This window comes from Giraffa tippelskirchi, chromosome 10 (assembly GCF_054371585.1).
Source record: "Giraffa tippelskirchi isolate mGirTip1 chromosome 10, T2T-mGirTip1v1.2.pri, whole genome shotgun sequence".
In the NCBI taxonomy this organism is placed as follows: Eukaryota; Metazoa; Chordata; class Mammalia; order Artiodactyla; family Giraffidae; genus Giraffa; species Giraffa tippelskirchi.
The window spans coordinates 21,531,857-21,603,435 of record NC_137284.1 but is presented as its reverse complement, the minus strand read 5'-3'; the positions used below and the strand labels follow the sequence as shown (position 1 = coordinate 21,603,435).

General features: G+C 39.8%; 5 protein-coding genes across 15 annotated transcripts in view; 1 reads left to right on the top strand and 4 right to left on the bottom strand.

Moving 5' to 3' along the window:
- Nucleotides 1-301, bottom strand: part of LOC145522756 (olfactory receptor 10G9-like) — a 936-nt gene extending 635 nt beyond the window's left edge. The window contains exon 1 of the mRNA XM_081531737.1: nt 1-301. This exon is cut by the window's left edge and continues 635 nt beyond it. Coding sequence (XP_081387863.1) covers nt 1-301 — 301 coding nt within the window.
- Nucleotides 302-11,571: 11,270 nt separating this feature from the next.
- LOC145523095 (olfactory receptor 8B3-like) lies at nt 11,572-14,948 on the bottom strand. The gene has a single exon (XM_081532883.1). The coding sequence runs from the start codon at nt 12,502-12,504 to the stop codon at nt 11,572-11,574; it is 933 nt and encodes a 310-aa protein (XP_081389009.1). The 5' UTR covers nt 12,505-14,948.
- A 5,993-nt stretch (nt 14,949-20,941) lies between these two features.
- On the bottom strand, nt 20,942-24,328 carry LOC145522314 (olfactory receptor 8B3-like). Its single transcript, XM_081531086.1, has one exon. The coding sequence runs from the start codon at nt 23,712-23,714 to the stop codon at nt 22,785-22,787; it is 930 nt and encodes a 309-aa protein (XP_081387212.1). The 5' UTR covers nt 23,715-24,328; the 3' UTR covers nt 20,942-22,784.
- Nucleotides 24,329-26,480: 2,152 nt separating this feature from the next.
- On the bottom strand, nt 26,481-29,687 carry TMEM225 (transmembrane protein 225). Of its 2 annotated transcripts, XM_081535184.1 has the most exons (5): nt 29,312-29,687; nt 28,576-28,722; nt 28,145-28,279; nt 26,799-26,956; nt 26,481-26,700 (listed from the first exon to the last, which is right to left on the bottom strand). In XM_081535184.1, the coding sequence occupies exons 1-5, from the start codon at nt 29,487-29,489 to the stop codon at nt 26,614-26,616; spliced, it is 705 nt and encodes a 234-aa protein (XP_081391310.1). In that variant the 5' UTR covers nt 29,490-29,687; the 3' UTR covers nt 26,481-26,613. The 2 variants fall into 2 exon arrangements, with proteins under 2 accessions (XP_081391310.1, XP_081391311.1); XM_081535185.1 differs by having other exon boundaries at nt 26,545-26,956.
- Nucleotides 29,688-39,750: 10,063 nt separating this feature from the next.
- VWA5A (von Willebrand factor A domain containing 5A) lies at nt 39,751-66,266 on the top strand. Of its 10 annotated transcripts, none has more exons than XR_014066968.1 (19): nt 39,751-39,780; nt 40,758-40,802; nt 42,841-42,898; nt 43,002-43,204; nt 43,796-44,018; nt 44,141-44,316; nt 44,603-44,717; nt 49,273-49,442; nt 49,699-49,787; nt 50,464-50,608; nt 51,285-51,364; nt 55,895-56,009; nt 56,763-56,927; nt 57,206-57,306; nt 57,568-57,833; nt 60,224-60,352; nt 62,591-62,721; nt 63,252-64,412; nt 64,934-66,266. XR_014066968.1 is itself a non-coding variant. In XM_081535181.1 (19 exons), exons 3-19 carry the CDS (start codon nt 42,856-42,858, stop codon nt 65,011-65,013), a joined length of 2,358 nt encoding a protein of 785 aa, XP_081391307.1. In that variant the 5' UTR covers nt 39,751-39,780; nt 40,758-40,802; nt 42,841-42,855; the 3' UTR covers nt 65,014-66,266. The 10 variants fall into 10 exon arrangements, 6 of the variants coding, with proteins under 6 accessions (XP_081391307.1, XP_081391304.1, XP_081391308.1 ...); XR_014066966.1 differs by having other exon boundaries at nt 49,270-49,442; XM_081535181.1 differs by having other exon boundaries at nt 64,286-64,412.
- The last annotated feature ends 5,313 nt before the right edge of the window (nt 66,267-71,579 follow it).

Below are 71,579 nucleotides of genomic sequence, written 5' to 3'. Positions count from 1 at the left end.
AAAACTGGGCCACGCAGCTATGAAAGGAGATAGGACTGCCTTCTGGGAACACCAGGGTCATCAGCATTTTGGGCACAGTGACCATGGAGAACCACATGTCAATGAAGGACAGATTGGTTAGGAAGTAGTACATGGGGATATGCAGGCAGGGATCCACTGTGATCACCAGCAGGATGAGAAGGTTCCCCACCACAGTGAGGACATAGACCACCAGGAAGATTCCAAAGAGGAGCGTGTCCAGCTCTGGTGCATGGGGAAGGCCCATGAGGATGAACGTTGTCACTAGGCTCACGTTTGTCATTTCTCCACGTTTTTGCTCTTTGGGGAGTATCAAAAGCACCCCGCATCAAGGGAGAACTGAGAACCTAGTCTCTAGATAGAAGCTGCATCATGCAAGGTAGATAATTCTAGAGTCATATTCAACTTTGTTTATTATGAAGCTTCTTTGAAAAAAGTAATGGAATGATTTCATCATCATCTTCTCTCTTTCACACAGATATGCAAAAGGAAGTGGAGAAATTCTATGCATTCATCTATGGGTGTATCATAAATTACTATAAATTCAGTAGCATAAAACAATTCAAATTTACTGTCTTAAAGGTTTTTTGAATCAAGTTAGCTGGGTTTTCCTGCTCACATTGAAATCAAAGTAACAGCTGAGTCTGAAATCTTGTCTGAGGCTCACAATCCACTTACAAACTTACTGAAGTTGTTGTTATTCAGTTTCCTGAAGCTTTGGGACTGCTCAGTAAATGATAGTGAACTACACAACACTGTGCCTTTTATTACAAAATTGCCATATATTAATATATGATATATACATGCATAATATATATTATATATACATATAATACATATCGTATATATAGAGAGAAAAGATGAATAAATTCTCATTGTGCTATAGAGACTTCTCAATTTCAAAAGATACAACTTCGAGGAAAATTTCATCACTGGTATTGGTACTGGTGTCTCATTAACACCACTAGCTGCTTATATAGGAAATACTCTTAAAGCAGGTTAAGAATCTAAACTCCAATCTAGAATTCTACGATCTCCAATAAGATCAATAAAATACCAACCCTCATAAGATTGCTGGTATGTGCTTGTCTTATGTGAGACTATGCTTTATGAGGCTCTAAGAACAGAGTTCATATGTGTTCTCCCAACTACAATCCACTGGGCAGGGGCTGGTTTCTAACATACGTATTTCAGTCTTAATATGAAAGTATTGTTAGAGATGATATCCCTCTCCCATCTTCCACTCTTCATACTTCATCTGGTTGGGCCCACAGAAGGGCAAACGGAATGTCAGTGTGGTCTGGGCAGCAGAGTGCAGAGAGCCACTGAGCCACGTGGTTGTGGCCAGGAGCGCATGTCCTCCCACTCATCATGCCAGCGTAGCTGAGCAGGTAACTGATGGCCAGGAAGCAGTCATAGGACATGACGGTGTCGAGGAAGCACTCAGTGCTGCCCCGGAAGTGGAAGGAGTAGAGCTGGACCACACAGCTGTGATGCCCTCATAACAGAAGACAATTCCATCAAATATCTGATTCATATTTAAGACCTACTACCTGTGACAAGAAAGACAGAATCAATGAAAGAATAAAGGGCCTATGCCATCTTGAAGTCAAGAAAAGTAGGAATTGTTTACAATGGGAAGTGAAGAAGAGATGATGTTTGTAATTTAATGCAAAATATTGTTGAGATCAAGATTGTTATTATTTTTTGAGCAATGACTCACCAACATGGGAGAAATAAAGTTCTCTGCTCTTAGCAAAGCCCATAAAAATGATCATATCTCCAGACAATGTGGCTTGAGCTACAATAAAGCTATATTTTTTCAAATAAAAGAATAAATAATATAGGCTTATCCTAATCACCTATATGGATATCAGAACTCAAAAAACAGAAATGTTTACTGTACCAGTGGGATTCCACCACCAGAATACATCACATTTAGATTAGATAAAGTATGAAAATTTTCATCAGGTGAATTGCAAGTTAACCTGAGACCTAAAACAGGAGTATCAATGAAAGCTATCAATGTTTGACTTGTTTGTTCATGTAATAGCAACTTAGTTCCTCTTCATAGGTCCTTCTTACAGACAGTATATATATATTTATGTGTTGACATTGTATATACAGTCAACTTTTGAACAATGCACAGCTTAGTGGCATCAACTTCTCACTCAGCTCCTTCACAGCCAAAAATCCATATATAACTTTTTACTCCCCAGAAACTTCTCTACTAATAGCCTACTATTGACAGAAGCCTTATAGATAACATAGCAGTCAATTAACACATATTTTGTATATGTATTATATACTATATTCTTATAATAGAGTAAGCTAAACAAAAGAAAATGTTATAAAGAAAATCATAAGGATGAGAAAATACACTTACTGTACTGTGTTTATGGGTACTATAAGTGTATGTCAAATGTTTACAGAAAGAATAATCTGTGTGTCTCCACGTACATCAACAGTCTTATAGAATAGAAGACACTGTAGATGTTATACATATTACTAACACTAGATCTCAAAGATAAAAAGATAAAGTGAAAAGATTCGTATTTATTTACAGCTAAAAGGCAATGGCACCCCACTCCAGTCCTCTCGCCTGGGAAACCCCATGGAGGGAGGAGCCTGGTAGGCTGCAGCCCATGGGGTCGTGGAGAGTCGGACATGACTGAGTGATTTTACTTTCACTTTTCACTTTCATGCACTGGAGGAGGAAATGGCAACCCACTCCAGTGTTCTTGCCTGGAGAATCCCAGGGACGGCGGAGCCTGGTGGGCTGCAGTCTATGGTGTCGCACAGAGTCGGACACAACTGATGTGACTTAGCAGCAGCATAACAACTTATGACTTCCCTGGTGGCTCTGCAGTAAAGAATCCACCTGCCAATGCAGGAGGCATGAGTTCAATCCCTAGGTAGGGAAGATCCCCTGGAGGAAGAAATGGCAACCCATCCCAGTATTCTTGCCTGGAAAATCCCATGGACAGAGGAGTCTGGCAGGTTACAGTCCATGGGGTCATAAAAGAGTAAGAGTTGACTTAGTGACTAAAACAACAAACAAAACAGTAACAATTCATGCATTAATAAGAAAGAAGCAGCTATATGATTGCTTCAAGGTAGCCTGGCCCATATATTAATGAATGAATTCTTACAAAATTCTTATGTCATATAGTATTACAGTTATATTACTGTGTAATATACTGTGTTATGTTACTTGATAAATGTATTTAGGTGGAAGTCTAACAATTCCCAAGTAACTTATCTGTCAATGAAAGCTTAACAAGGAAAATAAGGGGAAACAAGAGAAATCTACCTTTCTAAGAACTTACCTTCCAGTATGTGATGTCTTTCATCATAAAACTCATGTCCCTTTTTAGTTCTTTTTTAACCAAAATTTTAAGCTTTCTATATGCTATGTTGAGGTATTTGTTTGCAGGTTACTAATAAAAGAACAGGCACTCTTCTATTTGCTTGGTGAGAAAGAGTGGTTACTCTCTGTTCAAGGCCCCAACTAGTTTATGTGCAGAGAATGGAAACTGACACAGCTAGATGGGTAGGAGATTAACTGGATTTAGTGTCTCAGGGGATAGAATTACTCTTGGGTCTTCAGGTTCCCTTGATGAGCAGAAAAACAAAATAGATTAATAAAAGGTTTTTAATAATCATACTTACATTTTCTATGTGTTTGTTATTTGAACCTTCTTTAGAAGAGTTCATGTCATTCTGGAGCTAATATTTATATCTAAGAAGAAAGGTGATCCAAGTAGACTCATAACAGCTTCCTCTCAATTTAAAATGGCCCAGCATCCATAATATTCATCACCAGCTGGCACTTTCCATCTCACTGTCACTCTCTTCCACCATCTTCTTCAGGTGTTTTAAAACATCTTCCAAATTTCTTTTTTGTTTATATATAGAATTGTAGTGTGGCTTTTCCTAAAGAAACCTAAAGAAGCATAGTTATTTCCAAGTTTACAATTAATAATCAGATTCTATTGCTGTCATTTCACTGCTTTTACAAGCATGACTAAAGCACATGATATTCTTTAAGTGTATCTTATTTTGCAAATTAGCTTTTCATGAACTTTCTTTTAGAGTAATAATCATTTTATTGATTCATCTGAACTTTTTCAAATGAAAAGTACTAATTCAAGTTATAAATATCAACATCTTACTGACTTAGATGAAAGAAACGTTTCATCTGACATCTGTTTGTAGGTCACTCTTTGGAAAAAAAAAATGTTGATAGTTACCAAATTTAAATATATTTATATACACTCTCAAATCCAGTAATTCCATACCAGAAATCTATCTCATGAAAACCAAAGCAGTAGTACATAAGTAGATATATTCAAACCCCTATGTTAACAAATGATTTATGATGGCAAGATAACTGAAAATCTAGTGAATATTCCTAAAGAGAAATGGGTAAATAAAATATGGTACTGCTACATCATGAAATATAAAGCAGTTATTTAAAATACTGAAATATAACAACAGCAGTTAACTTGGAGTGGTTTTCAGGAGATATCACGATATTTTCTTTGGGGAGGGTATGTGATATATAGAAGTGTAATTAGCATTGTGTCAGTTTTGTAAAACAAGAAAGACAATTTATGTGTCATTGAAGCATAGAGAAAGAAGCATAAGGATATATTATTTGTTTTACTGGAGTATAGTTTCTTTACAATGCTGTTTTAGTTTCTGCTATTAAGCAAAGTGAATCAGCTGTAAGTGTATATATATCCCTTCTTCCTTGGATTTTCTTCCCATTTAGGTCACCACAGAGTGTTGAGTAGAGTTCCCTATGCTATACAGTCAGTTCTTACTAGTTATCTATTTTATACACAGTATTGATGGTGTATATATGTCAATCCCAATCTCCCAATCCATTTCACCCTCCCTTCTCCCCTTGGTATCCATATGTTTGTTCTCTGTGTCAGAGCAGAAGGATATAAATGAGCTTATTAAACTAATCTGGGGTTGAGGTGTGTGAGTGATTAAAAAAAGTTGAAACCTACAAAAATAATAATATAACATTAATAATATAGTTGCTTTTAAATCATGTGCATTGTTGCATGCATAAAGAAATCAGAAAATATATGAACTGTATATTGATCTACTGACTTGGAAGGTAGTCCATTATACAGAATTTAAGTGAAAAAAGTAAGCTAAACAAAATTTCATATTTCAGTTAAAACATACTCTTCCACATACACACCCTCACATAGCAAACAATCCAGAAAAGCCAAAGAACCAAACTTGTAAAAGGAATAGGAATCAGGTAAAATTATTGCAAAATCATGCCTAATGAATATCTGGTGAGGGTCTACTGCTGATTCCATGCAGCTCAGCCCCACAGAGGGCCACCATCACCAAAAACATAAATCCCCTAAAGCCCTGTTGTCATGAAGTCAGCCCTGCCTTTCAAAACCGTGTTGCCAGTGCTGTCATTGACATCATAGTGCTGTCATTGTCATCTGATTTCATCCTCCCCTGGACTCCCAACCACTGGACCAGCAAGGAAGCTCCTATATTTTTCTTAATTTAGAATGTTGCCTTTGTGTCGAGTCATTTTATTAATTAAGACTGCTGTTCATGTTTCACTGAATCTTGAAAACACGGTTAACTTTGTATATATTTTTTAAACTTTATATATTTAGAATCAAAATACTCAAGTCCTAGTCTCAGCTCTATCACTTATAAATTGTAATTTAGAAGCATGAACATCTCTGAGCCTCAGTTCATCATCCATGAGATGGGAACTAGGATCCCCTTCCCTAATTCCCTCACTGTTCTTCCCTGAGGAATGCACAGCCTGACAGATGGAACAGTGCAGAGAAAACTGCAACACGACCTCTAAGAGCAATCGTGACACCCTATGTGGTCTCTCTATTAACGTGTGAGATGGGTCTACTGAACTTCATGCCGCAGGGGGACTTCAAACAGCCCAGGTGATTCCACCAGTCTCCCACTTATTGAGGAAGAGAAAGTCTCTGCCTTAGAATGTAAAACTTCTCCACTGAGCGAGCTTTTAATATTTAAAGATGCCTACTTCAATGGACATGAGTTTGAGCAAGCTCTGGGTGTTGGTGATGGACAGGGAAGCCCGGCATACTACAGTCCATGGGGTCACAAAGAGTTAGACATGACTGAGTGACTGAATTGAACTGAACTGATTTCATATACCAAACCCAGCATATAAAGCAGCAACTTCATCTGGTGCCAGGCTGACGATACAGGTAAATGTCCCACTGCATGAGAGAAAAGTCAATTGTGCCAGATTTGGGAAAACAGTGTGTCTGTCCTCAACATGGACATCAGTTCACCAGAGTCAAATTTTGGTAAAAATTTTCAGAATAGAGTAATAATTTTGAGTAAATATGACTGACTTTAGATTCTGTTTTTTTTTTTTTAATTTTTTTTTGGGGGGGGCTAATTACTTTACAATATTGTAATAGTTTTTGCCATACATTGACATGAATCAGCCATGGGTTTACATGTGTTCCCCTTCCTGGACCCCCCACCCACCTCCCTCCCCATCTCATCCTTCTGGATCATCCCATTGCCCCGGCCCTGAGCCCTTGTCACATGCATCGAACATGGAATGGTGTTCTGTTTCACATATGATAATATACATGTTTCAATGCTATTCTCCCAGAACGTCCCACCCTCACCTTCTCCCTCTGTTTATGGGTTGCATGCAACTCCACTATGCTGTAATGAGAAAAAAATACCTGATGGCTTTCTCTCAGCTGTGACATTCAGCCCAGTGCACAAATCACCAAAAATGCATACAAAATGGATGTTTCGTTTGTTGTAGCTACTACACAATTAAATGGATGATTGAATCAATAGCCATTTCTTATTGTTGGATTCAATGCATATTTCCTGCTTGGTCTTGTCTCGCAGGTGCTGAAACCAAGGACCATGTACTTGAATGTGCTTGCAAAGATTAAAAGTAGGTTGTGTGTCCTCTTTGACATAAATCACAGCAAGATCCTCTTTGGCCCACCTCCTAGAGTAATGAAAATAAAAACAAAAATAAACAAATGGGACCTTGAAACCTAAAAGTTTTTGCATAGCAAAGGAAACAATAAATAAGATTAAAAGATAACTCTTGAAATGGGAGAAAATAATTGCAAATGAAACAACTGATAAAGGATTAATCTCCAAAATATAAGAGCAGCTCATACAGTTCAATACCAGGGAAAAAAAAACCAATCAAAAAATGGGCAGAAGATCTAAACAGACATTTCTCCAAAGAAGACATAGAGATAGATAATAAACATATGAAAAGAGGTTCAGCATCACTAATTATTAGAGAAAGGTAAATTAAAACTACAATGAGGTATCACCTCACACCAGTCAGAATGGCCATCATCAAAACATCTACAAAAAAATAAATGCTGGAGAGGATGTGGAGAGAAGGGCACCCTCTTGCACTGTTGGTGGGAATATAAATTAATACAGCCACTATGGAGAATAGTATGGAGGTTCCTTAAAAAAAACCAGGAATAAAGCTTCCACATGACTCAGAAATTGCATTACTGGGTAAATATACTGAGGAAACCATAATTGAAAAAGACACATGCCCCAATGTCCATAGCAGCACTCTTTACAATAGCCAGGATATGGAAGCAACTGAGATGTCCATCAACAGATGAATGGATAAAGAAGATGTGGTCCATATATACAATGGAATATTACTCAGCCACAAAAAAGAACAAATTTGAGTCAGTTCTAGTGAGGTAGATGAACCTAGAGCCTGTTATACAGAGTGAAGTAAGTCAGAAAGAGAAAAACAAATATTGTATATTAACTCATATATATGGAATCTAGAAAAATGGTACTGATGAACCTATCTGCAGGGCAGCAATGGAGATGCAGACATAGAGAACAGACTTGTGGACACAGTGGTGGTAGGAGAGAGTGGGGCGAATGGAGAAAGTAGTATAGACATATATACACTAGCATGTGTAAAATAGGTAGCTGGTGAGAAGTTGCCATATTACACAGGGAGCCCAACCAGGAGCTCTGTGATGACCTACAGCGGTGGGATGGGGAGGGAGAGGGAAGCTCAAGAGGGAGTGGATGTATATATGACTGATGTGTATTGTCGTATGGCAGAAACCAACACAAAATTGTAAGGCAATTTTCCTCCAATTAAAATATAAATTTTAATAAAAGGGAAAAAGGTGGGTTGTGTGTCATGCAATTGATGGTAGGCAGTGATCTAATAAAATGTAAGGCTTGAAGGCACTGTGAGTGTGTGTATGTGTGTGTGTGTGTGTGTGTGTTCAGGGAGGCAGAATAAGGAGGAGAGTATAATGGGGTTCAATAAAGTTGGGGGTTCAGGAACTAAAGGGACATAGAACTCAGAATGCCTTTTACTTCCAGTTTTCTTCAGCCCTTAGCCACAGTGCACTCTGGTCATACTCATTCTAAAGCTGATCCTGACAACAACAGTAGCTCACTTAGAGCTACTGAACATTAAACACATTCAGAATATCCTCAGGGAACTTTCTTGTCCTTAACGAGGAGGAAGACTTTGTTATGTCTTGAAAACCAGAGCTTTCAAATTGACCAGGCTGGTACATAGGCACAGGAGGATCCTATGGCATACCTGTTTGATTCTCAGCTGTGCCAGCTTTGACAGAATCATATTTTCCCTCATAGCTCTCCATTTCATAATAGAGAAAAAAAAAAACCCTTGACAAATGACAGTTCTATGCTGTGCATGTAAAACAACTGACCTATTTTTTCCTGACACATCCCTTCCTTTTGAAAGAAGTCCAAATACCCATATAGTACTTATATACACTAAAAAATCAAACTGCCTCTGCTGAAACTTTGCCATAAGGTTTTTAATCTCCATGCATGTCTGTTTTTCTGATTAATCTTATGCAAAATAATCCAAAGAATGAAACCTAATTTTAAATAAAAAATTTTTTTCTAAGATTAAACAGGTTTCATTTGTATTTTGAGTCTCATCAAATAAAAGATTAATGACAACTTCAACCCACACTTTGGGTCACTTCAAATACTAATGAAATATATGGCAGGTTGAACACACTCTGTGATGTCTACCAAGGTTCCCAAACAGCACAGATACTGTTTGCCTATTGAGATACACTTTTCTTTCAATCTGGAAAACAATTTTTTCAGAACAGTTACTAAAAGAAAAGCAAAAAGAAAAAATCCAACCAAGATCAACTATTTCATATACCTAGAACTAGTTAAGTGAAGATCAAGCATGTTAATATTGGAGTCAGGGAATGAGATATGAGTGGTCATTTAGAACCAAAAGTCAAGGATTTAGCAGTGCTGAACATCTAAAAACAAACAAGCAAGCCAACAATCCAGATATGCTAAATTTCAAAATATCTAAATATTGAGTGCAGACTAGAAAAACAACAAAGTAATAAATGTTATTATGTTCTCTTGTTGCTGTTCAGTTGCTAAGTCGTGTCTGACTTTTTGTGACCCCCATGGACTGCAGCAGGCCATGCTTCCCTGTTCTTCACCATCTCCCAGAATTTGCTTAAGAGAAGTTGCTCAGTCATGTCTGACTCTTTGCAACCCCATGGACTGTAGCTTGCCAGGTTCTTCTGTTCATGGGATTTTCCAGGCAAGAATACTGGAGTGGGTTGCCATTTCCTTCTCCAGGGGATCTTTCTGACCCAGGGATCGAACCTGGGTCTCCCGCACTGCAGGCAGACTCTTTACCATCTGAGCCACCAGGGAGGACCTGGAGTTTGCGAAAACTCGTCCATTGAGTTGGTGATGCCATCCAACCATCTCATTCTCTATTATCCCTTCTCCTCCTACCCTCAATCTTTCCTAGCATTAGGGTCTTTTCCAATGAGTTGGCTCTTCATATCAGGTGGCCAAAGTATTGCAGCTTCAGCTTTACATCCACTCTTACAATGAATATTCAGTGTTGATTTCTTGCATGTTTAAATTCTCTCTTGGCATCATAATAAGGATTTTTGAGTGATCATCTTTTTGCCTACTTTCTCAAAAGAAAAAAACAAAACCCAACATCTAATTCTAAAAAAGATATTGTAAAAATTAGCTTATTCATTAAATACTTCTTTCAAATTGCCATTGCTCTTCCAGGTGCCATTTGTGGATTTTGTACTCAAAACATCCATGTAAGAGTAGCATAAAGAAGCCAACAAAACAAGGAATGGTTTTGTTTTTCCTGGGCTCCACAAGGCCTTTCAGTTTAACTTTTTAATATCAAATAACTTAAGCTTTTATCCTATCTAGAGAAATCCTAGATTTCCTTCATAATATTTTGAGACTCTTCCAGAAAGAAGAGAGTCATAGAAAAAGTTTGTTTTTTCTTTACCATTTACTTTCTATTCATTCTTCCTAATGTGAGTTTTGATTAACAATGTTATCTTTTTAAGAGGTCATCCTTCTCTTCTTGGTTCCCCACTAATTGGTCTTCATTCTAAAATCACTGTTAATGTGTGGTCATTGTGTATTATAAGTTATAATGGAAGTTTTATGGACAGTGGAGGATAATTAAAGTGTTCTACAGCTCAAGATACAGATTCAGAATGAATGAATGAATGAATCTAAATCTCAGTGTCCATTCTCTTGAGGGACTTCTTACTTACTGACTGTGTCTCTTTGGATCATGGACAAAAGACACGTTCATGAAAAATTTTCCTCCCATGCTCTGTTCTCTAAATTGCAAGACCCCCAAAATATTTCATTTTTTATATAAAAAGTCAGCTTTCAAAACAAGTGTTTTCTCATATGTGTTGTGCAAATAGTATAATAGATAGAGTGGTAGACTTGAAATACGAGGCTTATAGTCCATTCTAGACATTTTTTTTTAAATAAAGCAGCTGTGTGATTTTAACTAAATGATATTTCTTTCAGTATTCTATCCATATGTTAAATATATTTTGAAAATCTGTTATGCTTCTTTGACTGTAGAAGGTAAATATGAAATCTCTGAGGTAAATATGAAACCTGCTTAATGAATGATGTTCACAGCTACAAAGTGGGGTATATTGCATAGTTTTTATGGAATCTGCTATAATTGTGGAACTGACATTTGAGTCATGGTCCTGACCACAGTAGGGAGAAAGAAAAGACTTAGGACAGATTATCTGATTCATGCTTCCAGTGGCACTAATGGCATTTAAGAAACCCCCAATGTGCAAGGTGTTACTTTATTGACCATTCAAAATCAGACTTTAAAAAGACTTTAAACTCACACTAGTGCTGCTTTATTGATTGTTAGCAGTACTGTTCATCTTCCAAGTGAAAAAAATCCATAATGATAATTTTAAAATAAAAGAGAATAACTTGTTTCTTAATGCTTTTCTTAAATGAGAAACATAAGGAAAACATAAGAAAATTGTGAAAATGGAGATGAAAAGACCTAAAAATTGGAACAATTTGAGAGAAGACTCAGATTTCCTTCCCCTTGGTGAGAAATAGGATGAGAAAGCTGCCACTAAAATTATTAAAAATAAACACATGGAATCTCCTGTCCTATGGCAACCTGCACATAGACATTGATTCTAATCAAACTTTTCTCCTCCCCAGGGTTTTTCTCAGAGCAAGTTTAACATCTTTGTTCCTCAAGCTGTAGATTAAGGGGTTCATCATGGGAACCACATTGGTGTAAAAGACAGAAGAGATTTTCCCCACATGCATGGACCCAGCAGATGACGGTTTAAGATACATGATTGCCCCTGATCCAAAGAAGAGAGAAACAGCAATGATGTGTGAACTGCAGGTGCTGAAGGCTTTGGACCTGCCCTCTGTGGGGCATATTTGGATGATGTTGGAGAGGATGAGACCATAAGAGACAACGATCGTGAGACTGGGCATAACGATATTGATGCCCACCACGATGAAAACTACCAGCTCATTCACGTAAGTACTTGTGCAGGAGAGCTGGAGCACAGGGAGGATGTCACACAAATAATGGTTGATGGTGTTTGCATTGCAGAAGGTCAGTCTCAGCATGCATCCAGTGTGAGCCATGGCACCAGAAAAAGCCATCAAGTAGGAACCAAGCATAAGGCTGGAACACACTTTAGGGGACATGGCAATGTTATACAAGAGTGGGTTACAGACGGCCACATAGCGATCATAGGCCATTGATGTCAACACATAGCATTCAGAAATGACAAAAAAACAGAAAAAGTAGAGCTGAGTCATGCACCCCATGTAAGAGATCATATTCTTCTTTGATAAAAAACCTACCAGCATTTTGGGTGTAAATACAGAAGAATAACAGAGGTCTATGAAGGACAAGTTTAAGAGGAAAAAGTACATTGGGGTGTGTAGGTGTGAATTCAGCACAATTAGTGTTAACAAGCCAAAATTTCCCAACACAGTGACCATATACATTACTAGAAACAGGAAGAACAAGGGAAGTTGAAGATCTGGTTGGTCTGTTAACCCCACCAGAATGAATTCAGTCACAAAAGAATCATTTCCAGGAGTCATTCTTCATTAAGGGAATCTGTGGACACAGGAGAAAGGGTAACATTAGCGAACAACTCAGCTCTTCTGACAATATCTCATCCTACATGAAAGTGTATATCCTGAGTCTCATCTCTGAGACTAGCCAATCTGGACCCATAGAACGTGCCTTTACCATTATCATGATAGTAACACGAACTTTCCCTTACCAGAGTCCTAAGAAGTTAATTACACAAAGAGCATCACAACTTAGCCTACATACTTGCCATATGCAAAATATGCCAGAAAAAACTAAGGAGAGAAGAGAGGGATGTGCCAGGAAAGAATCTTTCTTCTCACATCTCATTGTTTCTTCATTCACTTAAGCCCTCCCCTCACCAGTAAAATTAGAAGGCAGAGACCCTAGCTCCCTGGTGCTGACCTCTAATACATTATAGACATGGTAGAGTGGGAACCACATTATCTCTAAACAAAACCTAAGGGACAAAAGGCCAGAGGAGGTAAAGTTACTGCTCCATTTCACAGAATAAAATCCATAAATGTAGATAAGTGAGAGTCCATTGAGGGAGAAGGAACTTACTGACTGAGATACCGCATTTTCTGAGCCTGTTAATCTCTGAACACTCTTTGATCTCCCGTGAACATATTCTCCTGGCAGTTTCACTTGAATCTTGAATGGGAATGAAAGTGGTAGATCTTATACCTCTGGCCTTCCATCTCAAAATAGGACGGACAGACATTAAATGAACAGAATTTCGAAACTCTCCCTCTTGGGCACTCTCCCTTGGTATTTACCTCTGTAGTCCTGGAAAGGCAGTTTCAGGTTTGAGGCTTTAGTTCCTTTGATTCTAAAAGGGTGCAGCTCAGACTTAAGTTCAGATATGCCCTGGAAATCTTTCTGACCTACAAATAATAATTTCAGATTATGACTCTGAGTCTTCTCAAGCAGCAAGGAAAAATTAACAGCATTGTTATCAGGTTGGCCACTCGATAAGACACAGAAGATTGAATGTGAGTTTAATGATGTAGAGTGCTTGATTATAAACATGGTGGAAGCTTGCTTAGTCTCTCCCCAGGGAATAGAGTCTGTGTGTATGCAAAGAAATAAGGGAGTTGGGTTTACACTCTGGACCATGTTCTCTGTTTAGTTCTTTAGGGACTTAGTATTTGAATCCAGTTTACACATCACTCCAGGGACTGTACATCCCCCAAGGCAGAGGCAAAAGTAGACTACCATCTTCCTATCATCTTCATCACTTTAGAAAAATCTATTTACAGATTCTCATTCTGTGACTTTCCACATCCTAAATGGAAAATTTCCAGAGAGTGCTTATAGGTTTCTTCATATCTTTACTATAAATTTTGCAAAGACCCTAGTAACTAATTTCAGTTACTGTCTTTCATGAGTTATGTCAAAAATTTTTGAGTGAATTTCTCCTTTCTAAAGTTTTTATGTTTAAACCCCTACTGGAAATTTCTAGCTGAGGATCTAGCTGAGTCCTTAAATGTATTAAGCTATTTCATTAACTGAGGTCATCAATTCCTTCTCATCATAGAAACAACTCGGAGATACGGAGTTAGGGTATGGCTGAGTCCTACCGTGATGCTTACTAACTTGGGCACAGTGCTTAAACTCCATGCCTCAGGTTCATAATTTCTAAAATAGTGATGATAATGATAGCATCTTTTTCATTGCATTGTCTTGATGATGAAATTAAAAAATGTACAAAACTTGGTTAGAATAATACCAGTCAAGTGGTATATAGTCAAACAATATCAGCTGTCATCATATATGTTGTCAAAACTTCCAATAGATCCTCCGTCATAGCACTCACCAGGCATTTTCCCCTTTAATTCCTGTGTCCCCTTAGACATATAAGTTCTATAAGGACAAACATGTCTTCTGTCTTATTACTTTTCTCACAGTGCTGTGTATAGTGCAGAGTACACAGTAGGCACTGCATAAATAACTCTATAAGTTACATTGTTCTTTGGTGAAAGCCTTCTGAGTGTTTCTCACATGCTCAGCATTAGGGTCTACAGCCACACTGACTTTAGGTTTTTATTGAACTATTGAACTACATGCTGAAATATGGTTACTCCAGCTGTTATTCTAAATTTTCCCAATATTCCCTCTTATTTGGCTATGAACACAGCTGTTAGAATAAGTTCTGAAAGCACAGGTCTGTTCCTTCCTAGTTTAAAATGTTCCATGATCTTAAGCTACCCAATGGGCAATTGAAATACTGTAATAAAGGCACACTGGAACACTGTAATAAAAATATGACTATCAAAACTATGATTAAGTTTTGGATAAAAGTAAATAAAAAGTCAAGTGAGATACTATACTTAATAGAGAAGTTTGCCTTCTTAGTCTGAAAGTGCCAGGCTCTTTAACTCTTCACACAGCTCAAAATACAAAACACATTGTCAAGATGGTTAAAAAAAAAAACCCCAAAAACAGCAAATAGAATGAGAGAAATATGTTTGACAAGGACCTAGTATCAAATGGGCTTCCCTGGTAGTTTAGTCGGTAAAGAATCTGCCTGCAGTGTAGGAGATCTGGGTTGATCCCTGGGTCTGGAAGATCCCCTGGAGAAGGGAATGGCAACTCACTCCAGTATTATTACCTGGAAAATCCTATTGACAGAGGAGCCTGGTAGGCTACAGTCCGTGGGGTCACAAAAATCGAACACTACTTAGTTACTAAACCACCACGGTATCCAAAATACTTTGCCAGGCAAATTCTTTACCTCTAGTGTCACCTGTATAGAGCTTCTCCATCTTTGGCTGCAAAGAATATAATCAATCTGATTTCAGAATATAATCAATCTGATGAATATAATCATCTCTGGTGATGTCCACGTGTAGAGTCTTCTCTTGTGTTGTTGGAATAGGGTGTTTGCTATTACCAGTGCGTTCTCGTGGCAAAACTCTATTAGCCTTTGCCCTGCTTCATTCTGTACTCCAAGGCCAAACTTGCCTGTTACGCCAGGTGTTTCTTGAATTCCTATTTTTGCATTCCAGTCCCCTATAATGAAAAGGACATCTTTTTTGGGTGTTAGTTCCAGAAGGTCTTGTAGGTCTTCATAGAACCATTCAACTTCAGCTTCTTCGGCGTTACTGGTCGGGGCATAGACTTGGATTACTGTGATATTGAATGGTTTGCCTTGGAAACGAAGATCATTCTATCGTTTTTGAGATTGCATCCAAGTACTGCATTTTGGACTCATTTGTTGACCATGATGGCTACTCCATTTCTTCTAAGGGATTCTTGCCCACAGTAGTAGATATAATGGTCATCTGAGTAAAATTCACCCATTCCAGTCCATCTTAGTTCGTTGATTCCTAGAATGTCGACATTCACTCTTGCCATCTCCTGTTTGACCACTTTCAATTTGCCTTGATTCATGGACCTAATATTCCAGGTTCCTATGCAATATTACTCTTTACAGCATCGGACTTTGTGTCTATCACCAGTCACATCCACAGTTGGGTATCGTTTTTGCTTTGGCTCCATCCCATCATTCTTTCTGGAGTTATTTCTCCACTGATCTCCATTAGCATATGGGGCACCTACTGACCTGGGGAGTTCATCTTTCAGTGTCCTATCTTTTTGCCTTTTCATACTGTTCATGGGGTTCTCAAGGCAAGAATACTGCAGTGGTTTGCCATGCCCTTTTCCAGTGGATCACATTCTGTCAGAGCTCTCAACCATGACCCATCCGTCTTGGGTGGCCCCACACGGCATGGCTTAGTTTCATTGAGATAGACAAGGCTGTGGTCCGAGTGATCAGATTAGCTAGTTTTCTGTAATTTTAGTTTCAGTGTGTCTGCCCTCTGATGCCCTCTCACAAAGATGGGGAAGCTCTATACAGTCAGCAAAAACAAGACCAGGAGCTGACTGTGGCTCAGATCATGAACTGCTTATTGCCAAATTCAGACTTAAATTGAAGAAAGTAGGGAAAACCACTAGTTCATTCAGGTATGACCTAGATCAAATCCCTTATGAGTATACAGTGGAAGTGACAAATAGATTTAAGGGACTAGACCTGATAGACAGAGTGCCTGATGAACTATGGACAGAGGTTCGTGACATTGTACAGGAGACAGGGATCAAGAAAATCCCCATGAAAAAGAAATGCAAAAAAGCAAAATGGCTATTTGAGGAGGCCTTAGAGATAGCTGGGAAGAGAAGAGAAGTGAAAAGCAAAGGAGAAAAGAAAAGATATTCCCATCTGAATGCAGAGTTCCAAAGAATAGCAAGGAGAGATAAGAAAGCCTTCCTCAGCGATCAGTGCAAAGAAATAGAGGAAAACAACAGACTGGGAAAGACTAGAGATCTCTTCAAGAAAATCAGAGATACCAAAGGAATATTTCATGCAAAGATAGGCTCGATAAAGGACAGAAATGGTATGGACCTAACAGAAGCAGAAGATATTAAGAAGAGGTGGCAAGAATACACAGAAGAACTGTACAAAAAAGATCTTCACGACCCAGATAATCACGATGGTGTGATCACTCACCTAGAGCCAGACATCCTGGAATGTGAAGTCAAGTGAGCCTTGGAAAGCATCACTACGAACAAAGCTAGTGGAGGTGATGGAATTCCAGTTGAGCTATTTCAAATCCTCAAAGGTGATGCTGTGAAAGTGCTGCACTCGATATGCCAGCAAATTTGGAAAACTCAGCAGTGGCCACAGGACTGGAAAAGGTCAGTTTTCATTCCAATCCCAAAGAAAGGCAATGCCAAAGAATGCTCAAACTACCGCACAATTGCACTCATCTCACATGCTAGTAAAGTAATGCTCAAAATTCTCCAATCCAGGCTTCAGCAATACGTGAGCTGTGAACTTCCAGATGTTCAAGCTGGTTTTAGAAAAGGCAGAGGAACCGGAGATCAAATTGCCAATATCCGCTGGATCTTCGAAAAAGCAAGAGAGTTCCAGAAAAACATCTATTTCTGCTTTATTGACTATGCCAAAGCCTTTGACTGTGTGGATCACAAGAAACTGTGGAAAATTCTGAAAGAGATGGGAATACCAGACCATCTGACCTGTCTCTTGAGAAACCTGTATGCAGGTCAGGAAGCAACACTTAGAACTGGACATGGAACAACAGACTGGTTCCAAATAGGAAAAGGAGTACGTCAAGGCTGTATATTGTCACCCTGCTTATTTAACTTCTATGCAGAGTACATCATGAGAAACACTGGGCTGGAAGAAACACAAGCTGGAATCAAGATTGCCGGGAGAAATATCAATAACCTCAGATATGTGGATGACACCACCCTTATGGCAGAAAGTGAAGAAGAACTAAAGAGCCTCTTGATGAAAGTGAAAGAGGAGAGGGAAAAAGTTGGCTTAAAGCTCAATGTTCAGAAAACTAAGATCATGGCATCTGGTCCCATCACTTCATGGGAAATAGATGGGGAAACAGTGGAAACAGTGTCAGACTTTGTTTTTTTGGGCTCCAGAATCACTGCTGATGGTGATTGCAGCCATGAAATTAAAAGACGCTCACTCCTTGGAAGGAAGGTTATGGCCAACCTAGATAACATATTTAAAAGCAGAGATATTACTTTGCCAACAAAAGTCCATCTAATCAAGGCTATGGTTTTTCCAGTGGTCATGTATGGATGTGAGAGTTGGATGGTGAAGAAAGCTGAGTGCCGCAGAATTGATGCTTTTGAACTGTGATGTTGGAGAAGACTCTTGAGAGTCCCTTGGACTGCAAGGAGATCCAATCAATCCATCCTGAAAGAGATCAATCCTGGGTGTTCATTGGAAGGTCTGATGTTGAAGCTGAAACTCCAATACTTTGGCCACCTCATGTGAAGAGTTGACTCATTGGAAAAGACCCTAATGCTGGGTAGGATTGGGGGCAGGAGGAGAAGGGGACGACAGAGGATGAGATGGTTTGATGGCATCACCGACTCGATGAACATGGGTTTGGGTAGACTCCGGGATTTGGTGATGGACAGAGAGGCCTGGCGTCCTGCAATTCATGCCGTCGCAAAGAGTCGGACACCTCTGAGCAACTGAACTGAACTGAGTGTCACCTGGGAAGCACATTTTTTTTTAAAGGAGACACAGGTTCAATTTCTGGGTCAGGAAGATCCCCTGGAGGAGAAAATGGCATCCTCTTCAAATATTCTTGCCTGGAGAATCCCATGGAGAGAGGAGCCTGGCAGGCTATAGTCTATGGGGTTGCAAGAGTGGGGCACAACTGAGCATGCATGCACATGTTTTTAGCATCCAAAATGCATAAACCACTCTTTCACTCAATAATAAAAAAAAATGCAAATAGTCCAAAGAATGCATAGTTCCATGGAATGAAATACTGAGTCCAGAAATAGATCCACATACATCAGAAACAATAATTTTGACAAAAAACAAAAGCAATCTAAAGAAGAAATGACAGGCTTTTTACACAGTGAGGCAGGAATAATTATATACATAAAAAGCAAACAAATATACAAAGAGATTCAATGTGTACTTCACAACATTAACAAAATTGTCACAAAATGAATCATAGGTACTCATGTAAAATATAAAATTAAGAAGTTTAAAATAGAAAAAATGATAAGATAGTGACAGAGTGTCCACTGACAGACAAATGGATAAAGATTGGTATGGAGCACTGCAATGCTGCTCAGTCATAAAAAAGAATGATATCTTGACATTTATGTTATGGATGCATCTAAGTGAAATAAGTCAGAGAAAGACAATAATGTATGATCTTATATGTGAACTCTAAAAAACAAAACAAAAATTAGACTCACACATACAGAGAACGAATGAGCAGTTGCCAGAGGAGATGGTGTGGGGGATGAGAGAAATAGGTGAAGGGAGTTAAGAGGTACAAACATCCAGTTATAAAATAAATGTCATGGGAATACACAGCATAAGAAAAATGGTCAATAAAACTATAATAATTTTTTATGAGGACAGATGGTTACCAGACTTATCATACTGATCACTTCATAATGTGTTTAAATATTGAATCACTGTGTTGTACACCTGAAAATAATATAATATGTGCATCAAGTATATTTCAACAAAACAAAACAGCAACAACAACAAAAATCTTAAAGAAGCCAAGCGTGAGAAGTGTTTTACCCATAAGGAACAGAGATAAGAATTACAGAGGGACTCTCATTGGAAACTGTGCAATCAAAAAGAATGGAGTGAAATATTTAAAGTGTTGAAAAAATCACCAATCTGTAACTTTAAATCCGATAATATTATCCTTCAACTTGAAAGTGAAATGATGACATTCTCAGACAAACAAAATCTGAGAGAGTCTGTTGTCAACAGAACTGCCTTGCAGAAAATACTAAAAGAAGTTCTTTAGGCAAGAGAAAAAGAATGTAGTTCAGAAGCTTGAACTGACATTTAAAAAAGAGCATCAGAGGGAAAAAATAGTCGTAAAAAGTTTGTCTTATTCTTCTTAATTTATCTAGTAGATAACTGTGTGTTTAAAATTATAGTAGCAACAATGCATTAGTAATTACAACATGGTTCTGTGAAATGAATAACATCAGTGTCATAGGAGCACAGAAGGAAATAAGTAGAAACTGTCCAAGCTCCCTGGACTACAGATGATGTCATATAGAGTTATTTGAAAGTGGATTCGATTAAATTAAAACGTGTATTGCAAACTTTAGGATAACAAGTGTAAATATTTTAAAAGAAGGATAATTGATATATCAAGATAGGAGATAAAATGAAATAATAGAAAATGCTCAATTAAATCTGGAGAATAAGAAAACAAAGGAGAAGATAAAGAAACAAAGAACCAACATGTGCACAAGTAAAAAGCACTTATAAACATGATATTAACTCAGGTTTATTACAGATGGTCCCCAACTTAGGACGGTTTGATTTACGATTTTTCAACTTCACCATGGGTCTAAAGCAAATATAGGTCAAAAGCCACAAGCTGCAATTCCCCATCAATCATTTGACCATGAGGGTAAACAGCCCATACCCTTCCAATTGCAAAGCCTTTCACTTTCAGCATAGTATTCAATAAATTACATGAGGTATGCAACACTTTATTATAAATAGCTTTTTTTCTTTGCATATTTTAATCAAAATAACATTCTAGCTTTATGTTAGATGATTTTCCCAATTGTAGGCTAATGTAAGTATGCTAACACATTGAAGGGAGGCTAGGCTAAGCCGTAACATTGCCCCAGAACCCCATCGTGAGTTGAGAAAGCTCTGCAATCACTTTAAATGTATGTCATAAAGATACACTAATAAAAAGACAGAAATTTCCATAGTGGATAATGAAAAAAACACTAAGTATGCACTGTCTAGAAGAAACTCATTTTAAATGTAAAGATTTAAGTTAAGAGTTAAAGGATAGGGAAATACATACCATGGTAACACTGAAAAGAAAGCTGGGGTCACAATATTAATTTCAGAAAACATACATTAAGGACATAGGAAGCTTACCAGGGACATTTAATCTTTAATAAAGAAGAGGCATTACAGAATGATAATAATTAAGCAGGCAGAAACACTGTAAGGATCCAATTGAAATTGGGAGATGTAATAGCATCTGACAGTATCCGACAATAGTACATGTTTTTCAAGCTCACATGGAACAACAAATGGGTTTCTCTTTCATCCACAGCCTGGATGCTTGTGGTAGCTAAGAATAGCAGAAAGAGGAAGGCAGTTGCTGCAGCCAGCTGGCTCTGAGACTGGCCTTCCTGTGCCTCCCCCCCAGGAAATCGGGGGCAAAGTAGAGCCTGCCTCCTCCATCCTGACCTTTCCAAGACTTGTCCTATGACCTGAATTCCAGGGAAATTTGCTCCAAAAGCACTAACTCTGCACAAACATAAAACTATTCACTTCTTGACATCTTGATGAGTATTATTTTTAATATAGTCTTGAAATTCAGTGAGTTAAGGAAAAGTCTCAAGTAAAGAGAGACTAGTCTTTCAGTAAAAGTAAGTTTGTTAGGTACGGCTTTTTGACCATCAAATTTGATGTGACTATATTTAGCATTAAAAAGAGATGTTTATATCATGAGTCTCAACTCTTTTTAAAATATTTCATAGTGTTCAGTAAATAGTCCATGCATTAGTTTGTTAGGGCTACTATAAAGAAATGCCATTCTAGGTGGCTTAAAAAATAGGAATCTATTTGTCACAGTTCTGGAATCTTTGAGTCCAGGATCAAGGTGTTGGCAGGTTTGTTTTCTCCTTGGCTTGCAGATGGCCACTCTGTCCCTGTGTCCTCATGTGGATTTTCCCCTGTGAAGAACATTCTTATCTCTTGGTGTGTCCAATTTTCCTCTTCTCAGCTAAAATGCCTCCTTCTCAGAAAAATCCTTCCTGAACACCCAGTCTGAAGTAACCATAGTTACTTCCTGTTCCAGCTCCTTAATTCAAGACTCTGCATGGCATTGCCCATCTCTACACATGTATCTGTTTATTTGCTCATAATCTGACTCCTGCTGCTGCCCACTTGCACCCCACCTCCACCTTCCCATAGTCAATTAGCCTTATGAGGGCACAAACATTGCCTTGTTCACCATGGTATCTCTGCTGTTGAAAAACATAAACTGATACAGAATAGGTACTCAGTTTCAATTTGTTGATTAAATAAACTATATTATTTGGACCTGATGTCCCCAATGTACCTGATGTTCAAAAGAGAAACTTTTGAAATCTTTATTTAAAGTTTTATTTCATTTTCTTTATTTTTTAATACTGGAGTATAAATGCTTTATAATGTTGTGTTAGTTTCTGCTGTACAATAACATGAATCAGCTATGTGTATACATATATCCCCTCCCTCTTGAGCCTCCCTGCCACCCTGTACCCCACCCCTTTAGGTCATCACAGAACATCAAGCTGAGCTCCCTGTGCTATACAGCAGCTTCCCACTAGCCATCTATTTCACACACGGTAGTGTATATATGTCAGTGGTACTCTCTCAATTCTTCCTACTCTCTCCTTCCCTACTCCCCATGAAAAATCTGACAGTCTTACCATTCCTTGATACATTACCATTCAACTTTCTCAATTTAAAAGCTTATAGTCTCTGTAAATAAGCTGAACAATGACACAGTGACTACTTCCCCTACTTTCTATGAAAGGATGAAGGGTTGATTCTCCTTTTCCATACAGTGTTTTTTTCTTATGAAGTGATTTATATAACGATCTTAACTTATGCTATGATTTAAATCACTTGCATTTCTACTTTAATTTCTATGTTCTCCATGTCTTTATACATTGCATGTCCATACTAAGATGTGGAATCAATAACTAACAAAATTTCCGTTCAGAATACTCTTTTCTTCAAGGTCTTTCTCAATGCAATTTGGACATCTTTGTTCCTCAAGCTGTAGATGAAAGGATTCACCATTGGCCCCACAATGGTGTAAAAAATTGTGGAGACTTTATCTTCATCCAGAGACCGAGCAGGAAAAGGCTTAAGATACATGAATGCAGATGATCCAAAGAAAAGAGAAACCACAATTATGTGGGAGCTGCAGGTACTGAAGGCTTTGGACCTGCCCTCTGCAGAACGGATGCGAAGGATGTTCAAGAGGATCAAGGTGTAAGAAACAGAGATGGTGACACTGGGCACTATGACATTGACACCCACCACGATGAAAGTCTCCAACTCACTGATGGAGGTGCTTGTGCAGGAGAGCTGGAGGAGAGGAGGAATGTCACACATGTAGTGATTGATGATGTTTCCATCACAGAAGGAAAGTCGCAGCATGCACCCAGTATTGGCTATGGCACCCACAAGCCCCATCGCATATACACCTACCGTCAGCATGAGGCAGACCTGATGGGACATGGAGACCTTGTAGAGCAGCGGCTTACAGATGGCCACGTATCGGTCATAGGCCATTGACGTCAAAATAAAGCACTCATCAATAACAAAGAAGGAGAAGAAGCAGAGCTGAGTCATGCACTCTGCATAAGAGATGAGGTTCTGGCTTACAAAACTCATCAGCATTTTAGGGGTAATGACAGAGGAGTGGCAGAGATCAATGAAGGAAAGGTTGAAGAGAAAGTAGTACATGGGAGTGTGCAGGTGAGGGTTCAGACCAATAAGAATAATCAAGCCAACGTTGCCCACCACAGTGACCACATAAATTGCTAAGAAAATGAAAAAGAGAGGCAGCTGGAGTTCTGGCTCCTGTGTTAAACCCAGCAGGATAAACTCAGACACTGAAGATTCATTCCCTGGGGCCATTCTTCCCTAGGACATACCTGTAGGAACAGGACAGAGGGTAACATTAAAATGAGTACCGCACTCTCTCCACCCAATCCCACTCTATTGAGACAGTCCCAGAATTTGAGAAGAAACCCCCACCCACCCTTCTGTGTGCCTTTTTTTTCTCCTCTGTATAAAGGCTGAGGGAATTTTTAAAGATATGTATCAAAAACACTAATGGGCAAGTTCTCCTGGAATAAGATTCAGTAATCCGTGGACTCATGACAACAGCATCTCTGTTCCACTTCTGCTCTGACAGTTTAGCAGGCCCACTCAATGATCAGTGGTCATTTCAGCAGAGAGAAAGCTGTCATTTCAGCATTTCAGGGAATCCTTGGCTTCCACAGATGAGGTTTGGAAGATGAGTAATAGGACAGATAAAATTCAACACTCACCCTTCTGTATGGAGACTTCAGTGTTGGGACTTGCTACCTCTGCTTCCTTATTCTCAAGGAAGAGCAAGTGGCTCTGATGAATTTTAGAGATGAATAGCCCAGAGCAGAGATTTTTCTTCTTCTTTGCTATTGTTTCTGTTTTGAGTGCGTTTTGGACTGAGAGAGTCAGAGCACAGACCTCGGTACCCCAGGCTCTGAGGTGCCACGAGTTACAGGTCACGATTTCTGATGGTGGCTCTGCCAGAGTGTCAACTACAGTCTAGGGAGTGGAAATAGCATCTGCTAGTACCCAAGGAGCCACCTGCTAATACGACCCAGGGGTTATTGTGAATTGGGAAATCCTAGGGACCTGATTAAAACTTAGAAGTCTTAGGTTTTCATTGTGTTTTCCCCAGAGATAATGATTTGTAGCAAATAGAAATTACCTACTCTGCATTTAAGCTGAGTTTACTATATCAGTGATGTATTGGAAGTAAACCATTTTGCATACATCTTTGTTTGTTGACAAATGGGGCACATCCTCAAATAGAAAAGCAGGTGACCTTCCCTGAATACACAGCACCTACCCCTCTATGAAATACTAGTCACTTATTTGTTCACTTAGTTTGTTTATTCACAATACATACACACATTGATATGCTCAGGTGCATTTGAATCTAAGTTCCATAAGGGCAGAGATATTGTCTATTTTGTTCAGTACTATTTTTGTAGCAACTTAGAGTAACACCAGGCATATACAGTAGGTATTGAATAAATATTTGCTTAATAAACACTGAAGGAATGAAAATCCCTTTTCCCCATGTTTCTTGGGACCAATTTTAGATGTTACAATAGAATTATTACCCAACAGGCAAAAGCCTATATAGCATTAAGTCAATGTTTTTCTTTGTAGACCTGAGTGTGGGGCAGGAAAAACATCAGTAAGTTATGCTTGGGGGCCTCAGTTTTTAGGCCCTACGCTTTTGTGGGTTTCTGATAGGTACTATTTCAGATGCTGAGGAATTATTAGGGGACAATCTTATGCCTTCTAGGAGCTTATGGTTTAAGAAAAATACACATAAAAAGAAACACTTTAGTATTTGTTACAAATAAGAAGACTGAGTGTGGAAGAATTGATGCTTTTGAGTTGTGGTGCTGGAAAAGACTCTTGAGAGTCTCTTGGACTGCAAGGAGATCAAATGAGTCAATCCTAAAGGAATTCAACCCTGAATATTTATTGGAAGAACTGATGCTGGAGCTGAAGCTCAATACTTTGGCTACCTGATGTGAAGAACCAACTCAATGGAAAAGACCGTGATGCTGGGAAAGATTGAAGACAAAAGTATAAGGGAGCGGCAGAAGATGAGATGGTTAGATAGCATCACTGACTCAATGGACGTGAGTTTGAGCAAACTGTGGGAGATAGTGAAGTACAGGGTATCCTGGTGTGCTGCTGTCCATGGGGTTGCAAACAGTCAGATATGACAGCAAATGAACAATAACACAGGTAGTTATCATATTGAAAACTCTCTCTGATACAGCTGGTCTAGTCCTAAACACCCAAGAGAAACTCTAGCTCATGGTCAGAGAGAACTGTGTATAAGAATATTCATAGCAGCACTATTTTTAACAGAATAAAGAAAACAAGGCTGCCCTGGTGGCTCAGTGGTGAAGAATCTGCCTGCCAATGCAGGAAACATGGGTTCAATTCCTGGGTCAGGAAGATCCCCTAGAAAAGGGAATGGCAACCTACTCCAGTATTCCTGCCTGGAGAATCCCAAGGCCAGAAGAGACTGGTGGGCTACAGTCCATGAGGTCAGAAAAGAGTCGCATATGACTTAGCGACAAAACAACAACGAAAGAAAACGGCTAGCTTTTCATCAACTGGACAAAGAGTATTTCACATTATATCCCTAAAGGGGAAAACTTAACAGTAGTCTGAATGAATGAAGTAGAACAAAATTTATCAATGAATCACAAAACCATAGAGTCGAGTGAAAAAAGTGAGTTGCTGAAAATGATCTGTACAGTAAAATATTTAATGATTTTTCAATGCTTGGATAGCTACTCTCTACAATTTTTATAGACGCATAAAGTTGTAGGAAAGATGACATGAATGTAAAATTATCAACAATGCATCATTAAAGGTATTTTACAGTGAAACAAATGAGGGAATTAAGATTAGAAAAACAATTAGGGGGATATCAGTTATGTCTATAATGTGACAGTTGGGTGATGTATACACATGTGTTTATCATGTTTTGTACTTTTTCTGAAGGGTTGAAATATTTTACAATAAAATCAATGAGACTAAAAAGGTAATATACATTATTCTAAATCATTGTGATATATAAAGTTAATACAGCAAGTATCAGTTATATGATGATATTTATTATATTAATAACAGATGATATTAAATGGTGAGAACAAATAAAAGATGGTCAGGGTAAAACAATTTTTTTAAAGGCTTCTGGATCTTCTTATAGACCCCAATCCAGTTATAGTCATTTACATAATTCCAAACCAGACCATGCAGCTGGACCTTCACACACCACATATGCACAAGCTGTTGCCATTAAGATGAACATATACTGAAAGATAAATTGTCAAATCATAGAGCCCAGGTTACACGACGTGCTTGGACGTGTGGTCTTTCTGAAGAATCTTCTTTCATGTGGGCAGAGTGTACCTGGACAATACTACGAGGCATTGCATCACCTGCTGGTAATGAGACAACTTTGATAGAAGCCCCATGTTGCTCCATAACCTTACTTTCTCTGGCAGATTTGGGGATGATGATCAGGCTGCCATTGATGGACTGCTTGTACTGTAAGATAGAGAGGAATCCTGGGGAAAAGAGAAGCCAGGGGAGGGTGATGAAGGAACAATAGGAAAACACAGAAACACTTCCCTCCCTATGGGCCAGAGGCCCAGATCTAAAGCCTAATGGTTCCCTTTGAACTGTCCCAAGCCATTCAGGAGGGGGATGCTTTAGCAGAAGAGCCCTGGTGGCTCAGACAGTAAAAGCATCTGCCTACAATGCACGGGTTCGATCCCTGGGTCGGGAAGATTCCCTGGAGAAGGAAATGGCAACCCACTCCAGTACTCTTGACTAAAAATCCCATGGATGGAGGAGCCTGGTAGGCTACAGTCCATGGGGTCACAAAGAGTCGGATATGACTGAACAACTTCACTTTCTTTCTTTCACTTTAAATGTGTGTGCAGAATAGCTTAAATACAGCCCAACTACAGACCGTGGGGTCACAAAGAGCTGGACTTGACTGGGCACACGTGCACAAGATTTGGGGCTTCCCTGTTGGCTCAGCAGGTAAAGAATCTACCTGCAATGTGGGAGATGCAGGAGACTTGGGTTCAGTCCCTAGGTTGGGAAGATCCCCTGAAGGAGGAAATGGCAACCCACTCCAGTATTCTTGCCTAAAAATCTCATGGCCAGAGAAACCTGGCAGTCCATGGGGGTCTCGGAAGAGTTAGACATGACTGAGTGACTGAGCACACACACAGGCAGTGCTTAACTCAACACAACTGAGAATTCTTTTGACAGAGGACATGCTTCTGAGTTAGGAAGTTTAATTCCAAGGGAAGTTTTAAAGGCTTCTTAGGAGAGTCTCTGGTGTCTGTAGGTGGTCACTGTGCATCAGACACTGATTCTCTCTGGCCTCAGGCTGTCCTGGCATGACACTCTGCCCCCAGGGTCACTGCCTCCACATGAGTGAATATTCCCTATCAGTTACTCTCTTTAGTCTTGAAGTTAGCGGTTATCTCCACTCTGAATGGGGCAGGTATGAAAGGAAAGGTGGGAAGGAAGTGTTCCCTTGGAGGCAAGCATATTGAACATCTCACTCAGCCCACATCCTTGCAGGAACCATCCTCAGAGTAGGTCTAACTCCCCCACTAGCCCTTTAAAATGCAAAGGTTGGTAACTTTCCCTCTACCTTCTTTCCTGTCCTCTCACTCTCCTGCCTATCAGAGATGGATTGGTTCTTAGCTCCCATCAGGTGCCCTGAAGACACTCACCAGAGGTGAATAACAATAAAACGTTTAAGTATGCAGTGAAAAGGATCCAGCCGATCTTGTAACTCGAGTAGTACCTGGATTCACCTTGATTTAGCATGTGGTGATACAGTAGAAGTGCACTGAGCAGAAGGATGCCTGATGTCCAGATAAAAGGAGAAAGAAAAGTCCCTCCTGACGGACCCTGGCTCTTGTACTTAAGTCTTCACCCGAGATATGCTTGACTTCCAAACCCCTACCACACACAACTGCACCTTGTCCAAAGGCCAATGCCACTTGAGTGGTGGATCCATTTGGCAGCTGCGTATCTAAGCCAAAGAACTGGGAGGGCTCAGTTAGTCAGAGACCACAGCCTGGACCTACAAACCAAGTATGCCTCCAATCCTATGTTAGGGAAGACAGGAAGTTACTTGTGACTGAAGACAGGAAGTTACCTGTGAGGAAAGCGAGGCAGGCAGTCATAATGAGAGTATATTTGGTTTGAGGAATCATATAGGTGAATTCAAAACCCAGGAGCAAGTTATGCATGAAAGAAAGGCTGATCACCACAATCAGAATGTTCCTGACCACTTCCAGGCCTTCTGTTGAAAAGAAGAAGCTGTATTGAGGCAAGGACAGATATTTCTTCTAGGCTCATTCCTACCTGGGGCACACAAATCTCTAGGTAAACATGAATGAGGTGAAACATTTGTTAAATAATAAAGAGCAGAGGTGGGGAAAGAAAGAGGTAGGGGTCTTAAGCTAAATGGGAGACAGAACCAAAAGAAACTGTTCTCTATCTTTGTATCTCTGTAAACTTCTTTCTCCTCTATTTTTTCAAAATATATTTCTTGCTAAACACTCTTGTCTTCCTCTAGTGGCAACGTAACGTGTTTTCTTTACTGCCAGTCACCTTTCTTTTATATCCTCACACTCTAGATGTGCTCGATACCCTGTAGCTACCGTCAGGGCTTCTCATAGATCCATCAATTAAGTCTGTGAGCTTCTAAACTTTTCTCCAAAACGTGCAAATGCTGAGCTTTTGGGGTAGGCCTTGACTGTGTTGATTATGGAAGTGGGCACACTGCAACCACGGGTGGTTGCATTAGAGGATAACAGTGAGATGAACAGAAGTCAAGGAAGGATGAACCCTCCTTCTCCACCCATCTCTTTCCATATAATAGCTCTGACCTGCTGGCCACAGGGAAGTACAACATATCCATGGACTGTGGCTTATTGTAGGTTTTTGGGGTCCCAACTTCAGTTCAGCCCATTCTTCTATGATGAGTCCTACCGCCACAAAGACTAAGACCCAGGAGGAGAAGAACATGTTGGTGGCCTTGACCTTTTTGACCAGTATGTGCACCATTGTGATTGGGGTTTCCAAGCGGAGACCATCACCAATATCTCACATGCTTCTTCTCAGATAGGATTAGTCACAAGAAAGAGGGCACAATCTTTTAGTGATTGCTGACACAATGGCAGTGGCAGAAGCTGAAGTAGCCTATGGAACAGAGAAGAGAAATCCTACTGTTTCCCACTCCTCCACTTGGGCTAGTCTGTTGTCGTGGTTGCCAACTGCCATGGAATCATCTTGGTCTGACCCTTGACCCTGAGACCTACTACAGTGGAAGCACCTAGGGCCTAGAGGCCCTGAAAGAAGAACCAGATACAGAAGAAGATATGATGTTACACACAGAGAACACTATCAGATATAGGAGCAACTAGAGGTCCTGAAAGAAGTTAGACATGTATGATGGAAGACATTAGGATTATATGTTCCAGGATTAATGAACATTAGATAGGGATCAATGAAATGAAGAAGGTACTTGGATCACTACGTGAGATGTCAGGTAGCTAGCATCACAAAAGAGAATGCCCACTCAAAATTTGGGGTGTTTTGAAGATAGGTGAGGGATTAGTGAGACACAGGTCAGAGAAGAAATGATATATGTAGTTAGGGAAAACAGGAGTCAAGATGCCATTAAATAAGATGTAAACCATGGGAGCAAGCACAAGCCTGCTTATGAGAAAGAATTTAGTAAGTACTGGTTTTGGTTAAGTTTAAGGTGCCTTGAAGGCATATGATAGAATTAGTCTTGAAACTCAATAGTAGGTTAAGAATTATCAACCTAGGAATGGCAGTTGAAACATAGGTGTGCACATCACCATGAGAGGATATCACACAGAAGGTGACAAGAGGCAGTGAAGGAAATTCTGATTAACATCATCACTTATGAGAAAGAGCAAAGAAGGAGAGGTCAGAGCAAGGCTGCGTGTGTGTGTTTGCGTGCTAAGTCGCTTAAGTCGTGTCGGACTCTTTGCTACACTATGGACTGTAGCCTGCCAGGTTCCTCTGTCCATGGGATTCTCCAGGCAAGAATACTGGAGTGGGTTGCCATGCCTTCCTCCAGGGGATCTCCCCTTCCCTGGGATCGAACTCCTGTCTCTTATGTCTCCAGTATTGGCAGGCAGGTTCTTTACCACTAAAGCCACCTAGAAAAATACAAATGCTGCTGTCTAATTAAAGAAGCTTGAGTTTTGAGGAGAGTTAGATTCTTAATGTTGCAGAGAAATCTAATTAGGTGGAAGCTGAACATATGTCACTTGATTTGATGATTAGAATGTCACTGGTGGTTTTGGGCAAGGCATTCTTTGCAGAACAATGGGAGAAGTGAAAGTAGAAGGGAGATTGTTAGTTTTTATGTTTTCCTTTTGTTAAAAAAATAGACAACTAGATTAAAGAAATAACAATAAATGGAAAAAGAAAATCAGAATTTTAGTTTCAAAAGGGAAGTATGCAATTTTGAAAAAGAGACTGGTGGGATGATTCTCATGGACCCTTTACCCGGCTTCAGTGCTCATCCCTGAGTTATTCTGAAACAAACACAGAGAATTTCATCTTTAAATATTTGTTGGTATCACTAAAAGATGAGGATTAAGTTTTTCTCATAGATTTACTTACTCTCCCTCTTTGTTTTCTTAATCTGATTTATTAGAGGGTTATCAATTTGTTGATAATTTTCAAGATCTCTTTACATATTTATCCATTTGAAAATATTCTTTTAAATAGATTTTACTACTTTAAGTTTTTACCTGATTATTTCCCTTTCCAATTAATTTTTTATCCTTCAAATTTCTTAAAACAGTTTAAACTTCTTTAATATGCCAGGATTTAAGGTGACCCATGTTTATCTATGCACAGAGTTTGCTATATCTCATATAATTTTTCCTATTTAAACAAGTTTAAGAAAATAATATTTTAAAGAGCAGTTATGTTTTTCCAACAAAATTGAGCAGAAGATGCAGAGATGTTTTCATATACTACCTGTATATCCCACACAGGGACAGCCTTCCCTGTTCTCAACATCCACACCAAAGTGGTACATTTGTTACATTTATAAACCTACAATGACATATTATTATTGTCCAATGTCCATGGTTTATGTTAGGGTTCACTCTTGGCTTATGTCTCATATATTTCCACATTAGACATTTCTTGATGTTAATTTTGACTTCACCATTGAAATCTATTTGGGACTGTGTTCACATGTACAAATGTTTCCCACTTGAACGTATCTTGAAAAGTAGGAACTATAGTATTGTAGCATTCATGATTGCAAGATTCACTAGTAAATAACTGAACATAGTCCCATCTGGGACAATTAAAGCTTTTCCTGGGACTTACCTGGTGGTACAGTGAATAAGAATCCACCTGCCAATGCAGGGGACATGAGTTTGATCCCTGATCTGGGAAGATCCCACATGCTGAGGAGCAACTAAGCCTGTGAGCCACAACTACTGACGCTGCCCTTGAGAGCCTATGAGCTGCAACCACTGAGCCAGTGCAGTACAACCACTGAAGCCCATGCTTTGAAACAAGAGAAGCCATTTCAATGAGAAGCTCGTCCACTGCAGTGAAGAACAGCCCCCACTCCCTGCAGCTAGAGGAAGCCCGCATGCAGCAACAAAGACCCAGAACAGCCATAAATAAAATAAATGAATTATTTTTAAAAAAGAAAGAAAGAAACCAGCTCCTCTCACACACCGGAGGGCAGGAAGTGAATGCAGGTTCTCAGCTGGGCAGGAAGATCAGTGCCCAGACCACCTGGGCCTCCCTTCTCTGCCCTTCTCTGCTTCCCTTGCCCCTACCTCCCTGGAGCCCAGCTCCCCTCTCACTTCCCCTCAAAAAGCTGAATCTTTTCCTAAACACCAGGAACTCTGAAGATCAAAAAAAAAAATGGAATAATTATTCATCTAAAGCAGTGTCTGTGTCACTTATCAGCTTGATTAGGTGCCTCTGTGAGCCAAACAATTTTAAGACAAGCGTATCCTCTAAGACTCTGTCCCCCGGGTTGGGGTACCATGGACAAGTCTGGGACTGTGTTGTTTCTGGGCCTCCCTCCTGGATACTTATTTTCGTTTACTTCCAATGAAAGTATGATAGCTACCTTCATCTTCTCTACTTGGAATACCCTTCAGCTTGGGAGTGAGAGACCATAGGCTAATAGTCCTCACTACCTGAGACCTGGATGGTCTGATTCCTGCCTGCAGGATATGTATTCTAGGCAACTGAATACATAGCTCTTTATCATGATCCCTGTAGCTGAAATAGCTCTTCCTGACATCTTCTTGAAGAGAAAGGCACAGAGGGCCAACCTGAACCCTGGGGCACACATATATAGGCAGAAGATCCCCTTCTGCCTGTTGGAAGTTAGCAAAGGTGATGATTGCAGTGTTTATGGGTGGAGAGTTTCTATACAGTATCTCTATGGTCTATGTCTGTGCTTCCACTCAGATACTTTTCACGTCACTTGGCTTCCCCATTCCCTTCTTTCTGAGGTGTGAACTTTGACTTTCAGGACAGACTCTGATCTGCAGAACTGGGTGGTGGCATTTTGCTACATTCTAGCCCAGGATTTCTTGATTATGTACCTCTCTGGAATGCTGAGATGGTTGGATAGCATCACGGACTCAATGGACAAGAGTTTGGGTAAACTCCGGGAGTTGGTGATGGACAGAGAGGCCTGGCGTGCTGTGGTCCATGGTATCGCAAAGAGTTGGACATGACTGAGTGACTAAACTGAACTGGAATGCTACTGAAATTAAAAATTTCATTTTCCAACCCCAGATTTGCATAATCAGACAACTGGGGTTAGAGGGAGCCACTTTAGCTCTCTCTCCCCTCCGACAGGTAAAACCTGAGGACATTGTGAAGCTCTCATTGAGACTGGACTCTAGACCATTTCCTTTTCTCATTTTCATAGTATCTGAGGGATCTAAAAACCCACATTTGATTTTGGTAGAAATCTCTACAAGATGTTGCTGCACATTACCACTTGTTGGATAAATACCAGCAAAGCATAACAGTCATGCAGACCAAGTATAAGAACATGTCTTCACTCCACCGACCACGGCTCCCTTCAGGCTAAAGCAGCCGTGTCTGGTGGAGCAGCAGCAAGCCCAGGTTGCCCATGGGGGCTCCCAGGCACTGTGGATGGTGGTGGAGAGGGGACTCTCCCTGGTGGCTTGTACTTAGGACAATGAGAGCAGGGTTTGGAGGGAGCAGCGGTTCTTTCCAAACCTGAATGCCCCAACAGAAAGCTTCAGAAAGTCATAGCTTAAAAAGAGCTAAAAAGTTGAAAAACAAGATGAAAAAACAAAAATGACCTCTCTAGTGTCCAGGCTTTTCACTAGCTCACATGACTTTAAATATTCTTCTTTCCTCTACCTTGAGACAGCACCTAAACCATGGCTTTGGGATAAAGGAAAATAAGAAGAAGAGAGATGGCATCCAAGTCATTCTCTGTGTTTACTCTTAATGCTTGTCTCTCTGTGTAACTTCTTGATCTCTGTTTTATTCCACTTCAGAAACTTTCCCCAAGGAAGCAAAGGAGAGTGACAGGTATAAAGTCAATAAAATCTTCTATATTGATATCCCCAAAGCAGCAGACAAATTGATTTTCACATGTTATTTCACATAATCCTAATAACCCAAGTCCTATATTATTTTCTGTCTAAGGATGAAAGAAAAATATCTCCAAAGGTACACGTATCCCTTAGTATTTTTGGGGATGACTGCACCATGCCAGTGGTGGAATATGTGCTTAGTTGCTCAGTCATGTCTGACTCTTTGCAACCCCATGCACTGTAGCCCGCTAGGCTCCTCTGTCCATGGAGATTCTCCAGGCAAGAATACTGGAGTGGGTTGCCATGCCCTCCTCCAGAAGAATTTCCAACTGTGGTGGTAATTTATTTATTTATTTCCAAAATAAATTATGTAATTATCTGTATAAGGATAAGATCAGTGATTTGCTTTGCCCCAGAGAGAAGGATTTGATATATTTGAGATAATTATTCTAAGTCAAATAACACATTAACAATTATGTATAGGGACTCAGCTCACCTTTAATTCAACAAACATAAGTTAGAACACAGAGCGAGTCACCTAGATTATCTCCTTCCACATTGGGAGGGATGCCTGGCATAACTGTGAAGACATTGCTTTAGCTCATTTAACTTTGATTTATCCACATTACAAAAAGAATATGAGATAGTTCGAACACTTCTCCTTGCCTTTGAATTACATTTATTGTTTTTTGCAATCTGGTATCACCTCTCAAGATAATTTTGCAGCAAATTACAAACAATTTTTAGTTCCAAACAAGCTACTTGCATGGTGAGACAGTGACACATACATACACACACACTCACAGGATCATAATAGTCTGATTTGAGATTTCTTTTACTAAACATTATTCACAATATGCATGATTCGTGGGCTGGTAGAGGGCTCATATAGGTCTTGGGTATGCTTGAAGCTTTCTAAAATATTTTATTTTAAGGATAAGCAAGAATACTGTGTCAAATATCTACTCTTCTAGTACCATAAACCATATCTTTGAGGACTCATTTCCTTTCATTAAGAGCTGATCTCTTAGCCAAATTCAAGTATACAAAATAGTATTATGAATAAGATTCACATGCTATATATCAGATTCCAGGAGTTTATCTTATAACTGAAAAAATTTTTAAACAGTCACCATATAAGGTGATTGATGTGTTAATGTGATAATCATCTCAAAATATATCAAATCATCAGTTTGTACACTTTAAGTATGTTTATGTGTGTATACTCAATTGCCCGGTCGTGTCTGATTTTCTGAGATCCCATGGACCATAGCCCACCAGACTCCTCTGTCCATGGAATTTTCCAGGCAAGAATACTGAAGTGGGTTACCATTTCCTTCTCCAGGGGATCTTCCCAACCTGTAGATTGAACCCTTGACTCTTGCGTCTCCTGCATTGGCAAGGGATAATTTTAAACTAGGGCCACCTGGGAAACTTACACTTTAAGCATACACGATATTTATTTGTCGGTTATATGTCAGTAAATCTGGGGGATAAACCCAATCTCATTTTGTGATTTTTGTAGGAAATGAAAAACTTCTTGTATAAATTAGTGTATCTTACCTCTTTTTCAGGCCATGAATCTCTAAGCTGGAGAAAAACAAAGTATTCTGATTGAATTAGGTATCTGGTGGTGATTATTTTATCTTACATCTGAATATCCCTTTGTGTCCTTCAGCCTAAGTGAAATCTCCCTACTTCTGAAGATAGTTTAAAATGTACCCTTCCCTCAAGACTGCTATTATCGCTATAGACAGTAGTGTTCTGCCTCATCTCTGAAACTCAACCAGTTCCTACCACTTTTTATAATCACTTGCTGGTCTCCTCAGGGATGGGTTTGATATATTAGGAGTGATGGTTCTAAGTCAAAGAGAGCACTGGATAGGGTGCTTCATTCATTCAGCAGTTGGTCAGGATGAGGCACGTGTTGGCCTCAACACACTAGACTGCAAGGTTGTGAAGGGACTGATGCTGTATGGTCTTTCAGTGTGCTCATCTGTAGGAGATACCCTCAATACTTGTTTTTCCCACGTTCTGTAACTTGTGGAATCTTAGTTCCTCAACCGGGGATTGAAACCAAAAGCCATAGCAGTAAAAGCACTGAGTCTTAATCATTGGACTGTGAGAGAACTCCCAGAAATACTTAATAAATAAATTTAAAAGATTCCATCATTTGTCACTTAAAATTATATGACCAAATTTTTTTCCACTCCTGGACATATATTCAGAAAAGACAAAAACTAATTGGAAAATATACATGCACCTTCATGCTTATAGCAGCACTATTAAAAATAGCCAAGACGTGGTTCAGTGGTAAAGATTTCAACTGCCAAGTAGGAGATGTGGGTTCAATTCCTAGGTCAGGAAGATCCTCTGGAGGAGGAAATGACAACCTGATCTAGAATTCTTGCCAGGGAAATCCCATGGATAGAAGAATCTGGAGGGCTACAGTCCATGGGGTCACAAAAGAGTCGGACATGATTTAGTGACTAAACAACAACAAAAAGACATGGAAGCAACTTAAATTTCCATTGTCAGATGAATATATGAAGAAGATGTGGTATATATAATATATACAATGGACTATTGCTCATTCTAGTCAAGGCTATGGTTTTTTCAGTGGTCATGTATGGATGTGAGAGTTAGACTATAAAGAAAGCTGAGTGCCGAAGAATTGATGCTTTTGAACTGTGGTGTTAGAGAAGACTCTTGAAAGTCCCTTGGACTGCAAGGAGATCCAACCAGTCCATCCTAAAGGAGATCAGTCCTGGGTGTTCATTGGAAGGACTGATGTTGGAGCTGAAACTCCAATACTTTGGCCACCTGATGCGAAGAGTTGACTCATTGGAAAAGACCCTGATGCTGGGAAAGATTGAGGGCAGGAGGAGAAGGGGACGACAGAGGATGAGATGGCTGGATGGCATCATTGACTCAATGGACATGGGTTTGGGTGGACTGCGGGAGTTGGTGATGGACAGAGAGGCCTGGCGTGCTGCAGTTCATGGGGTCGCAAGGAGTCGGACACTACTGAGCGACTGAACTGAACTGATTGCTCATTCATTGAAAAGGAATGAAAAATACCATTTGCAGCAACATGGATGGTCTAGAGATTATTACACTAAGTGAAGTAAGTCAGATAGAAAAGGACAAATATGATATCAGTTATATGTGAAATCTAAAAAAACTACACAAATGAACTTATTTACAAAACAGAAATAGTCATAGAAAACAAACTTATGGTTACCAAAGGTTTGAAAAGGGAGGGAGGGATAAATTAGGAGTTTGGGATTAACAGCTACCTACTACTACATATAAAAATAGATAAACAACAAGGACCTACCATATAACACAGGGAACTATATTCAATATTCAATATCTTGTAATAATTTATAAAAGAAAAGAATCTGACAAAGAATACATATATACAGACATATATATAACTGAATAACTTTACTGTCCACTTGAAACTGATACAACATTGCAAATCAACTACATGTCAATAAAAATTTTTAAGGGAGAAAGAGTAGTTATATAATTTTGGGATAGGAATAAATTTATGGAATATTTGAATTATTCTTATATTTTTTTAATTAAAATTTTATCCATGTCTTAATTAAAAATATGACTGGAAATCTACCACTATAGTTTAAAACACTTCTTAAGAGAATATTACATTCTTTCCTTTACACATTCTATTTCTTCATCATTGTGTTCTAAATATGTATCTGATATTAGGCTATATTAACTACATTGTTCTGGGAATATGATATTACACAGGTTTCCACTTGTAAAAAGAATATTATAGGATATATTCTTACAAATATTCAGGTCACTAAACCCCAGAGATCAGAATCCCTTGAGGAACACTTGCTTTTATATTTCTAGGCATAAAATACTTGAACTGAGAACAGAAGTCACAGTCATTTAAACCTGCTTCTTCTTAGTGTAAAGATGAAAAGGAATAACTGACATCTTTCCTCTGAAAGTGATGAGAATAGGGAAAGAAAAGATACTCAGCTAGTTTCAGAGGAGGAAGCTGAGTTTCACAGCCACAATGTTCATGTTGTATAGGAATTATAACAAACGGGTTCTAAATTAACTCCTGATTTTCCCGTAAGCTAGAGGTTCTGATGTTTGCAGGCCACCGAGCCACAGGAGTGGAGAGAAGAGCCTGTGGACAATTGTCTTAGACTCCGATGTGTAGTGTCCACTTATGCTTAGTTAAGTCACATAGTGTCTAATGTGTGAATTAGTCTGTGACATCATCAGCCTCTAAAAAAGGAATTTTAATAATAGAAATATTTTTATACACAATGGACAGTGCACAAAATGTCTTATTTAATTTGTATGGCAATTCTTAGAAGTATTTATTACTTTTTTTACAGTTTAAAACATGAGCTCAGAGAGCTTCTCTGATGGATCAGATGGTACCCTGTGTTAGAGCTGGCACTGAAACAAAATGTATTTGACTTGTGATTCAGTGCTCTTTCTGCCACTTTTGTGTTAATGATTCCCTTCTTTAAAAGGAGGCAATTATTTGACAATCAACTTTGATTTTTAAAAAATTATATTCTAGACCCATGCTGTCCAATATTATAGCCACTAGCCATGTATGGTCACTGAGCATTTGAAATGTAGTATGATTTGAGGTGTAGTGTAAATATAAATACATTATTAATTTCAAAGATTTGTACAAAAAATGCAAAATGCTTCATAAGGAGTTTTACATCACTATATGTTAAAATATAAGTTTTTGTATATACCAGATTAGTACAGTATTAAATTGATTTCAGCTACTTTTTTCTTTGCTTTTAAAAAATGGGCTTCTAGGACATTATAATCACTCATGTGACTGTATTATCTTTCTTTTTCTAAAATGTTTCTTTAAGTTTTTTGACCATGTGGTATGTGGGATCTTAGTTCCCCAACCAGGGTTCACACCTGAACACCTTACACTGGAAGGGTGGTGTCTTAACCACTGGGCCACCAGGAAAGACCCTGCATAATCTTTCTATTGAGCAATGCTGATCTAAACTCCACCTTTGAAAAAATACTTTCAATTCTCATAGTTTTAAGAGTAGTATGTAGTGCATGGAAATGTTTAAAAACATAGCTTTTAAATTGCTAAATTGCTTTTGAATTCCAAAATGCACCTAAGGCCTGAATGAGCACAAATATTCTCAGTTATTTGCACTGTTAGCCCCCAACATTTGATTTTATAGTCAGAATGAAAAACCCACAAGTGACTCGACTGGAAGACTTGGTCCCTGGGTGCCTCTCCTTGGCTCCTCATTTTCCCCACATACTGCAGGAGGGGATACAATCTTGGAACAAAGGACTCAAATGCAAAATGAATCAATGATATAAAGCCAACAGAGTTCGGGGCCTAGCACAGTAAGAATGAAGAAATGGTAATTCAGTCTATTACAAGAACATGTAATTTTTGATGTTAATGTAGTTCCTTACAGTGTTTTCATTAAAAAAAAAAAATCCCTTCCCTTTGTCTCCTCTCTGATTGTTCCTTAACTGAGACCAGACAAAGGAAAAAAAAGCAAACGTTCCAGGGTTGATGATTTGAACCAGAGAGAAGTGAAAGTTTCAATATTCCGTGTAAGAATTTTCCGTCGATCCCTTTGTCACGTAGTCAACTACCTTACATCCGGTCCCTAGGAGGGGGCGTGGCTTCCTGGAAATTCTGTCTGCAGCCGCTTTCTGCCTGCAGCGACGCCGAGTGCTGGGAACAGCTGGAGGTAAGTGACCAGGCTGCCCGCGCCGGGGCTGAATGGCACTCCTTGCTCCTGAGGATTGAGACATGCCTCTTCCAACTCCCTTTCCCCATCTTTAAATCTTTCGGGGCTCGTTTTAACTGCAAGCCCAGGGTAGGGAACTTAGTCCTGGAGTGCGATGCCCTGAGGGTTTCTGCAGGTTTGGTAGTTCAGGGGAATCTTGCCCAATGTGGAAGGGGGATGTAGCCATCTCCGGATAATCCCAAGACCCCTCTTTCTACTTCACTTCTCTTTTACTTCATTTTACTTTTGATCAACTTCTCTCGTTCTTCCTTCCTTTCTTTCCTGTGGACACTTGATGCTTCCTCAATTTTATGTGATTTTATGCTGGGGAAGTGGAGCTTCAAGCCCTCTCCCTCCAAGTACCCCCCACCCCCTCCCCGCTAACCCCCGCCCACCCCCGCCCCAGTCTGATTGCTGCCCCTAAAGCTTTCTATATAGAAATTCAGGACTGACTCAGATCCCTTCCGTTAGTATTTGGATGCTGAAATTTTAGGACTGAATAAGGACTCAGTCACTCTCCGTTTCTAGAGGAGTCCCGCTTTCACCCACTCCTCCGGATTCCGGGTTCTCCACTTCTCCCCTGCAGCAGGCTGCAGGGGTGTGACCCACTGCGCCAACGCCAGCTGCTCCTTCCCGCCCCCGCTGTGCCAGGGCTCCTGCATTCCTGAGGGTCCGCCTAGCACTGAGGCCCCCCTGGCTCAGTGAGCCATCCTCTGCTCTCTCTGCTGCCTGGGATTCAAGGCTTTGACCTTGCCCAGCCGCTGTGCCTACCTGTTGCTGGGTGCATTTCTGAAGTGCCTTCTTGGAGGAAGAACTAATTCTGACGCAGCATCCTTTGTTTGGGGAAGGGTAGGGGAGAGGGTGCAGGAAATCAAATGTCCGGCAAAGAGGGATTTGTTCTGGGATCATAATCAGGAATTAGGGTTGTTTCTTTATAGGGGACGCCCCTCTGCTTCTCTCACGCCATCTGAAAACCACCCTGGGTGAGTATTACCTAATTTTGGGTTGCCTGACACCTGACGCAGTTTCTTCAGCTGTTGTACCCTGTGTCCTTCTCCTGCTTTAAGCTCCCTGCTGGTGTGATTAGAAATTCTTCCTGCCCCCAGCTCCAGCCTGTTTCTACCGGGGAATTTAGCCCAGTCAGGGGTCTGCATGGAAACCTCTCCTCCCCCACAGCTGCTACTGCCCTCTGTGTTTCTCTGTCAAGATAGTGTGCCATTTTACCACCCTCAGTTTTTACTCAGTTGCTCAAAATAAAAACAGACACGGAAGGAAGAGCCTGTTTTATTAACCCTGATTTGTGAGGTGGGGCACTGTGATAAGAAACATGATTGCCATTAGCTGGAGGAGCAATCTGGACTTTGCTCTGGATTGGGGGTAGTGGGTGGTATGCTTTAAATGGTGATTGGGATGAGCATAGATGGCCTAGAATACTTACAGGCAATCTCACAAATGCTTGGGATCAGAAAAGTCCCAGGGCATCTTCAATGGGTAGGACCAGCTCCACCTGTTACTTCTCCACATAAAGAAATCATAATGTAAATCATAATGTATGTACATATATTGATTTCTTTGTTAACATGTCACATGAAATGGTTGTCTAAGGTTGTGGTAAAACTTGGAAGATATGTTTAGAATGGCCTAATTTAAAATAGAGGACATGCTACATGTAGCATGTAATATACATATATATACATTACACATAGGTGATTCCCAGGTGGCTCAGTTGTAAAGGATCACCTATCAATGCAGGGATGCAGGAAACAAGGGTTTGATCCTTGGGTGGGGAAGATCCCCTGGAGAAGGAAATGGCAACCTACTCCAGTATTCTTGCTTGGAATATTCCATGGACAGAGGAGCCTGGCAGGCTACAGTCCAAAGAGCTGGACACAACTGGACACATACATGTGTACACACCACACACACATATATAAATATATTTTCAACAGGAGAATCCATCAGGAATTTTGATTATGAGCCACAAAAGAAAAGCTACAAGGTAACTGCTCCAAATTGTAAGGGGGTCCATCTTGAATTTGGCAGCTTCCTGCTTGCAGATATCTGAATAGCATGATCAAAGTAACGGCAGAAGTCTATTTAATAATAGTAAAAGCAATAATAGGAGCAATACTCATGTCTATTAGCATTGATTAACTGTTTTGTATAAGTCAGGCACTGTTCTAGGAACTTCACATGTACTAATTCATTTGTGCATATATGATATACAGGTATTATGGTTTTCATTTTAGAAAGAGAATACTGAGATTCAGAGGGGTTAAGCTAATTACACTGATTCAATACATCTAACAAGTGGTGTATTAAATATGCTTTTGAAAAAATTGGAGCCAGCCTTTAAAAAGCCTCAGGGTTTTTCAGAGATTTCCTATTTAGTAGACACTTACTGAATCTTACAGCTTCCCCACCTGGGTCTGGCATTTAGAAGGAGCCTTACTACTGGGGCTTCTCCAGTGGCTTAGATGGTAGATAATCAGCCTGTAGTGCAGAAGACCTGGATTCCATCCCTGGGTCAGGAAGATCCCCTGGAGAAGGGAATGGCAACCCACTCCAGAAGGGGTTGCCTGAAGGGTTCCATAGATAGAACAAGACTGGTGGGCTACAGTCCATGGGGTTGCAAAGAATCGGACACAACTGAGCAACTAATTCTTTCTTACTATTAGCAACTTTTTCACCTATCCAGTCTTTTTCTAGCTTTCTCCCTCCACCATTATGCCAGAGACAAGCCCATAAAATGCTGGTATTTGAGTGATTGGACTTATCTGGTGTTTCCTGTGGTAAAGAATCAGCCTGCAATGCGGGAGACCTGGGTTCCATCCCTGAATTGGGAAGGTCCCCTGGAGAAGGGAACAGCTACCCATTCCAGTATTCTGGCCTGGAGAATTCCATGGATTATATAGTCGATGGGGTCGCAAAGATCAAAAACAACTGAGCAACATTCACTTTCATTTTCTGAGTGAATAGTTCCCAGCATGTTACTCTGTTCATCATGTGTTTTTTCCACAGTAACCCTGTGTCACCATGGTACACCCAGGAGGCCTCCTAACCCCCCAGGAGAAGCCAGGTAAGTCTGACTCAAAACTCTTACTTGCCTTCATACCTTGCCTGGCCTACAGGAGGCATTCAATTAAATTTTGTTAAACTCTTGAACTCTGGTCTGTCTCCAGTGCCACTGAAGAGCATCTCTGTGACCTTGTCCATCTGTGAGTTTGTGGCTGGTGTGTCTGCAACCTTAAACTACAAGAATGAGGAGGAAGTTCCTTTGGAGGCTTTCTTTATATTCCCCATGGATGAAGACTCAGCTGTCTACAGCTTCGAGGCCATGGTGGATGGAAAGAAAATTAAAGCAGTATTACAGGACAAGATGACGGTACTGCAGATAAGTACATTACCTCCTTCCTCCTTTCCCTAATGCATACTCTTCAGGATCTCTAGCAAATGCAACTTCACAAAAAATGCTGATGTTGAATGCCGTTCCCTCTACACCCCTCTAACTGATAGTTTCCTAAAATCATTTGGAGAGAAAGTCAATCAGAGTCACTCAAAGTGCTGCTGTGGGGACTTCCCTGGCAGCACAGTGGATAACAATCCACTTGCCAATGCAGGGTCATGGGTTCGATCCCTGGTCTGGGAAGATTCCACACGCCACAGGGCAACTAAGCCCACAAGCTGCAAGTACTGAAGCCCATATGTGAGCCTGTGCACCACAACAAGAGAAGCCACCACCCTGAGAAGCCCAAGTACCACAGTGAAGAGGAGTCCCTGCTCACCACAGTTAGAAAAAGCCTGAGCAGGCAACAAAGACCCACTGAAACCAAAAATAAAAGCAAATGATAAAATTTAAAAACAAAGGACAGGTGTGAACTTGGCAATACCAGGCACTGTTTCTCTCTGCTAGTCTTTGTTTTCTGTACTCTGTGTACCTTCACCCACTGTGTGGCCTTTCTTTCTCTGTTGTTAGGCACACACCACCTATGAGAATGCCATCATCCGTGGCCACCAAGCCTTTCTGTTAGAGGAGGACATGTGCTCCAGGGATGTGTTCTGTTGTAACGTGGGGAACCTCCTCCCTGGGTCGCAGGCGGAGCTCACGCTGAAGTATGTGCAGGAGCTGCCCCTGGAAGCAGATGGGGCTCTGCGCTACGTGCTCCCTGCTATCCTGAATCCTCGATACCGACTCTCTGGTCAGTCTCCTCGCCCTCCAAATACGACTGGGGGAGTTGATGTAATTGGGGAAACCCCTTCAAGGTTGTAGGGTGCTAGAAAGTGTGGGAAGGGAACACAGAACTAAAATAACTTTTTGTAGGATGTTCTGAGGACAGTTGCCTTAATATGAAGACTCCTGTAGTCTCTTTGGAGGACCTGCCCTACACAATCAGCATGGTGGCCACCGTCAGTTCCCAGCATGGCATTGACAGGATTCAATCCAACTGCTCCTTGAGTCCTATTGAGTACCTTGGAGATAATAAGACTTCTGCTCAGGTAATTCACAAGAGAGCATTATCATTGCTGGTACCCTTTTCCTTTAGATCCTGACTTTGGTCCTCACTCAATTCTTCCTCCTTATTTTTTCTTATTAACCCAGAGGGGATCACACTGTGCTCCCTTCTCATGCCCCCTTTAATCTCCCCAGCCTTCTCTCTGTTCTTGCTCCTGCTCTTGGCTGTTCTCCCTTGTGGAAGAAGCCTGTAGCCCTCAGCTCTGACCTCAGCCCTGGGCAGAGGCAGCGATAGTTCTAACATGGCTTCTTTGTCTGTTCCCAACTCAGGTTTCCTTGGCCGATGGACACAAGTTTGATCGGGATGTGGAATTCCTGATTTACTACAGTGCAGTGCACACCCCTAGTGTGGTTGTGGAGATGGGAGAACATACAACAAAGTCAGGTATTGTCTTTCTCCCTTTGAGGTTACCTCCCGTGGAGTAACTTTCTGATTTGGAATTATTTTCAAATTATCCTCAGTTTTATTTCCTTCTATCCAGTAGTGGGTAAAACATTGAAACAGCTTACATTATGATATGAAAGAAATGGTTAAGTTCAATGACTATCTTGTGGTTATATCTTTTAGGCAAATCTAAGTGCATCAGTAGATAATTGAACCAAGGACATGAACAAATAATTCACAAGAGGAAACACTAGTTTACAAACATGGGACAATGATCAGTCTCTACAAAGGCAAATAAAAATAAAAGTAATAATGTGACATTTTCACTTTTCAAGTTATCAGAGATTTCCAAATCATGCTTTAAAAGGTGTGGTGAATTTGGTACTCAGAGATTGCCTGAACCAAAATAATTTGGTATCAAGCTTTTGAGGGGAAATGTGGCCATATGCGTCAAAATAAATGTTTATTTTGGTAATTCTATGTTTGGAAATCTTACATATGAAAATAAATCTAAATATAAGTAAAAATATGGATTTAAAAGTTCTCTTCTCTTTTAATTTAATCGTATCAAAGACCGGTAAGCAATCAAAATGTCTTATAGTGGTTAAATTCACTATGCTAGGTATATTTGATGAGTTACCATGTAACTACTAAAATAATATACATTAACGGATTGAAGTAATATGGAAAAAAGGCTTCCAAAGATTGTTAAACTAAAAATGAGTTGTAGAAGTAGATTACCACTAGGAAATAATCTATGCATGGGGAAAAACCATTTTAAAACACAGAAAGTATGCAAGAAGTAATTGTGATTAGTTTAAAAGTAAGTTTATTTTTTAGATCTAACAATTTCTGTTGGTTGATTCATATACCTTCATGTAATCTCACCTGGAATTCTTTTTTTTTTAATTGTGGTAAATTTATATACATCAATTTTACCTCTGTAACTGTTTTTAAGTATAAAATCCCATTGTCTTGCATACATTCACCTTGCTGTTCAACCATCACCACCATCCGTCTGCGTATGTTTTTCATCTTGTCCTAGTTACTTAATTTCTGAGATTATGTTTAGTTTCTTAATGCTTAGCTTATTATTATTATATTATAATATATTATAATAATATATTATATTATATACAAATTATTATTGTAATTTCTTTAACGTCTCTTTTTTGGGGGACTTCCCTGGTGGTCTAGTGATTAAGACTTTGCCTTCCAATGTAGCAGTTGTGGGTCTGACCCCTAGTCGGGAAGCTAAGATCCTACATGCCTTGTGCCCAAAAAACAAAAGTATGAAGCAGAATCTATGTTGTAACAAATTCAGTAAAGTCTTTAAAAATAGCTCACATCAAAAAAAAAAAAATCTTTAAAAAATGTTAATAGCAATTTATCTTATTTTCTAAATTTTTCTTACTATATGTGTACTTTTCCTTATAACTGGTATAACCCATATCTGTTTCCTGTTCTGTGGGGCCTTCTTGGGCTGCCAGGCCACTGGATTGCAGGGACCTTAAAGAGGTCTACAACAGCTTCTCTTCCAGGAAGCCCTGTGCTCTGTCTTTGTACATTAGTTGCCTGGCTTTGTCCTTCCCTTTTGGGGAGTTCCCGTCGAGTGCCCCTGAAATTCTCCTGCAACAGTGAGCTGGTCTTTGTGTGAGTATGTGTGTCCTCATATGCTCAGTTGTGTCTGACTCTTTTCAACCCCAGAGACTGTAGCCCGCCAGGCTCCTCTGTTCATGGAATTTCCCAGGCAAGAATACTGGGAAATTCGTTTGCTTCTCTAGGCTATCTTCCTGACCCAGGGATTGAACCCATCCCTGACTCCTGCATTGGCAGAGGGATTCTTTACCAATGAGCCACCTGGGAAGCTGGACCTGGTCTTTACTCAGTTATTTTAATCTGCTGGAGAAAGTTCTAAGATGTTGAATCTCAAATGGTAAGGATTGAGATGTCAGGCGCTCTTATTGCAAGCTCTACTAGCCATGGGAGGACTTCAGAGAACCCTTTACAAGTCTAGAGAATCCCTTCCAGCAGGGCCATTCACATCTTGCTTTCTAGATCATGTATTTGATCAAGATGACTTGCTATTTCCATCCATACAAAGAAGCAAATGACAACTGACTGCTTGACTCACTGAAACAGTTTGTAGTTCGACCAAATGAAGCATACCACTACATGAAAGAAATGTATAGTCTGTTTTTCAAAAACTTAGACTGTACTTTCCATATTAAGAACATGATATTTTTAAAAAATAGTATGTATAATTTAATAAAAATAATCACATAAACAATTTATAAATAATTTTATAAAACTATTCTTAATCTAAGTTGAGCCATAGACTGAGTTCCTTAAGGGTATTATATCAGACTTCCCTCACTTAACTCTTAAAATAATATTTTTAAAAAATTTTTATTGGAGTGTAATTGATTTGCAATGTTGTGTTTCAGGTATACAGCAAAGTGAGTCAGTTACACATATAAATATATCCACTCTTTTTTTTGGATTCTTTTCCCATATAGGCTATTACAGAGTATTGAGTACATTTCCCTGTGCTATACAGCAGGTTCTTATTAGCTGTCTATTTGATATATGATAGTGTGTATGTCTCAATCCCAGTCTCCCAGTTTATCCATCTCCCCCACCTTATCCCCTGGTAGACATAAGTTTGTTTTCTACGTCCATGACTCTACTTCTGTTTCTTAAAGTAATCTTGAGGCAGGTATTACTACTTTGATTTCACAACGAACAGGCTAGCAAGCCTGAGGAGCTAGGGTTTGAAATGCCTCATTTAAAAAAGAGGAAGTTGAGACTCTGGAGATGAAAATAATTTGAGCCATGACAAAAGAATAATGGTAAATGACACATATATAGTATTGCCTATGTGTCTGGCATTGTTCTAAAGTTATATATTAACTCATTTCGTTGTTGTGGCAACCTCTTTGACCTCTTAGTACAGTGCCAGTCCCACTGTAACGAGTTGTCTCTCAGAATGGAAAGTAATCTACCTTGCTCATTTAAAAAAAAAAAAGCTACTCCTTTATATCCAGAGATCCTGGATTGTATAAAAGTTATTTTTGAATCAGTGTTCTATCAAATATTTGCTGAGCCACACCCATTTTATTTGGAAGCCATTTTGGTTATTGAGATATCTCAGAGGTAAGAGGTTAAACTGAACCAGATCTTGTTATCATTCTGAATCCCAGGGGTACTGATAATTTAAAACTGTAATCCTAGAATCACTTTATAAGCATGGGATATTGGAATTTAATTCTGTATCTTTTTATATTCTCTGAACAGTAAAGCTAGAGTTGATATAACCCAGCCATTCTTATTTCATCTCCTGTATCTGTTTTCACTTGTTCCTCAAAATAGAATCACAGCTCTGGCTTTTGCAACTTGGTAACATAGGCTAGACGCCCATGATCTCTTCCATACCATTGTTTGGATGATGCTAGTGTTACAGTGCAACACATATTTAAGTACTTCTCTTTCTTTGTTCTGGAGAGTATCATAAGTGCTTCATACCCAAATGAAGCACAGATGGATTTCCTTGTCCTGTATGACACTCATTACACTCTAAGCTCTTGTAAACTGTCAGCATAAAAATTATTCACACAGTCATCTTTTTTTTTTCAAAGCTGTAATTAAGAATTAAGGACAGGCTTTCCTGGGGGCTCAGATGGTAAAGACTCTGCCTGCAATGCCAGGAGACCTGGGTTTGATCCCTGGTTGGGAAGCTCCCCTGGAGAAGGAAATGACAACCCACTCCAGTATTCTTGCCTGGAGAATTCCACGGACAGAGAAGCCTTGCAGGTTACAGTCCATTGGGTTGCAAAGAGCTGGACACAACTCAGTGACTAACAGTTTCTTTTTCCTGGTGGCTCAATGAAAGAATCGACCTGCCAGTGCAGAAGATACCAGTTTGATCCCTTGTCCAGGAAGATCCCACAAGCCACGATGCAACTAAGCTCATGTGCCACAGCTATTGACCTTGTGCTTTAGAGCCTGGTAACTGCAGCTACTGGGCCTGCACACCCTAGAGTCCATGCTCTGCAACAAGAGAAGCCACCGCTGTAAGTCCATGCACAACTAGAGAGTAGCCCCTGCTGCACCACAACTAGAGAAAGCCCATGTGCAGCAGCCAAGACCCATCACGACCAAAAATAAATAAAAAAGTTATTTAGAAAAATTAGAATTAAGGACCCCATATAAATAAATTTCCCTTTGATTTGATGTGAAGATATCAAATAAATTACCTTGATTCCTCTGGCAAATGCTGGGACATTTTAACGATGTATTTCACTCCTAGCTGCTAGGAGATTAACATCCAGATACAGTATTTTAATTATTGCTTCTACCCTCTTTCTTCTCTTTCATATCTGTAATACATCTGTATCTTTTATATGTTTGTAACTCACCTCAAACTCTTTGCCAGCAGATATGGTATAAAGATTAAGCTGTTTTAGATTTGTGTTTTCTCAGCTCCTTAGGTAACTCACTACAATCGATTCTTGAGTTCCCTTTTTCTTACCACGTCTTTATTCTTTTTTAGTAGATGGTGTGTTGGGAGATCCAGCTGCAATGGTGACTTTCTACCCGAATATCCCAGAAGCTCAACCATCAATTGCCTGCGGAGAATTTATCTTCCTCATGGACTGCTCAGGAAGCATGCAGAGCCCCATGAGTAAACAGAGTAAATCTCAGCTGCGCATAGATGTAGCCAAGGTAAAAGTAGTTTCTTTCTTTTCCTGGTCACTTGCTCAAGTGGGAATGAATCTTGGGGATTAAATTAGGGTCCATTGGAGCTGTAAGTCTGTTCCCCATCTGAGTTACAGTTAACATGACTGCTCTGAGGTTAGCCTTGGAATAGAAGGGCCTGGGGGAATGAAGGGGTGAAGAGCCATTCCTAAGAGTTAGATTAACAGGGTCATGTGACTGAGAGGATCCTTTCTCACTGTCTTCTCACATGGTCTTCCTTCAGGAAACACTGATTTTGCTTCTGAAGAGTTTGCCTCTAGGCTGTTATTTCAACATCTATGAATTTGGATCTACTTATGAGGCATTCTTTCCGTAAGTTTCCAGAAAGTCCATAGAGTATTCAAAAAGGTACTTTATACAATGGAATATTACTCAGTCATGAAAAGGAACAGATTTGAATCAGTTATAGTGACTCCTCTCTCCTCTCTCCTCTTATACAGAGTAAAGTAAGTCAGATAAACAAGTATCATATATTGACACATATGGAATCTAGAAAAATTATATTGATGAACCTAGTAGGGAACAAACTTGTGGACACAGTGAGGGAAGGTGAGGGTGGGATGAACTGAGAAAGTAGCATTGACAGTATATACAGCATCATGTGTAAAATAGATAGTTAGTGGGAAGTTTCTGTGTAACACAGGGAGCCCAGCCTGGCACTCTGTGATGATCTAAATGGGTGGTATGGGGACAGGGGAGGGAGGGTTAAGAGGGAGGGGATATATATATATAAAACTATGACTGATTCATGTCGTATGTTAGAAACCAACACAACATTGTAACGCAATTTTCCATCAATTAAAAAATAAAATAAATTAAAAAAATTTAAAAGGCTACTTTAAAGAAAGGACTAGATTGTTAAAAGGGTTGCTGCAGAATTGACTTTGGCATTGGAGATTTCAAGTTAAAGTTGTTTACAATTCAGGGACTTAATACTGGGCTATGTCCAGTAGCCTTCATTTCACTGAGGAGTGTTTGTTTTTCTCAGGAATAGCGTGAAGTATGCTCAGAGTACCGTGGAGGAGGCACTGCGGAGAGTTAAGCTTATGAGGGCTAACCTAGGGGGTACGGAAATCTTAACACCACTCCAACACATTTACAAGCAGCCTTCTGTCCCAGGCCATCCTCTGCAGGTAAGAATTGGAACAGAGCTCACAAAAGGGACGGAATGGAATCCTTGTTCAAGAATCCATAGCTCTGGGCTTCATCACAGGATTGTTGAAATGTGGTAGTAATTTAGCGGTAGGCTTCCCAGGTGAAGTGGTATAGAATCATTGGTGGTATAGCTTCAGTGGTATAGAATCTGCCTGCTAATGCAGGAGACTCGGGTTCAATCTCTGGGTCAGGAAGATGCCCTGGAGATGGAATTAGCAACCCACTCCCGTATCCTTGCCTGAGAAATCCTGTAGACAGAGGAGCCTGGCGGGCTATAATCTTTTGGGGTCGCAAGAGAGTTGGACACGACTTAACGACTAAACAACAACAACAAATTTAGCTTTATGTCCTATAATAAAGAGACTAAAACAAGAGGCATTTGATGGAATTCCTCTCCCTTAGCTCCATGTTATGGAAAATGGATGAAGGAAGCTCTTTTGGAAAGTGTGACAGAGCCTTGCATGAAACTAGCAGAGGAGATGCTGAATATTCTCAGGGTTCTGATCAGACCATGTGAGAGATGTGAACATTAGAAACCTCATGCCTGTCTGAAGCGACATGAGTCTCTGGAATGAAATAGTTGGGGTTTTTCAAGGGCAAGTTCTGGTGTCTTTAAATATACTTCAGAGACTTGATGGATGTTTTCTTCTACAGGTTTTTGTCTTCACAGACGGAGAAGTTACTGACACATTTACTGTCCTTAGAGAAGTTAAGAGCCACTATCTAAGGCACAGGTATGAGTGAATGTGCCTGGACCCACGTAATGTTACGTGCAATCTAGTGCCACCTGATAACAGTATTCATATTCCTTTCAGACAACAGAATGATTCAAGTATTTTAGTTTTAATACTGAATATATTTTTCTATATTATATCTACTTCCTACTAAAAGAAAAAAGTAATTTTCTAAATAGTATCAACAACACAATGAAATCATTATCCTGTGGTATCTCTAAACCACAATGGAAACAAAAACTGAACAGTAAGATTCTTTCTTTACTATAAACATTGCAATCAAAATAATACAGGAAATGACAAAACTTTAAATATACAGCTGGGTGCATTATCAGAGTGACACCCATGTGTAATCACCATACAAGTCTAGAACCAGAATGGTTCCGACTTCTCCATCTCTATCTATTTCTATCACATCCCAATTTTAATCTCTACTCATTTTTTTCCTCTCCAAAGAGGAAATAAAATAACACTGTGGATTATTTTTGCTTGTTTTTGAATGAAAATAAGTGAGTTATGCAGTATGTTTTTGTTTCTGTGTATTTGGCTTTGTTCCCTCAGCTCTATGTTAAGATTCATGCATATTTTGCATGGAGCCATAATTTTCATTGGTATATAGTATTCCATAGGGTGATTATACCATAATTTATTTATTGATCCTACTGCTGATAGTCTTTGGTTTAGTTGCTAAAAATTATACTTCTGTGAACATTCTTGCATTCTTGTACATGCATTTTTTGGATGTGAACATGTGTATACATACATATGAACACATACATACATATCTATGTTCATATAATATAGAATTCAAACACACTGACATAGTTGTGGAGTTTTGGGGGTATACCAAATAGTTTTCCAAGTTATTGTGCTAATACAATACATACCAGCATTGTATCAGGGTTTCAGTTGCCGCTTTACTTATCCAGAATTTGGCATTATTTGTCTGTTAAAACAGTAATTAATTTTGTGGGTGTGTGTAGTACTATCTCTTCATGGTTTTAATTTACATTTTCCTAATTAATGAAGTTGAGCACATTTTCATATTTATTGACCACTTGGATGTCCTTTTGTGATCTTCAAGTCTCTTTCCAATTTTTTTCTACTAGATTTTCTTTTTTTTAAACTAATCTGTAGTTCATGCTATGGTCTAAGTACAAACACTTTTTTATATGTTCTAGAAATATAGTTTTCTGTTCCATGGCTTTCCTTTTCACCCTCAAGATGGTATCTTTTGATTAATAGTTGTTCTTAATTTGATATAGTTTTCTCTTTTAGTCATTTGCTTTATGGTTAGTATTTTTTTGTATTCTGTTAAAAAGTCTTCCGTTATCCAAGGTCTTGCAGCTCTTTGCCTTTGTCATTTTCTAGAAGATTTATTGTATTTTCTTTCACAGTTAGAATCACAGTTGATCTGAAATTTATTTTTGTGAATTGTGTGAATTAGGGGTCAGGGTTCTTTTCTCTCTCTCTTTTTTTTTTCATGTGGATATCATGTTGACCTTGTATCTTTTATTTAAAAGTTTGTCCTTTCCTCAGTGATGTACAGAGCCATTTTGTCACAAATAAGCATCTATACATGTGTGGCTTGTTTCTGGATCCTCTGTTGCATTCTGTTGGTCTGTTTATCTGGACATGTGCCAGCAATACACTGTATAAATTAATGTTACTTTCTGATAAATTTTCATTTCCAATAGAGTAAGTCCTCAGCCTTGTTCTTTTTCAAGACTTAGTCATTCTTGGGCTTTTTGTATTTTATAATTAGCTTGTCAGTTTTTACCAAACGAGGAAACATGTTTGGATATTGACTAGAATTGTATCCTCTTTATAAGTCAGTTTTGGGAGAACTTTAGTATTTGTTGTATCAAACATTTCAATCTATCTACATGATATGCCCTTCCTTTCATTTGGGTCTTTCTTCATTTTTTCTAAATATGTGTTTCCTATATATTGTTTTGAAAGATTTACCAAACCTAGCAAATAGTTGCAAGAATAAAGCAATAGATGTTCATATACCATTCACCCATGTCCACCAGTTATCAACGTTTTAACATATCTATTTCACTTAATTTTTTTGGTCTGAAATAGTTGAAAGCAAGCCACAGATGCCATGACCTTTCATATGCATATCATTTTGCATTCATCTTCTAAGAACTAAGAGTATCTGACAAATAGCCAGAATAAAACTACTTGGGCTTCCTTGGTGGCTCAGAGGTAAAGAATACACCTGCCAATGCAGGAGACATAGGTTCAATCCCTGATCCAGGAAGATCCCACGTGCCACAGAGCAACTAAGCCCATGGGCCACAACTATTGAGCCTATGCTCTAGAGCCCGGGAGTTACAACCGCTGAGCCCACAGGCCGCAACTCCTGAAGCCTGTGTGCCCTGGAGCCTGCACTCCACAAGAGAAGCCCCCCAATGAGGAGCCCACGCACCACAACTGGAGAGGAGCCCCCTCTCACTGCACCTAGAGGAAAGTACACACAGCAACAAAGACTTAGCACAGCCAAAAATAAATAAGCAAATAAAAAAAACCAACTACTCAATTCAGGATATTTAATTTTTATATAATACATTATTTAAATGTAGGTCATTTTGCCAATTTTTTAATAATGTCATATAGAATTTTGTTTGGTTTTGATTTTTGTTCGGGAGGAGATCCAATAACAAGTATTTTATTTAGTTATTATGCCTCTTTAATCTCTCTTCCTCTAGAGTAGTTTCTAGGCTTCTCATTATCTTTAATGACACTGACATTTTAAAAGAGTACTAGCTAGTTATTTTTGTAAAAATTCAATTATGTTTGTTTGACTATTTAAGTTTATGTTTAGATTAATATTAAATATTTTTGTAAAAAATATTCCAAAGTGAATTTGGGCCTGGCTATGAATTTTGTCACTTAGTTAAAGGTGGTATCTGACATATAACTTTGACATTTTTGTAAACATCTTGTTTTCAGCCAGTATTTACCCAGTAGTTTGAGCATTCACTGATGATTATTGCCCAGATTGCTGTTAGTGGTGATTTTTTTCAATTCTGTCAACTTTTCCGTATTTATTACTTGGCAGCCTACTGTAAAGAGGAATTTTCTCTTCCTGACTACCTCTGTGCCCACCCCCCACACACACACCTTTTTTGTTGCTGTTGTATCAATGTGTACTTTTGGATTCTTCTTTTATTTTTAATTTTTTAAAGATTCATTGCTCTCATTATCTATTTAGATTCTCAGAATTTCTAGGTTTGGTCAGTGGAAGCCCTTTTAACTTACTCCTGTGTCTTTTTTCACATGTCTCTGGTTTATGAATACGTTCTTTCTTTCTTACACACACACACACACACACACACACACACACACAACAATTTAGAGATCGTGTTGAGAATTTGAAGAGGTAATACCAGTATGCTGGCAGGCTGTGGTCTCCGGAGGGCTTGATCACAGTTAGGTTCCTACAGTTGGATATTGGGTTCTTAGCTCTCCATGTGTTAATCCTGAGGCTGACATCACTAGATATGGGGATGATGACTCACATTAACCCAATAAAAAAGAAATGGATATATAGACCAAAATTACAGTGTATTAATTTCATATAATGAAAACTATTTTTGTCATGCCGTTAAAAAATGCTTGTATTTGTAGTATCTCTGTTAATAGACAGTCTTATTTGGTAATCTGTTTGTGGTTTAAAAGCTATTTGGTGCAAGTCGACAAGGGTGGGGAGAGGACTCTCCAGTTAGAAGAGCAAGAAGAACTCTTTTTTTGGTGGCTCAGATGGTAAAGAATCTGCCTGCAATGCAGGAGACCAGGGTTTGATCCCTGAATCAGGAGGATCTCCTGGAGAAGGGAATGGCAACCCACTCCAGTATTCTTGCCTGGAGAATTCCATGGACAGAGGAGCCTGGTGGGCTATGGTCCATGGGGTTGCAAAGAGTTGGACACGACTGAGCAACTGACACTTTCACTTTTCATAAGGCTAGCCTTTTGAGGGCAGATGTGGTTTCAGTACTGCTGCTGCTGCTGCTAAGTCACTTCAGTCGTGTCCATATAGTGTTAGTCAAACACTGATGGCAGTGTCTGTTTTTCCTAACTTCTGATTTCTGATTAATTCTTTGGATTGATTATTAAAATAATTGATGAGGATGCAGTCCTATTAGTTTGGTTTTTTCTGCTTCTAGAATCAGTGTAATATATAATGGTTTGCCAGGGGAATCTTATGGTCAGACTAGTGCTCAAATGCAATTTCTACTTTTTCGTAGATATGTGATCTTGGACATATTTTTCAAGTTCTTCAGGCCTTAGCTCCTTACCTGCGAAAATGAGATATTAGCCTATCTCTTAGGAACCTTGTGATGATTAAATTGCATCATTAATTTAAGGCATCTGGTCCCCTGAAATATGCTCAATAAATGGTAGCTCATACTTTTGGTCAAGGAAGAAAACTATGTCTTTATGTGTTTTTGATCATTTTGTGTTAATTTTATAAATTCACTTTTTAGTGCCTGTCTCTAACATCTTCTTTTATAATTGCAGATGTTTTTCATTTGGTATTGGTGAAGGAGTCTCCACCAGCCTAATAAAAGGCATTGCCCGGGTGTCACGGGGCACTTCAGAATTTATCACAGGCAAGGAGAGAATGCAGGCCAAGGTGAGGGACAGGCCTTGTGTCTAGAGGTGGCAATATAAGGAGAGTGTGGAGCAGAGGGGGCAACAACTCCCTGCCAGCATTTGTTTTCTTATATCCCCAAGGACTTGGGCTATATACTTAATGGGACTACTTTCGGCCTTATGCAGAAGGAGCCCAGTATATAGTTTTGGGAGAAATGGCATCTGGTTCTAGTAGTTGGAAGCCCAGAGCCAAGATGCTGGAATAGGTTAGGGCTTTGGGTTTAAGACCTGAAACAGAGAAACTGAAGTTTGAATGTCATGATCGAGATTCTAGGTGTTTGCTTTAGGGCCTCTTTTAGTATTGTACGCCATCCTCTGTGCAAATACTACAAAGTAAAGAAGAAGGAACAGCAGTAATCGGTCTGGTAGATTGGAAGAGGTGGTAGATTGATAGTCCGTTTGCTTCATATATACAAGGGAAGGCATCTTCCACCTCTGGTTATATTTCTAAATTCCTCTTTCCCAGATCTTTGATCTAATCCCTACCTCTCCTGGGTCTCCTTTCCCAGACATTTCCTTCCTTCCTTCATAATTATGTCATTCAATCTCTCAATTTTAGTTTCCTCATGTGTAAAGCAAGAGTAATAATGCCCATGTCCTGATGTAGATAGTATTAAGGAATAGGTGTATCATGTATTGCATTGCATAACACTTGGTATGTGATATTCAGTTAGTAGTAGTACTGTTGCTGTTGCTATGTTTTGTGCTTATTCTGGTCTTTTTCCTTCACCAGGCACTTAGAGCCCTGAAACGTTCTCTGCAGCCTGTGGTAGACGATATTTCTCTGAGCTGGGATTTGCCTGATGGTCTGTCTGCTAAGATGCTTTCTCCAGAACAGACTGTCCTCTTTAGGGGTCAGAGACTAATCCTCTATGCCCAGTTGACTGGGACAATGCCGGTGAGTTCTCATTCTTGTTCGTTCCTCTAGTCAGAGTAGCTATTGTCCTAAATTCTGCTCTGGGCAATTCCATGAAAGCTGGTAGAGTCTCATCAAGAGATTTCCCTTGCCAGGTAGAGTCAGCCTGCCCCTTCTCTATCATTTCAAGTCTCTGATTTCTTGAGTTGCCTGGTTCCCTGTCAGAAATTTAATGGGTTGGATTGGGGAGCTGCCCTAGTTCTATCCTTTCTTTTGGTAATCTCTTCCTCTGTCATTTTTTACCCTTCTCTAATTTGTAGCCAGCAGAGGCAACAGGAGAAGTTTGCCTCAAGTACATACTCCAAGGAGAGAGACTGGAGAATAAAGTGACATTTTCCCTACAACCCAAGCTTGATGCCAAGTGAGAATTCAGTGTTCCTTTGCTGTTTTCTTTCTTTTGTGTTTTTCTTGTTTGGTCTCTGCCATCCTTCAGGGTTGATTTCCTTCTCTTATTTTGGTGTTCAGTAGTGGCCCTACCATCACTTTTCCTTCCTAACCCATCTATCTCTTTTTCTTCCCCTAATCTGGTTTTTCCCTCCTTTTCATCCTTAACTTTTGAGGGTCCCGTATAACTGACTTTTGTGTGCTTGTCCCTAAATCACAGGATTTTTTTTTCTTTTAGCCTCATTATTCACCGACTTGCAGCCAAGTCCTTTCTCCAGACCAAGGACATGGGCCTCAGGGAGACTCCAGCAGGTGATAAAAAAGATGTGTTGAAAGTCAGCATGGAGTGTGGAGTCGTAAGCTCCCACACAGCTTTCATTGCTGTCAACAAGAATCTCAACAAGCCAATTCAGGGGCCACTGGCTCCTCGGGATGTTCCAAGGCCAATGCTGCTGTGTGCTGCCCCAGTGGTGCAATCCCCGTCACCATGGAGGTGTGGAACTAGTAAGTTTTACCCCATTCAAACTCATGCAAAAGAAGGGCCACTGGACATCTGAACATAGCATTTAAAGAAAAAGTTTGTGAAATGTCCTTGCTGTTGTTCAGTCGCTGAGACATGTCTGACTCTTTGCAGTCCCATGGACTAGGTATCCCAAGTATGTAGGGATAGATGGCAGAGGATTTTCCAAATGAAATTAAGAAGAATGAAGTAGGAAGAAAATAAGTGAATGTGTATTCAAAACAAAGGATATTTAGATGGGGTCATCAAAATATTAGATACTGCAGAAAAGTCAAGGTAAAAGCTGAAAAAGAGCTACTGGATAAATATCAAAGAAGCCCTTGCCAATCTAATGAAGAACAGTTTTATTGGCTTGGATCAGGAAACAGTCCATATTACAGGATGACAAAGGGTGTAAGTGAGGCTCCTCTGATGACTCAGTGGTTAAGAATCCACCTGCCATTGTAGGAGACCCGGGTTTGATCCCTGGTCCAGGAAGATCACACACGCTGTGAAGCAACTAAGCCTATGAGCTGCAACCACTGAACCTGTGCTCAGGAACTCAGGAGCTGCAACTACTGAGCCCATGTGCTACATCTACTTAAGCCTGCTCATCCTGGAATCCACAACAAGAGAAACCACTGCAATGAGAAGCCTACTTGCTGCAACTAGAGAAAACCTGCACACAGCAATGAAGACCCAGCACAGTGTTGAAAGTCCAGTTTAGTTTTGATTCCTTGACTTTTTTAGTGGCACCAAACTACTAAATGGAATCAGGAGCTTTGGTATAAGAAAAACGCAGGTAGAGTGTTGGCTTAATACTGAGGTTGGGGTTTTGTCAGATGGATGTGATGAAAAGGAAATTAGGGACATAGAGTTGATATTGATAAGAGAGTGGTATAATGTTGGACCTGAGATTTAGGCTACATAGGGAAGAAAGTCAAGATAGAAGGAAGTTGTTACATAGGAAAAAAAAATAGAGGAAACATTTAGAATCCAGATGATGTCAAAGACATAGAGCCTGTTATACAGATTGGAGTAAGTCAGAAAGAGAAAAATATCACTATGTTAATGCATATATATGGAATCTAGAAAAATGGTACTGATGGACCTATTTGCAGGGCAGGAGTAGAGACACAGACGTAGAGAACGGACATGTGGACACAGGAAGGGAAGGAGAGTGTGGGTCAAATTGAGAGAGTAGCTTTGCCATATATACACTACCATGTGTAAAATAGCTAGCTGCTGCATAGCACAGGGAACCCAGCCAGGTGCTCTGTGATGACCTAGAGGGGTGGAATAGTGGGTGAGGGAGGCTCCAGATGTAGGAGATATATACATATACACACACAGTTACAACTGAATTGAATTGTTGTACAGCAGGAACCAACACAACATTGTAAAGCAATTATCCTCCAATTAAAAAATGTGATCAATAAAAAAGAAAAGAAACTGGAAGAACTGGATCCTGTATTTTAAAAATAGAATATTTTTAAAATTTATTTTGTATAGGTGGAACAATTTGCTTGATAATAAGATTCTGACTTGGGAGGGAGTGGTGAAGTAGAGGGGAAGCTGAAGCCATTTGATTGAAGAAGTCAAGAGGTTTTAAATTAGGGTGTTGGACAGGTTCTCTGCGTAGGTGTTGACGTCTCTCAAGGTGATGCAGCCTGCAATGAAGTGCAAGTCTGTGGTCTTTCAGACACTCCAGTGGGTGATGGGAAGTGACAGAGAGGTTGGAGGTTGACAGCAGCAAGGATATGAGGAGGGTGACCCAGGTGAGACTGGCAGACTGGTGACCTGGCCGTAGTGATTGGGACTGAAGTGGCTTCCACCCACACCTCCCAAACCTGGGGACTTGGGATATGGCACCTCAACCAATTTGAGGGGGTAGGGAAGGAACAGGTTTTAACAGTTTTAAGTTAAGATAAATAGTCGGAAGAAGCCTCTTGTGATGAAACTCAAGATGCGGAAGAGGTCATTGTCCCGTGTCAAGAGTTCCAGAAGACAAAGTACAAAGCACTTAGAGGGGGACATTGTGTGCAGGAAGTGGGCTCGTCGTAGAAGAAAAAAATGCACAATAGAGACAGTGGCTGAACTGATCTGGATAGGAGGGTCTCAAATTATCCAGGGCCTTTGGCTACACCCCCCAGCACTGAGGGCGCCTTGGTCTCTATGTCTACACTGGTGTTTTTCAGCTCATTCAGAGGCCTTGTTCCGCTTCCATCCTCCTCCTCAGCCCACCGATGATCACTCATTACTGAGGGCTGTCCCACCAGCAGAACAGTCGTGATCCTGATCCTTTTAAGCTTGTGATTAAACAGAGCCTGTTCTCTCTAAGTGAGCATCTCTCCAGGGACTTTTTCTGACCCGTGTTTGTCTACCACCTGTATAGGGCGAAGAACACACCTGGGTGATGGTCACAGACAAGAGAAGAAATGCGCACCCTTATCAAAGGCCTGTCTTGAGAAGCCAAAGCCTCGTGCTTCTGCCAAAAAGACCAATGTGGAAACTCACGGTCCAGGTGAGATGGGCCTCAGTCTTATCCTCTTCTCTATGGGAACTGAAGAACTGATCTTCAATTCTCTGCTATCTTGTGGCTTTCTTTGTTGTTGTTGTTAAGTTGCTCAGTTATGTCTAACTCTTTGTGACCCCTTGCACAGTACCCTGCCGGGCTCCTCTGTCTGTGGCATTTCTCAGGCAAGAATTCTAGAGCAGGTTGCCATTTCCTTTTCCAGGGAATCTTCCTGACCCATGGATCGAACCTGTGTCACCTGCATTGGCAGGTGGATTCTTTACCCCTGAGCCACCAGGGAGCCCTGTGACTTTCTCTACCCAGGAAGTTACCTATTTGAAAAATAGCAGGCAGAGGGTGAGATTTGTCCAGTCCCTATATTTGCCAGGGTCAGTCCCTACAGCTTATGACCCTGAAACCTGCCCAGTAGAGTCTGAGTTGAGCCCTAGATGAATAAACCGTGTTGCCATCTCAGCTCACACTCCTTGCTTATGGGCTGGGGCCCTCCTCCTGCACAGCCCACCATGTGTGGGCCCTTGCTACACTGCTCTTCTTGTACAGGCTGGGTTTATAAATGGGTCTTCCTGACACTGTCTGATGATCGTCTGACATCAAAGAGTGTTCCTTGGTCACTGCCTTTTGTTTCAAGTAGCTGGCTTTTCATGTACATAACAAATGGAATCTTAAGTACATTTCACCATGAAGGGATGTCTTTTCTATTAAAATAGGCTTACAGGACATTTCTTTCTAGTCTCTCCAGTTTTGTAGCCAGAGTTTGTGCTGTACAATTATTTCACTGTTTAAAATCTTATTTGGCACTCATTCTCATTAGATTATCACAGCTTCAGGGTCTAAGGTGGATTCAAAGCTCTGTACTCCCAGTTGCTGTGGAGTTTTAGGCAAATTAGTTCACTTATTAGTGCCTTAGCTCGCTCATCTGCACAGCTCCTCACCTCCTTGGGTTGTCACAAGAACCTTCTTGGGTTGTCCAAACGTTCATTCCGGTTTTTCCATAAGATGTTATGGAAAACTTTTTGGACAAACCAATAGTTTGTGTTGATTGTCTATAGTGTTCTACTATCTCAGTAACTTAGAGTATCCCCACTCTGAGCTTTCTCACTTAGGAATCCTTTTACCAAAGTAGAAAGAAAAATTACCTAGGAGAATAAGCTGCTAGTTTTTATGAATTAATTAGCAAGTACTATTTGTTGAGAGCTAATTAGTGTCCTTCCAAGTACTTTACATTGTTTGTCCTGTGTTAGGCTCTATGGTCTTGAATTTACAGAGAAGGCTGAGATTCCTGTTAAAAAACTGTTACATTTTGAGTGTTAACAGTGCTGAGATTCAAACAAAGACTGTTGAAATCAGAGCCTTAGGATTTTGTTTTTCCCCCATTGGAGTGGAACTGTTTCTCTGGTTACAGTTTTTCTTACCTACTAATTTTCTAAGTTGCTATAAGTACATCATCACATAGGGTTGATAGCCAGATGCAAGATACTTTCTATGAAAATTTTGTGACCTTTGAGCAATTTTCATACCACCAGGATTGGACACTAAGCTATTCTTTGAGATGGACTGTTGACAGCTTCCATTATATCTGCTTTCTTTGGAAATTTTGGTAATCGAAACCCAAGCTATATTTGTCTAGAATTTTTTTAATATACCTAAAGTTTTAAGGCCCATTTAAACATGACTGATGCTGTGTATAAAATAGATAACTAGTGAGAACCGAATGTATAGCCCAGGGAACTCTACTCAATGCTCTGTGGTGACGTAAATGGGAAGGAAATTCAAAATTCAACAAGGGAAAGATATAGGTCCTTAAAGAACCCACATGATGGTGCTGTTTAAGTCTTACCCAGTCCTGTTTATTTTGCTGTAGAGTAGAAACTAACATGACATTGTAAAGCAACTACACACTAATAAAAATTAATTTAAAAAATAAAAATGAAATAAACAGGACTGGGTAAGACTTAAACAGCACCATCATGTGGGTTCTATAGTGGCCTGTATCTTTCCCTTGTTACTGGATGTGTCAGTGCAGACAATATGTCACCTGAGTGGCCTGCATTGTCACAGAGAGAGGGCATGTGTCCTAGGGGACAAGACTAAAATGAGGATCTTGTGGTATCTGTTTAGTGCTGGGCTCTCACTGCATCCTGTCTCTGAATTCAGACCTGTCTCTCGGGATGCTCAGGGGCCATTAGCACCATAATTTCCCATCCTCTCTTTTCTTCTCCCCCACAGTCGTTGAAGATAATCGTCTTGCACAGTTGATTTCCCTTCAAAAGGCAGATGGTTCCTGGGATCTGAATGAAGGTCTGGCCTTGGTCCTGGGTATGAAGTTGGAAGACATACAGGCTGCACTTCCTGATAAGGTGAGATTCAGAGAAGAAAAGAGAGTGTGTATATTTTTGTGAGGTTGAGGTGAGTAATGAGAATTGGGATGAATCATGACTCACCTGAGGAAGGAGCATACAAGAGGTCATAGACTAAATTAATTTCTCATAAATAGAAGTTGAAGATTTTTCTGGCTGTGTTGGAGCAGAAAGAACAAGGAATTAGTCTGCTAGTAGAAGCTGATGGTTTAGAGTTGATGGATGACAGAGGGAAAACAAAAATCCTCTTTAACTACATTTTCTGCTAGTCATCTTAGTTATAATTGCTTATATTTATTGGGCAATTACTCTATGCCAGCCTCTGTGCATTGCACGTCCCTTCATGACCTTATTTATTCATCAATCAATTAAATATGGTAAATCCTACTCATGCTGTGCTTAATAGATGAATAAACCAGGGTTCAAAGAAGTATGATAATATCTTTGAGTGTACTCAGCTAGTCAGTGGCAGAGCTGGATTCAATCCAGGACTATCTGTCTTCAGAATCTGTGTTCTTTGTCCTAAACAGGGTGGTCCAGAAATTAACAGAATTTCACCAAAGTTAGGATAGGTAAAGTATCAGTAGGGACAACTTAGTTATTTCGAATGTGTTCAAGTATGCTGATGAGGACAAATAACATTCAAGAATTTCAAGGTAACTTACTGAATTTTCTAATTGAGAAATTGTTGAATATTGAGATATACGCCAAATGAGACATATGAGACAAATGCCAAAAACTTGAAGGACACCCATCATTCTGAATTTTCAAAATGTGGAGGTGATTAAATAAATTTTAAACATGCTATAATTGCATCATCTAATATAGTATCCACTAGTCATCTGTGGCCTCTAAGAGCTTGAAATGTGACAAATGCAAGTGAGAAATTAAATTTTCCATTGAACTGAAATGTGCTATAGTTGTGAAAGACAAACTGATTTCAAAGACAACATAAAAATGTAAACCCTTCTTGATAATTATTTTTAAATTGATTACCTGTTAAAATAATATCTTGAATATATTAAGTTAAATGCAATATATTAAATAATTGTACTTTATTTTTACATGTGGCTGCTAGGGCATTTAAAGTTATATATGTGTCTAGCATTATATTTCTGTTGAAATAATTATTCTAAAACAAATAATTAAAGGGATAATTTACAAATAAGTAGAAGAAGATATGAGAATCACGAAGTTCTAACTTGGTTTCATTGAGAACAAGACATGTCCGACTAACATTTCCTTCCTTCTCATGGTAACTGGATCAATAAATCAGGAGAATGAAGAGTCCTTCAATAAGGAATCTGAATTTTTTAAAAATATTTATTTATTTGACTGTGTCGGGTCTCAGTTGTATTATGAGGGATCTTTCGTTGCAGTGCACAGACTCTAGCTGCAGTGCACATGGGCTTAGTTGCCCCGCAGCACGTGGGATCTTAGTTCCCTGACCAGGAATCAAACCCAAATCCCCTGCATTGGCAGGCAGATTCTTAACCACTGGGCCATGAGGGGAGTCCATGAACTTAACCTGGGGGCCTCAGGGTAGTCTCTCTCTGTGGTAAAGGATGCGAATTCTTCAAGCTGGGCCACAGTCCTGGCGGTGCTCTGGCTGCATGACAATGCTAAGGACATGGATTGTGAGTGGGAGCTTCTGGAAAGGAAGGCAGTGGCCTGGATTCACATCCACGCAGGTAGGAACCCAGTCCTAAGACCCCATCTTTCCACGTGTTTAGGAGCTAGCCATCATCCCAGGCATTGAGCCTCCAGGCCTGATAGAGGGTTACCAAGATAGGGTCCCCATATTTCCCTCTCCGGCCATCCTGGTTCAGACCTTTCTTGATGCCCCAACTGGTTGGATGAGGGTAAAATCTGAAATTGGGGGAGTGGAGGAGGTGGGTATAGAGGGAAGGGGACATGGGTGGGGAGTGTGAGCTGTGAGAAGGACGTGAAGTGAAAATGTGCTGTACTGAGTGTAGGACTGGATGTGGAGCCCTTATTCCTTGGATATTTATCGTTTCACTGCTGCTGAATATTTCTGGGGCCAGAGAAGATTAAAGGGAGCCTGGGCAGTAGGGAGAAAAAAGTCAGGGGTATTGAAGACAGCTGAGCAGGGCTCAGGGAAGATGCTGAAGAGTTTAGGGGAGCCTGGGAGGAGAGCCTGTCCTCTCATTTCTGTCCCTCAGCCCTCAATTTTGTTTCCTCCTTCTACCAGGGTCCATCAGGCATGAGCTTGTGAAAGCTGCAATTGCTTTCACAAAATCTTCTGTGGATCCTGCCATCTTTGGCTCCTGAAGAGACCGTCCAGAAGAACAAGTGCCTCGGCTATGCTACAGTCCTTGCCTTCTCCCTCTCTTCTGCTCTGATGCTTCTGTAGTCTACACCTATCCTGGCAGCTTCTTATCATACGAGCAGTGGGCGCCCACAGCCTCTTGCCTCTCAGTGCCAGGTTCTCTTCGAATGTGCTTTTCCTTCCCCAGCTCATACTCTCAGCCAAGTGTCACGGGTCCCAGAAACTGTTCCCTTTCTTGGAGGAATTAAAAGCATTCCCAGGCTATAATGTTCCTCCTCAACTTTCCAGAATGACCACATGGAACACAGGTGATGTGGACTCCAGACTAAAGATTATAGCATTGATGTTCAGGGAATGCTTGAATTAGAGAATTCTCTGCACTTTTTTTCTGTTTATTTTTGTTCTTAGGTACTTATCAGGACCAGACTGGTGAACTATGCAGTTTTCTATTTTTAGATAGGAAGAAGAGTTGGAGGGGAGGTAGAAAGCCAACACTGGGATGAATATAAGCTTAAGATCACAAAGAGGGAGACTCAGGGGTCCACTGTGAGATCTGGCACTTGGGGAGCTTCTTTCCTTTAAATTTTTCTTTTTGGAGGATAATTGCTTTACAGTGTTGTGTTGGTTTCTGCCATACAACAACGTGAATGAGCTGTAAGTATACATATGGCCCCTCCCTCTTGAACCTCCCTTCCACCCTCCACCCCATTCTACCCCTAGCTTATCCCAGAGTACCGGGGTGAGATGCGTGCGTTATGTAGCAACTTCCCACTAGCTATCAGTTTTATATATTGTAATATGTATGGTTCAGCGCTACTCTCCCAATTCATCCCACCCTTTATTTCTTGGGGACTTTCTTGATTGATCCTGCTTGGGCTTTGCTGGCCTCTGCCACATGCCTTTCCTCCCACTGCCTTGGTGACTTGGGTTGAGTTATGTCTGATAGAGACCTGTTTTTCCTTAATCCTTAAACATCCTAGTAAGAAAGCACTAATGGACTCCTTAGTCCTTGTCTGAACTCATGAGGCTTCTAAGTCCAGATCTGACTTCATATAATATAGGAAAAAACAAGTTGAAGGGCAGTGTTCCCTGAAACCTCAACCTAGACCACTCGCCCCATGAGGAAGAAAGGAGCTCCTCATGTTTCTGAAACTTATAACCCATATACTCTATCCTGGTGAAAATGACCCTTTTTGATGTGTTGCCGTCTAAAATGCTATCATATCAATATTAAAATGGCCATCTCTACCCTGCACTTTGTTGTATTTGGTCTTTATTTATAGAGTTACTCACTGAACCTCCATCAGTTTTTATTATCCCTTGTTTTTTCCAGCCAGCTTTTCTGGTGCCTCTACTGTTCACACTGTGTCCTTTCCTCCTATCTTCTGTTGTAGGCTGGTTTCCTGTCTTTTTTTTAATGAGAAATATATATATATATATATATATATATATATATATATATATATTTAGTTGCATTGGGTCTTAGTTGTGGTATGCAGGTCTTTACTGTGTCATGTGTAATCTTTGTTTCAGCACATGGACTTTCTAGTTGTGGTGTGTGGGCTCAGTTGCCCTGAGGCATATGGGATCTTAGTTCTCTGACCAGGGATTGAGCCTGTGTCCCCTGCAGCACAGGTGGATTCTTAACCACTGGACCACCAAGGAAATCCCTGGCTTCCTATCTTATATGAGGCAAGTAAAGAGCACTAGCCAGAAAACCACTGTTGGAATCCTGACCATACATTTAAATAGTCATGTGAGGAGGGACAAATGATTTTACCCTCAGGATCTTAGAATTCCCATCCTACAACTAAGGGATTAAACTAGAATTCTATTATTACTTTCATCTTGAATATTCAAGGATTCTGAGCAAGACCACCGTATCTGTTCACTAAAGTGGAGGATGGCCCAGAGCTGAATCCTGTTTGGCTCTTGCATGAACTGGAGTTGGGAAGATTTGCCACACTTGCACAGTGGTGACTCACCTCCCAAGACTTTCTTCCAAGTTTACTACGGCTGAGTGCAACCCATGGAATAGGGCTCTGACATCACCGAGAAGCTTGCTAGTGATGCAGAATTTTAGGCAACCCCAGAAACTACAGTATCAAAATCTGCATTTTCACAAGTTCACCAAGTGATTTGTACACACATTGAACTTGAGAAATGAGGGCTCAGTCTTTTCATAAAATAGGCTTGCATTCAAGTTTGTCATCTAGATAGAGGTCCCCCAACTTTTGGGTACCAGGGACCAGTTTTGTGGAAGACAATTTTTCTGTGGACCTGGGGAAAGGGGATAGTTGGTTTCAGGATAATTCAAGCACATTTATTGTGCACTTTATTATTATTACATCACCTCCACTTGAGATCATCAAGCATTAGATCCCAGAAGCTGGAGACCCCTGATCTCGATAGTCCCTATCAATGAAATGACAGAAAAGACAGGTTCTTAAGGACCATGAAACTTACAGAATTACCCTCTTCCACAAATTGATGGTCCTTTACATTTATGTGTAGGACGTTCAGTATTCCATTCATTGTTCATCTCTCCTTTTCTCACCCTCTCTTCCTAAGAGACTTAGGAACTTTTAAAACAAAAAAACAGAAGGAAATGGCAACCCACTCCAGTATTCTTGTCTGGAGAATCCCATGGATAGAGGAGCCTGGTGGGCTATAGTCCATGAGGTCGCAAAGAGTCAGCCAGGACTGAGCGACTGAGCAAAAACCAAAAAAACAAAACAAAGGGCAATACTTACGTCTTCTTTAAATTGCAGAATCAACTCCCATTTTAAAGTAGCATGCTTTTATTTTTCTGATTGTGCTCTCATGTTATAGAATGTTGTACCAACTGTAAATTCCTCAGATCTAAACAAGTGTCTGTGTTCATAACCGAGAAAGATATTTTATCACCTGCACTGAAGCCCACTTTCAAGGCTGGTGCGTCATGTTTTAGAAAAATATCAAGCACCATCTGTGCTTTCAGGAACTGATGATCTGGGCAAGGGAAGGAAGCCCGGGAAGAAAGCTGCTCTCATATTGGTTTTCCTCGCCCTGTTCCTGTAGTCGTTTCCTGTCTGCTGCAGACTTGGCCAGAAGGAAGGCAGATAACATGGCCTCAAGATTCTCCCACTCAGACTGAGCCCAGTGCCTTCAGGGCAGAGTACACTGTTCTACAAAGACTTATTACTAAACCCGTTGCTATTTTTACCAAGGGCTTCCCTGGTGGCTCAGATTGTAAAGAATCCTCCTGCCAATGCAGGAGACCTGGGTTGGATCTCTGGGTCGAGAAGATCCTCTTGGAGAAGGAAATGGCAACCTACACCAGTATTCTTGCTTGGAAAATCCCATGGACAGAGGAGCCTGGTGGTCTGCAGTTCTTGGGGTCACAAGGAGCCGGACATGACTGAAGTGACTTAGCATGTGGCATGTTTTCCTCAAGGCTAACACAGTCATGTTGGAGATGATTTAGCATCTGCTGTTTCTCTCCCAACTCAGCCATTGCTCCCTTAAAATCAGTCCATCTGCTTGAAGTACCTGGTTGACAAGAAGAAAAACTCCATGCAATGCTCCATATATTGTTTTTCCTTTCAGTTCTATCAGTTTTTACCTCATGCATTTTGATGTTCTCTTATTAGGCACATACACATTTTGGATTTTATCATTATGTAACATGTACCTTTTATCATTATGTAATGATGTACATTATGTACATAATGATACATAATGATTATGTTGTAATATGCACCTTTATCTCTGATCATTTTCCTTTTTCTGAAATCTGCTTTGGCTAAAATGAATATAGTTAGTCCAGCTTTCTTTTGATTAGTATTAGCCTGATATATAATTTTCTCTATTCCTTTACTTTTGACATAAGTCTTTATAATTAAATTGGGTTTCTAGTGGTACACACACACACGCATACATTTTTTTTGGCCACACTGTATGGCATGCAGTATCCCAAGTAGGGGCTGAACCTGTGCCTTCAGCATTAGGAGCATGGAGTCTTAACCACTGCCAACCCACTCCAGTACCCTTGCCTGGAAAATCCCATGGACAGAGGAGCCTGGTAGGCTACAGTCCATGGGATCGCAAAGAGTCAGACAAGACTGAGCGACTTCACTTCACTTGTGTTTTTAGCTACTCTGACCATCTTTGAGTTTTAGTTAGCACATTTTGTAATCAGTGATATAATTGGCTTAATATTTACTAAGTTTGCTTTCTATTTCTTACATCTGTTTTTAAACATTTTCCTTCTTTTGGTTTTAATTATGCATTATATATGATTTCATTTTATCTCCACTCTCAACATATCAATTATATTTTTTTTATGTATTTTTTAGTTTCCCTAGAATTTGCAATATATATTTAAAACGAATCAGGTCCACCTTCAAATAACACTATCTTACTTTACATGTAGTTCAGGTACCTTGATGAGTTAGAGGGTTTTCATAATTCTTTCATCCCATTCATTGTGGCATTGTTGTTCATTTCTTTCATCCATATATTATACTTATCCAATGCATTAGTATTACTTAAAAAAGTTATCTTTTAGATTAAGAAAAATAAAAGATTTATTTCACCTTTATTTATTCCTTCTCTGACACTCTTTCTTTATGTAGATCTGAGTTTCTGATCTATATTATTTTTCTTCTTTCTGAAGAATTCCTTTTAACATTTCTTGCAGAATAGTTCTCCTGGAAATAGATTTCCTCAGATTTTGTTTGTCTGAGAGTATTTATTTCTCCTTCACTTCTGAAGGATAATTTTACTGGCTATAGAATTCAATATGCTGTGCTTAACTATTTCAACACTTTAAACATTTCACTCCACTTTTTCCTTGGGTATATAATTTTTGGCAAGAAATGTGTTGTAATTCTTATCCTTTTTCCTTAGTGGATAAAGTGTTTTGCTTGACTCTGACTTTTTTCAAGATTTTCTCTGTTTTTGTTTTTTGTAGCATTTTATTTACTAAGCTAGAGATAGCTGTGGGAGAAGCTTGGAATGGAAAAACAAGAGTGCCTCTTTGGTAATAGTGAGTTTGGGATGTCTAACATCTCGACTCCTACATGGAGATATTGAGTAACAAGTCTAGAATTCAGGGGGGGAAATCTGGGCTAGAAATATAAGTACGTGAGTGAAAACAGGATTTAATATTGTTAGAATGAGAGCAAAACGGGAATGAATATAAACATAAAAAGCTTAGCAATGAACCCTGAATATATATAGTTGCACACACACATATATATATTTACATATATGTGACACAAAGATGCAACTCTCTATACATTTTTTTTTCTCTTGTAAGGATGCTGTACTGTATATTTCAGGATAGCTGTTGTTACTAAAAGTTTTGTTCTTTCTGAACCATGTCAGCTTGTGCCATGTAAACTGGATACTGTATTTTGCTTGACAGACTGGGCTATATCTCAAACCTGCCAGATCAGTCATCTTTCTGCTAGTACCTGGTCTGCTTCATCACACACAGGGGCTCTTTCAGTACTGTAGCCTGCTGCGGGTACCTGAACCATATCCCAGCAGTTGACCGGCTCTCATCATGGGAGTGGGAACCACAAAGAAACGCGAGGAATCGCTTAGGAACTGGTAATAACTAAGGACATCAAGCCACTCAAGAGAGTTTCCTGGGATTCAAGTCCCTGATATTTCTGTCATACCCATCTCTCCCCAACAAAAATGCAGAAAGTATGTTTCATTCTTATATTTATAAACTTAATTCCTCTGTTAACTGGGTTCCACCTCTTCCATAGAAACCATTAAATTGTTAGGAAGCCCAGTAAAGCAATCGAACACTTTCTTACCAGAAGGAAAAAAAGAAAAAGAAATGGAGGGGGAGAACATTAAGAAATTTATGACCCAGTAAGTGGCCATATCCTACTCTTCCATTTTGGCTCACAGTCCACTTCTTCGCTGCTGAGTTTTTGCAGATGAAAGAAGAGACTTTCGCTTGGTTACTCATGCCAGACCCCAGCCTTACCAACAAACAATAAAGCACCTGTCACTGGACCGAGAGTGCCTGGACTTAGCCCTGCTATTTATAATCAGCAAGTTATGCTGAATGATTAGTTGAGAAATCAATTGTTGCAAGAATATGCTAGTGACTTACTTGAATTTCGGAGTAGAGGAGAAAAGGCATTAAACAAGGCAGGGCCTTTTTTTCTGATTAAAACAAGAGTGATCCAAATAAGGCAAAATTTCCTACAAATAAATTGTAGCAAGACAGCGCCCTTGAGAAATACCTACTGAAATTTCTGAGACTCGATTCCTATGAAACAAAACATATTCTGAACAGATTCTCTTCTCTTTCTCTCTCATATAATCTTGCCATGGAATACACGATAAAAATGGTAATAAGGCATACACTAAGGGCATACACAACCCTCCTCCAAAACTCTCAAGTGAATCTATTAATAATTCTCTCACACAGGGCCAGCTGCTTTCTGTATGGGGTTGTTTTGGGAAGCAGTGATGATGTAGTGAAAGAGGGCTAAGCTTGGAGATGACTCCGTTCTGCTGTCTAACTTTAGGAAAGTCACAGTTGCTCTGAGTCCAATGG

Excerpts from the sequence above, each read along its gene's own strand:
- LOC145523095 (XM_081532883.1), bottom strand. The coding sequence starts at position 12,504 with ATGACTCCTGGAAATGATTCTTTTGTGACTGAATTCATTCTGGTGGGG.
- TMEM225 (XM_081535184.1), bottom strand. The coding sequence starts at position 29,489 with ATGGTGCACATACTGGTCAAAAAGGTCAAGGCCACCAACATGTTCTTC. Across the intron at positions 26,957-28,144 it reads TTTATTGTTATTCACCTCTG|GATTCCTCTCTATCTTACAG; the intron begins GTGAGTGTCTTC and ends TCTTTTCCCCAG. Across the intron at positions 26,701-26,798 it reads TGCCTCGTAGTATTGTCCAG|TATATGTTCATCTTAATGGC; the intron begins GTACACTCTGCC and ends TTTATCTTTCAG.
- VWA5A (XM_081535180.1), top strand. The coding sequence starts at position 42,856 with ATGGTACACCCAGGAGGCCTCCTAACCCCCCAGGAGAAGCCAG. Across the intron at positions 43,205-43,795 it reads TATTACAGGACAAGATGACG|GCACACACCACCTATGAGAA; the intron begins GTACTGCAGATA and ends CTCTGTTGTTAG. Across the intron at positions 44,019-44,140 it reads TCCTCGATACCGACTCTCTG|GATGTTCTGAGGACAGTTGC; the intron begins GTCAGTCTCCTC and ends AACTTTTTGTAG.
- LOC145522314 (XM_081531086.1), bottom strand. The coding sequence starts at position 23,714 with ATGGCCCCAGGGAATGAATCTTCAGTGTCTGAGTTTATCCTGCTGGGT.